Consider the following 65,143-nt stretch of genomic DNA (forward strand, 5'->3'; position numbering starts at 1 on the left):
ATCTGTTATACACTTACTATGTGTCAAACACTGTTCTAAGCTCTGGGGTAGGCACAAGTTGATTAGGTCAGACACAGTCTCTGTCCCACATGGGGCTCACAATCTAAGAAGGAGGGAGAGCAGGTATTTAATCCCCATTTTACAGCTGAAGAAACTGGGGCATAGAGAAGTTAAGCGACTTCCCCAAGGTTTCAGAGCAAACAATAAGCAGAGACAGCATGGCTCAGTGGAAAGAGCACGGGCTTGGGAGTCAGAGGTCCTGGGTTCAAATTCTGGCTCCGCCAATCGTCAGCTGTGTGGCTTTGGGCAAGTCACTTAACTTCTCTGGGCCTCATCTGTAAAATGGGGATTAAGACTGTGAGCCCCATGTGGGACAACCTGATCACCTTGTATCCTCCCCAGGGCTTAGAACAGTGCTTTGCACATAGTCAGCACTTAACAAATGCCATTATTATTATTATTATTCAAACCCAGGTCCTCTGACTTCCAGGACCACTGCTTCACCCCGCCGCTTCTCTGTTTATGCTTCTTCCCCTTCCTCCTTCAGTGGGCCAAACTGTGCCATTAGGAAGATTTGCCCCCAGAACAGGTGTTTTTCAACTTGTCCCTGCTGATCTTCCTTCTGGGCCACGGGAGTTCCCTTACAGACCCACTACCCAGAATCGTCTCCACCTGGGGCAACAGGTCAGGCTGAATCAGGCCGTGGGGAGGATGAGGTGTCTCTGTCCCAGGGACCCGGGCAGGGAGGGAGCCACTCTGCAGAAAAGGGAGGAACAGGCCTGGAGGAGCGAGTTTTCCAAAGGTCCTTGGGCAGTTTGGGTGGTAGGCACAGGGCCAGGGCCGGGGGAAGGGACTAAACCACGAGAACGGAGTGGGTGGGGAGAGATTGCAGCATGCTTAGGGTTCCAGGGCCCAGGAGGCCCGGTGGAGAAGGGGAAACTATAGGGACTGAAATTGAAAAGAGCCAGGGGGAGGGTGGGAGGAGTCAACTTGGGAAGAGGAGAGGGGCAGACCAGGCATAAGGGCGGGACACAAGTTATTATTAGTAGTAATAATAATAATAATGTTATTTGTTAAGCACTTACTATGTGTCAAGCACCGTTCTAAGCTCTGGGGTAGATAAAAAGTGATCAGGCTGGGCCCAATTCATGTCCCACATGGGGCTCACAATCTTCATCCCCTTTTTAAGGAGGAGGGAACTGAGGCACAAAGAAATGAAGTGACTTGCCCAAGGTCACACAGGAGACAAGTGGCGGAGCGGGATTAGACTCCAGGTCCTTCTGGCTCCCACACCTGTGTTCTCCCCACTAGGCCATGTTGCTTCCCTAGTTGGGATAATATGTACAAACGCCCGGTGGGCTGCTTCACAAGATCAAAGATACTACCCTGCTGTACACCCCCCCAGCCAGGTTGGGCTGGTGGTCCAGGCAACCTAATATTTTGCCTCCCTCAATAGAAATAAAAGCCACCCTGGGAAACGTTTCCATGGGAACCAGCAACTTTCTGGACCCGAGGAGGAAAGAACAAGAGGAAATGGACTATGATCACAGCAAGAGGGATTGAAGTGGGATATCGGGAAGAACTTTCAAACAGGCTGTTGAATAGATTTCCTTTGGGGGAGTCTTTCCCTGGAGGAATTACTCACACTGACTGGGGCCCAGACTCAGAGGTGGGGAGCAGCGGGTTCCGGAGCCCCCGGACCTCAGTTGTCTAACCATCCTCAGCACCCTGGGGGTCCTTGGAAATTCTGCCAGAGGAGGCAGAATTAGAACCTGGTTCTTCAAGGGCCTTCATCCTCTTTCCTTCCCAGACCCACCCTGACAGCCAGCCAGCTTCCCAGCAGGGAGTCTGGCTTTGTCCCTGAACTTCCTGTGAACTCTACTTCAACTGAAACCAGGAGGTCAATGACCAGGCTGCTGAGGAGAATCTGCTTCAGGGAACCCCGGTTTGGGGCCGGGGAGTAGGGGGAATAGGGGGAGGGAGGGGGGGGAAACTGGGGGAGGGGCGATCTCTTCTTGTGGATTTCCACTCAATAATAATAATAATAATGATGGCATTTATTAAGCGCTTACTATGTGCAAAGCACTGTTCCAAGCGCTGGGGAGGTTACAAGGTGACTAGGTTGCCCCATGTGGGGCTCACAGTTTTAATCCCCATTTTACAGATGAGGTAACTGAGGCTCAGAGAAGTGAAGTGACTTGTCCAAAGTCTCACAGCTGACAAGTGGCTTCCTTCTTCCCTTCCCTTCCCCACAGCACCTGTATATATGTATATATGTTTGTACGTATTTATTACTCTATTTATTTATTTTACTTGTACATATCTATTCTATTTATTTTATTTTGTTAGCATGTTTGGTTTTGTTCTCTGTCTCCCCCTTTTAGACTGTGAGCCCACTGTTGGGTAGGGACTGTCTCTATATGTTGCCAACTTGGACTTCCCAAGCGCTTAGTACAGTGCTCTGCACACAGTAAGCGCTCAATAAATATGATTGATTGATTGAAGTGGCGGAGCTGGGATTTGAACCCATGACCTCTGACTCCAAAGCCCGTGGCTCTTTCCACCGAGCCACGCCGCTTCTTGTTCAAGGCATCAAGAAAACGGTGCAATATGGGCCTCTGACCCCACTCCTCACCCCAAGGCTGGCCCTGAGTCTGCTCACGCTGGGATATTACCCGAAGGTCTCCCAGCTCCTCCTCAATCAATCGTATTTATTGAGCACTGATCATGTGCAGAGCATTGTACTAAACGCTTGGGAGAATACAATATAACAGATTCGGTAGACACATTCCCTGCCCCAAACGAGCTTACAGTCTCTGAAGAAAAGTCTAGAGAATCATCCCCGGATCCAGAGGGGGAACACCAGTCCCTGTTTCAGTTTTGCTTTTGGACTCCCCGGTTGAAGGTTCAGAGGAGCCAGTTTCGGTTTTATGGCCAGGGCCAGGTTCATAACGGGAATTAGCAGATTTCTGCTGTCTTGTGGACACAGCCCTGGCTGCCTAAACCCTACAGCGTGGCTTAGAGGATAGAGCCCAGGCTTGGGAGTCAGAAGGACCTGGGTCTAATCCTGACTCCGCCACATGTCTGCTGTGTGACCTTGGGTTAGTCACTTAACTTTTCCAAGCCTCGGTTACCCCATCTGTAAAATGGAGAATAAGAGGGTGAGCCCCATGTGGGACAGGGACTGTGTCCAATGTGATTAAATTGTATCTATCCCAGGCTTAGAATAGAATAGTGCTTGGCATGTATTAAGAGCTTAGAACAGTGCTTTGCACATAGTAAGTGCTTAGAACAGTGCTTTGCACATAGTAAGTGCTTAGAACAGTGCTTTGCACATAGTAAGTGCTTAACCAATGCCATTATTATTACTATTATTATTAACAAGTATTATTATTATTAGCATTATCATTAATCATTACAGCCCAGGAGGAAAAAACCCAGTAAGCACTCTGGCTGGTTTCTTGCCTCCTGAACTATAATAATAAGAGTGGCCAATCAACCAATAAATCAATCACATTTTCTAAGCACCTAATATGGGAAGAGCATTCACCAAGCACTTGGAATAATAATAACTGTGGTATTTGTTAAGGGCTTACTATGTGCCAAGCACTTTACTAGGCACAAGAGTAGACGCAAGATAATTATGTCTCATATAGGGCTTATGGTCTAAGTAGACCATAAGACTGTGAGCCTGTTATTGGGTAGGTACTGTCTCTAAATGTTGCTGACTTGTACTTCCCAAGCTCTTAGTACAGTGCTCCACACACAGTATGTGCTCAATAAATACGATTGAATGAAAGTAGGAGGAAGAACAGGCATTGAATCCCCATTTTGCAAATAAGGAAACTGAGGCACAGAGAAGTTACACGACTTGCCCAAGGTCACACAGCAGGCAAATGAGGGAGTCAGTATTAGAACCCAGGGCTTCTGATTTCCAAGCCCATGCTCCTTCCCCTAGACCATGCTGAAAGCCAAGTTCTCTGCTCTCAGAGGGGTACTAGAGTACAGACTCTAAGCTCGTTATGGGCAGGAAACGTGTCCTTTAATTTTCTTGTATCATTCACTCCTGAGTGCTTAGTACAGTGCTCTTGCACATAGTAAATGCTCAATAAGTACCATTAATTGGTTGATACCATCAAGAGATAAGAGCTACAGGGTTGTGTATATTTGTACTTGAATAAGTTTAAATGGTGTTGAAGTATCTGAAGTTCTCCCCCACTAGATTGTAAGCTCCTAAAGATCAGGCACCGCGTCTACTAATTCTGACTTGACCCCTGTCCACATGCTTTGTTTTGTTGTCTGTCTCCCCCTTCTACACTGTGAGCCCATTGCTAGGTAGGGACCGTCTCTACATGTTGCCAACTTGTACTTCCCAAGCACTCAGTACCGTGCTCTGCACACAGTAAGCGCTCAATAAATATGACTGAATGACTGACTGAATGAATGAATGAATTAAATTCTACTGTACTATCCTAGGTGCTTCATACAGATCTCTGCACAGCCTAAGAGCTCAGTAAGTAATATTTAAAAAATGGCAGTTATAACATTAAGTGAGGAGAAGAGAAATTAATCAGAAATTTCAGAAGGCCTTTGAACACAACTGCTCTTGGTCTCTTTCGAGGGCTCCTCCTCTGCCTCCCAGCCCCTAACTGTGGGAGGCCAAGGTCCAGTTCTGGGTCCCTTTCTATGCTCCATCTATGTACTCCCTTGGAGAACTCATTTTCTCCCATGGCTTCAACTACCACCTCTATGTGGATGAATCTCCAACCTTGATCTCTCTCCCTCTCTGTAGTTTCGTATTTCCTCCTGACTTCAAGACATCTCTATTTGGATGTCCTGCCGTCACCTCAAACTTAACATGTCCAAAACAGAATTCCTTATCTCCAGACCCAAACCCTGTCCTCCATGTGACCTTCACATCACTTTAGAAGACACCACCATCCTTCCTGTCGCACAAGCCCGTAACCTTGGTATTGTCTTTGACTCCTCTCTCTCATTCATCCCACATATTCGATCTATCACTAAATCCTCTAGGTTCAACCTGTCCTTTTCTAAAATCTGTCGTTTCCTCTCCATCCAAACTGCTATCATGTTAATCCAAGAACTTATCCTATCCCACCTTGATTACTATAACAGCCTCCTTACTAACCTCCCTGCATCCTTCTCTCCCCACTCCAGTCCATACTTCACTCTGCTGCCCAGATCATTGTTCTACAAAAGCATTCAGGTCATGTCTCCCCAATCCTCAAGAACCTCCAGTGGTTACCCATCCACCTACGTATCAAACAGAAACTCCTTACTGTCAGTTTTAAAGCACTCAATCACCTTGTCCCCTCCTACCTCACCTTGGTACAGCCTACTGTCTTAGTGGGCAGTACTACAACCCAGCCCACACACTTTTTGTTCTTCTAATCATCAATCGTATTTATCAATCGTATTTATTGAGTGCTTACTATGTGCAGAGCACTGTACTAAGCGCTTGGCAGTACAAATTGGCAACATATAGGGACAGTCCCTACCCAACAGTGGGCTCACTCTACCTCGGCCTTGTCTATCTCGCCACCAACCTCTAGCCCCAAATCCTGTCTCTGGCTTGGAACACTCTCCCTTTTTAGATCCAATAGACAATTACGCTCCCCACCTTCAAAACCTTTCTGAAGGCACATCCCCTCAAGAGGCCTTTCCTGACTAAATCCTCATTTCCTCTTTTCTCAGTCCCTTCTGTGTCATCCTTTTATTTATTTTACTTGTACACATTTACTATTCTATTTATTTTGCTAATGATGTGCATCTAGTTTTACTTCTATTTATTCTGATGACACCTGTCCACATGTTTTGTTTTGTTGTCTGTCTCCCCCCTCTAGACTGTGAGCCCATTGTTTGGTAGGGACCGTCTCTATATGTTGCCCACTTGTACTTCCCAAGCTCTTAGTACAGTGCTCTGCACACAGTAAGCGCTCAATAAATACGATTGAATAAATGAATCCTGACTATCTCCCTTTATTCACCTCCCACTCCTCCCCAATCCCAAAGCACTTATGTGGACAGGGATTGTCTCTATTTGTTGCCGAACTGTACCTTCCAAGTTCTGAGTACAATGCTCTGCACACAGTAAGCGCTCAATAAATACGATTGAATGAAGAATAATAAAATAATAATAATGATGGCATTATTAATAAGGATTAAGCGCTTACTATGGGCCCAAGCGCTGGGAAGGTTACAAAAGGTGATCAGGTTGTCCCACAGGGGGCTCACAGTTTTAATCCCCATTTTACAGATGAGGTCATTGAGAAGTTAAGTGACTTGCCCAAAGCCACACAGCTGACAATCGGTGGAGCTGGGATTTGAACCCATGACCTCTGACTCCAAAGCCCAGGCTCTTTCCACTGAGCCACGCTGCGTCCCTGAATGAATGAATAAATGTGCTCTCATGTCCTCAAAGACTACCTGCCCCCGCATTGCCTCGTGAGTCCCTTTCAGACACCCCCCCTCCCCAGGACACTAAACCCAAAGGCCGGTGGGACACCATGGGTGGCAGCAAGCGGGTAGGGGTGGCAGCAATGGGGGCAAGGTGGAAAAAGACCCAGTGGAGTCAGTGCGGCTCCCGGCAGAGGAAGTGGTGGGAGATCACGGCTGGGTTGGGGCTGTTGGGCACTGGGGGCTAGTGGGAGAAATGTAGGGGAACAGCCGAGACCCAGTGGCTGAAAGAATGGCAGGGAGGGCAAGCGAGTGAAAGGGGGATACATGGAAAGGAGAGAGGATGGAGGAAGGGCAATACCAGCACAGAGAAAGAGCAGAGAGAGAAGCAGCACGACGTAGTGGGTAGAACACAGGCCTGAGAGTCAGTACGTTGTGGGTGCTAATTCTGGCTCCTCTACTTGTCTGCTGTGTGGCCTTGACAAGTCACTTCTCATCTCTTTGCCTCAATTACCTCAACTGTAAAATGGGCATAAATAAAATAATAATAGTAATAATGGCATTTGCTAAGTGCTTACTACGTGCAAAGCACTGTTCTAAGCGCTGGGGAGGTTACAAGGCGATCAGATTGTCCCACGGGGGGCTCGCAGTCTTAATCCCCATTTTACAGATGAGGTAACTGAGGCACAGAGAAGTTAAGTGACTTGCCCAAAGTCACACAGATGACAATGGACAGAGCCGGTATTTGAACCCATGACACCTGACTCCAAAGCCTGTACTCTTTCCTGTGAGCCCCAGGTGGGACAGGGACTGTGTCCAACCTGATTTGCTTGTACTCACCCCAGCACTTATGTTCAGTGCCTGGCACACAATAAGCACTTAGAAAATACCGCAGTTATTATTATTAAATAAATAACAAGGGTGACCTTACCTGAGCATCACATGGGATAGGTAATTAAAGCCAGCCAACAGGTGGTGGCTGGAACTAAGAGCCGCCAGGCTGTAATGTAACAGCTCCTCCTTCCCCGGAGCCTGTTGGATATTTCCCCAAGGGCTAGGTGGCAATTTTGGAAGGGACCCAAAGTTGGGACATGAGTGGGGTACTTGAGATGGAAAGGTGTAGAAGGAGGGTAGAAAGGAGGGTGAAGAAATTAAGAGAGGAGAAGAGAGAAGAAGAGGGGGGTGGAGGCAGGATATGGAGAGAAAGAGAAAAGGAAAGACAGAGCGAGAGGCAGGGGAAAAGGCAGAGAGAAAGAGGAGGTAACAGACAGATCCACCTTCCAGCTGCTGCCCAGACCTCACCCGAACGAAGTATCATCCAAGTTTTTTTGTTGTTTTTTTGTTTTGTCTTTTTGGTGGGGTTTTTATGGTATTTGTTAAGCCATTACTATGTGCCAGACACTTTACTAAGCTCTTGGGTAGAAACAAGCTAATCAGGTTGGTTACAATCCCTGTTCCATGGGTCTCACAGTCTTAAATCTCCATTTTATAGGTGAGATGACTGAGGCACCGAAAAGTAAAGTGACTTGCCCAGAAATTCACAGCAGAAAAGCAGCAGAGTCAGGGGTAGATTCCAGGTCCTCTGATTCCCAGGCCAGGGCTCTTTCCAACCGGGCCACTCTAGTTGCAGCAGAAGCTTTGACTAAGGAAGCCCCCACAGAACTGGCCCTTCCTGAGCCTTTTCCCAGTGGTTCCAGCACAGTTTTTCCGCTGGAGGCTCCAGGAAGCGGCTGGAGAAGGACCAGTTCAACCACAAAGTCACGGTGGCTATAGAGGCTTTTTCTGCCTGCACCAAAAAACACGAGGAGGGAGAGGAGTAGAAAGAAGAGGAGGGCAAGGAGGAGGACGAAGAAGGGGGGGGTGAGAAGGAGAGAAAGGAGGATAAGGAGGAGGGCAAGGAGGAGAGAAAGGAGGATGAGGAGGAGGGCAAGGAGGAGAGAAAGGAGGAGGATGAGGAGGAGGGCAAGGAGGAGAGAAAGGAGGAGGATGAGGAGGAGGGCAAGGAGGAGAAAAAGGAGGAGGAGAAGGAGGGCAAGGAGGAGAAAAAAGGTGGAGGAGGAGGAGGGCAAGGAGGCGAAAAAAGGAGGAGGATGAGGAGGAGGGCAAGGAGGACGAGGGGAGGAGGGAGAGGTTGGTGCCACCATCTCATGGTCATTGGGATACCTTTGGCCACCCCAGACAAAACAGGATCCATCAGAGACCTTTTGGGCTGGTTGGCAGAACCTAAAGTGGGAAATTTTGTCCCATCCCCCAAGTGAGGGAAGGGCAAGGGAGAGAAACCTTAACTACCCTGTGGCTCAGCAGCTCCCAGAAGCAGAAGGCCAGTGGGACCTAGAGAAGAGATGCAGACTTCTCCAGAGTTTTCCAGGAGGACTGAGATGCAGTTCAGGCCCAACTACGTAGCGAGACCTGACACCTCCTTCTTGAGAAGCAAGGTAATCTAGAGAAAAGATCAGGGGCCTCGAAGTCAGGGCTCTATTCCTGGCTCCGCCATCTGTCTGCTGTGTGACCTTGGACAAGTCACTTCACTTGTAGGTGCCTCAGTTACCTCATCTGGAAAATGGAGATTAAGACTGTGAGCCCTATGTGGGACAGGGACTGTGTCCAACCTGATTTGCTTGTGTCAACCTCAGCGTTTAGTACAGTGCCGGGCACACAGTATGTGTTCAACATATATCATAAAAAAAAAAAGAAAAAGGAGGTGGGGGCTGGGGCAGAAAAGACAGAAGACAGTTGTACTCCGGATCATGGTCCCTAATAGGAGAGGCTGGGGGGAGGTTCAATATAGAGAGAGCAGACTCGAGTAGAGAAGCAGCATGGCTTAGTAGAAGAGCACGGCCTTGGGAGTCAGAGGTCTTGGGTTCTAATTTCAGCTCTGCCAGTTGTCAGCTGTGTGACTTTGGATAAGTCACTTAACTTCTCTGTGCCTCAGTTATCTCATCTGTAAAATGGGGGTGAAGACTGTGAGCCCCACCTGGGACAACCTGATAACCTTGTATCTCTCCCAGGAAACAGTGCGTGTCACATAGAAAGCGCTTAACAAATACCCATTATTATTATTATTATTTAGGGGAAGAGGAGAGGACTTTTGCGATTGAGCTTCCAGTCTTGCCCTCCTGAGACCCCCGCTCCCCACATAGAACCATGAATGCTGAGGAAGAAAAACTGAAACACTGGGAGATTCTGGGATCCTGACCCCACTCAATGGTGGGGCTTAAATTAATAGCCAGGGTCTAGGTGTCCATTCTCAAAGATGGCCATCTCATGGCTTCTCTCAAAGATTATCGTAACACTGCCCTTCTCAAAGCTGGTCATTTCATGGATTCTCTCCATGCTGGTCACCTCATAGCTTCTCTCAAAGCTAGTCACCTCATGGCTTTTTAATGGTCTGCTAAACGCTTACTGTGTGCCACAAGCACTGTACTAACACTGGGGTAAATACAAGCCAATCAGGTTGAACACAGTCCATGTCCCACATAGGGCTCATAGTCTAAATCCCCATTTTACAGATGTTGTAACTGAGGCACAGAGAAGTGAAGTGACATGCCCAAAGCAGACAATGGTGGACCCAGGATTAGAACCCAGGCCCTTCTGACTCCCAGCCCTGTGCTCTATTCACTATTCACTATTTATTTATTTATTTTGCTTGTTCATATCTATTCTATTTATTTTGTTTTTTTAATATGATTTGTTCTCTGTCTCCCCCTTCTAGACTGTGAGCCCGTTGTTGGGTAGGGACCGTCTCTATGTGTTGCCAACTTGTACTTCCCAAGCGCTTAGTACAGTGCTCTGCACACAGTAAGTTCTCAATAACTACGATTGATTGATTGATTGATAGGCCACGCTGCTTCTCTCAAAGATGACCTCCTCTTGTCTTCTCTCAAAGATAGCTACCTCAAGGCTCCTCTCAAAGACAGACCACACAACTGCCCTCCTCAAAGATGGTGGCAAAAAGGAGGGAATCCATTAGCTAGGGTAAGTCGAGATCTGGGAACTAACCTACCTAAGGCACTAGATCGAGGGGTGGCACGGCGACAACAGCGGTAGGAAAGTGCTCATCGGTGAAAAATGTCACGTTTAACATGATCACTCATGTTAGGCTGTGTGTATGTGTAGCATGGCATAATGGCATCATGCTGAACTTTCGCGGGTGGTTCCTTTGGCCACACCTCAGAGCTGGGGAAGTCTAAAACTGGCCTTGTTCTCCGGGAAGGGGAAATAACCACCTGGGTCGTAGTCCTTTAGGGCAGGGAATTCCCAACCCGCGCCAGGCCATCCTGAGTCAGGGAACGCCGATAAATTTGGACTTTGGCCTCATAAAATGGCAATGTTCTCAAGTGCGGGGAGAGCTAGCAATGCAGCTGCTGCTGGCTAGTGCCTAGCAGGCTGACCAGACCTCACTGGGCAGGTGAGCCAGAGGGGCCACAGAGAAGACCCTGTAGAAGATTGATTTTCCTAGCAATGGGGCTGGACCAGAATGCGTAAATAATAATAATAGTATTTGTTAAGCACTTACTATGTGCCAGACACTGTAATAATAATAATAACAATAACTGTAGAATTTGTTAAGCGCTTACTATGTGCCAAGCACTATACTAAGTGCTGGGGTAGATACAAGTAAATCAGGTTGGACTCAGTCCCCGTCCCACACAGGGCTCCCAGTCTCAATTCCCATTTTACAGACGAGGGAACTGAGGCTTAGAGAAGTGAAGTGATTTGCCCAAGGTCACACAGCAGACACGTGGCAGAGCAGGGATTAGAATCCAGGTCCTTCTGACTTCCAGTTCCCTCTATTGAAAATGTCTGTCCCCACGCTAGACCCCTCTTACCTGTCGGGAAGCAGCGTGGCTCAGTGGAAAAAGCATGGGCTTTGGAGTCAGAGGTCGTGGGTTCGAATCCCGGCTCCGCCACATGTCTGCTGTGTGACCTTGGGCAAGTCACTTCACTTCTTGGAGCCTCAGTTACCTCATCTGGAAAATGGGGATGATGACTGTGAGCCCCACGCGGGACAACCTGATCACCTTGTATCCCCCCCCCAGCGCTTAGAACAGTGCTTCACACATAGTAAGCGCTTAACAAATGCTATTATTATTATTATTATTATTATTATTATTCCAAACCTGGGCTCTATCCACTAGGTCAGGCTGTTTTGAAGGTCAGTTGACTGCCCATCATTCTTGTATTGTTTCCAAACCCCCATTTTCCAGTTCTGCCACAGGTGTCCAATCTCCCCCCTAGACTGAAAGCTCTTTGAGGGCAACTCTGAATCATGTTGTATTGTATTACACCTGCACCCAACGAGCAATTAATAACAATAATAATAATGATGGTATTTGTATAGCACTTAGCCCTCCAGCACATATGGACATATCTGTAATTAATTTATATTACTGTGTGTCTCCTGCTCTAGACTGTGAACTCTTTGTGTGCAGGGAACGTGTCTGCCAACTCGGTTGTATTGTACCTCATCTGGAAAATGGGGATTAAGACTGTGAGCCCCACGTGGAACAACCGGATCACCTTGAATCCCCCCCCCCCAGCGCTTAGAACAGTGCTTTGCACATAGTAAGCACTTAACAAATACCATCATTATTATTATTATTACTCTCCCAAGTGCTTAGTACAGTGCTCTGCACACCATAAGCACTCAGTAAATACCACTGATGGATTTATTACTCTCCCAAGTGCTTAGTATTGTGCTCTGCAGTAAGCATTCAATGAATACCATTAATTGATTGATTGATTGACTGATTGGGTCTAGCACTGGAATCGCAATGACAGGGTGATCTATCTGTCCAGTTCTGCCCACAGTGTACTGTGTATCTTGGGGAAAGTGACTTGAGGTCTCTGAACCCCATTCCATCCCAACCCATCCCCCATCCCTCCCCCCTAATTCATTTGCTTGTATACACCCCAGTGCTTAGGACAGTGCTTGGCAGACAGTAAACACTTAACAAGTACTATTATTATTATTATCATCATTATTATTATTATTATTATTGATGGCACCCAAGGCTGTCAATCAATCAGTGGTATTTATTGCACTGATTGACTGCATGCAGAGCACTCTGATAAATGCTTGGGAGATGGAAGTAGAGCAAGCCACGCTTCTGCCCTCAAGGAGTTCATATTAAGAGCTGTTCTCCCCCTCTGGACTGTAAGCTTGTTGTGAGCAGGGAATGTGTTGGTTATATTGTGTTGCACTCTTAAAAGTGCTTAGTACAGTGCTCTGCACACAGTAAGCGCTCAATAAATACTATTGATGATGTTGGTGATGATGATGAGTTCACAATCTATGTGGTGAGACAGACATTAAAATAGGTTACGGGTAGAGTGCAGGTAGTGCGTTCTGCAGACAGTGAGTGCTCAGTAAGTACTATTGATTGCTCTTCATAGGTGCTCTGGGGACAGAGGTGGGCCATGGATTCAAATGCATAGATGTTGCAGAAGGGAGGGAAGATAGGGTGGGGAGATGAGAGATTAGAAAGGCTTTCTGGAGATATCTTTTAATAAGACTTTGAAGATGGGGGAGTGCTGGCCGATCAGGAATACCAAACACCCCTTTGCTGACCTCCAGGAGGCCTTCCTAGACCGAGCCCCTTCCTTCCTCTCCCCCTCGTCCCCCTCTCCATCCCCCCCATCTTACCTCCTTCCCTTCCCCACAGCACCTGTATATATGTATATATGTTTGTACATATTTATTACTCTATTTATTTATTTAATTATTTATTTTACTTGTACATATCTATTCTATTTATTTTATTTTGTTAGTATGTTTGGTTTTGTTCTCTGTCTCCCCCCTTTTAGACTGTGAGCCCACTGTTGGGTAGGGACTGTCTCTATATGTTGCCAATTTGTGCTTCCCAAGCGCTTAGTACAGTGCTCTGCACATTGTAAGCGCTCAATAAATACGATTGATGATGATGATGATGACCTCTTTCCCCCTATTTAGATGTGTGAAAACTGCTGAAAATGGGGCAGCTGTCCATCCTAGTTTATACACACCCGTTCTTGGGTTTAGCGACAGGGCATGGGGCAAGTCTGAAGACGGTTTATGGCTAGACTTGCATATCGGGGTCAAAGTTAGCCTTAGGCCAAAATATGCTGCCCACCTAGATAGCAGTCTTTCCAGCATACACCCCGTTGGATTCAGTCAATCAATCCAGTGTATCTGAAGAACGCTTAAGGTCAGAGCAGTGTACTCTGAACTTGGGAACCGAGTTGGTAGGTACATTCCCTGCCCACAAGGAAGCTTACAGTCTGGAGGAGAAGCTGACAATCTAGAGGGTTATTTTCTGAATTTGAGGGTTTTGGTTGTCCTTATGCTTAACAGAAAGTCTCCCAAATTGTAATGTAGTGTACTGAACATCCCTACATTTTGAAACATCATTATCTTTCATCTCTCCCGTCTTTTCTATTTTCCCTTCCTGCTCTGTCACCCATGCACTTGAGTCTGTAAGCACCACTCTCATCCCTGAGCACATAGGTACAATCTTTGTACTTGGTTGCTTTCCCTACCTGTCCTTTATTTCACTGTGCTAGAGTGTAAACAGAGAAGTAGCGTGGCTCAGTGGAAAGAGCAAGGGCTTGGGAATCAGAGGTCAAGGGTTCTAATCCCATTTCCGCCGCTTGTCTGCTGTGTGCTTTGGGCTAACTTTTCTGTGCCTCAGTTCCCTCATCTGTAAAATGGGGATTAAGACTGTGAGCCCCACGTGGGACAACCTGATCACCCTGTATCCACCCCAGCGTTTAGAACAGTGCTTCACATATAGTAAGTGCTTAACAAATGTCATTATTATTATTATTCATTCAATCGTATTTATTGAGCGCTACTCTGTGCAGAGCAACTGTACTAAGTGCTTGGGAAGTACAAGTTGGATGACCTGGCTGGAGAAGCAGCATGGTGTAGTGGGAATTAGAAGGTCGTGGTTTCTAATCCCGGCTCCACCACATGTCTGCTGTGTGACCTTGGGCAAGTGACTTCACTTTTGGGTGCCTCAGTTACCTCATCTGTAAAATGGGGATGGAGACTGTGACCCCCCACTTGGAACAGGGACTGTGTCCAACTCGATTTGCTTGTATCCACCCCAGCATTTAGTACAGTGCCCGGCACATAGTAAGTGCTTAACAAATGCCATCATTAGTATTACCTACTTTATTGAGAAAATTGAAACTATCAAGCATGGTCACCCTAAAATCGCTCTTCTCCAGTGCCTCCCAGCTCCTCCAGCTCCCAAATTTCCCCACAATTTCTCAAGAGATCTCCTGCCTTCTCTCAAAATCCACCCCTTCCAACTGCACCTCTGACCCCATCCCTTCTCACCTTATCAAAACACTTGCCCCCTCGTTCTTCCCTACCTGACCACCATCTTCAACTGTTCCCTCTCCAGTGGCTTCTTCCCCACTTCTTTCAAATATGCTCATGTCACCCCTTCTTAAAAAAGTCCTCCCTTGACTTCATGGCTCCCTCCAGTGATCACCCCATCTCCCTCCTACCGTTCTTCTCCGAACTCCTTGAGTGAGATGTCTACACCCGCTGTCTCAAGGTCCTCTCCTCCAATTTTCCTCCTTAACCACCTCCAATCTGGCTTTCACCCCCTTCACTCCACAGAAATCACCCTACCAAAGGTCACAGATGATCTCTTTCTTGTCAAAATCAATGGCCTCTACTCTATCCTAATCCTTCTTGGTCTCTCAGCTGCCTTCGATACCGTCAACCACCCCCTTCTCCTGGAAACATTATCCAACCTCGGGTTCACTAACACTGTCCTCTCCTGGTTCTCCTCCTATCTCTCTGGGCTTTCATTCTCAGTCTCTTTTGTGGGCTCTTCCTCTATTTCCAGTCCCCTAACTGTGGGGGTCTCTCAAGGTTTAGTTCTGAGTCCCCTTCTATTCTCCATCTACACCCACTCCCTTGGAGAACTCACTCAATCCCATGGCTTCTATCATCTATCATCTATGTGGATGATTTCCAAATCTACATCTCCAGCCCTGATCTCTCCCTCTCTACAGTCTCACATTTCCTCCTGTTTTCAAGATATCTCTAATTAAATGTCCTGCCGACACCTAAAAATAGAACTCCTTTTCTCAAGACCCAAACCCTGTCTTCCCCCTGACCTTCCCATCACTGTAGACAGCACCACCATCCTTTCTGTCTCATAAGCCCTAACTTTGGCATTATCCTTGACTCCTTGCTCCCATTCAACCCACATATTCAATCTACTACTAAATCCTATTGTCTCAACCTTCACAACATCACTAAAATCCACCCTGTCCCCTCCACCCAAACTGCTACCACAATAATCCACGCACTTATTCTAACCCTCCTTGATTACTGTATCAGCTTTCTTGCTGACCTCCCTGCTTCCTTCTCTCTTCACTCAGCTGCCCAGATCATTTCTCTACAAAATTGTTCAGGCCCTGCTTCCCCAATCCTCAAGAACCTCCAGTGGTTGCTCATTTGCCTACGAATCAAACAGAAACTCCTTACCATCGGTTTTAAAGCACTCAATCACCGTGCCCCCTCCTACCTCACCTTGCTACTCTCCTACTACAACCCAACCTCCCGCAACTTTGCTCCTCTAATGTCAACCTACTCACTTTACCTCAATCTCGTCTATCTCGCCATCATCTTCTGGCCCACATCCTGCCTCTGACCTGGAATGCCCAACCTCCTTCCTATCCTACGGACAATTACTCTCCCATCTTCAAAGTCTTACTGAAGGCCCATCTCCTACAAGAGGCCTTCCCTGACTAAGCCATCCTTTCCTCCTTTCCCACTCCCTTCTGCGTCACCCTGACTTTGATCCCTTTACTCATCGCCCACCCCCGCCAGACCCACAGCACTTGTGTATACATCCATAATGTATTTATTTATATAAATGTCTGTTCCCCCTTCTAGTCTGTAAATTCATCATGGGCAGGGAATGTTTCTTTTATATTGTTGTGTTGTATTATCCTAAGTGCCTAGTACAGTACTCGGCACACAAACACAAATACAATTGATTGATTGATTTCTGTAAGATGGACAGGACTTGGAAAGGTCCCACTCCTCCTCATAAAGACAGAGTCAAGGATTAAGAGTCCCAAGAAAAGTTTTCCCATCTCCTGATGGAAAGGATGCCAGAAACTTACCAACCAGACCCAAACTGATGAGTTTATTTCAGATTCAACATGAGCAATCTGATTTTTCAGAAAGTGAAAACATTTCACTGAGCAAATCTGCTTAATGGCTTGGATCATGAAGCTCTGCACACGAGCTCCCCATAAACAGAACCATACACGCGTTTCCTATCCTGATTTTAGGAACAAAGAACATTTATCTACTGACCACTAGTTATGGAAATCGACTCCCCGCTATGTTTGACTGTAAGCTCCTTGAGGGCAGAGGTTGAGGCAACCAACTCTATTATATTGTATTCTCCTAAGCGCTTATAATAGTGAATGATGGAAGCACTACAACTCACCTCAGCTTTCTCGGGCTCAACACCCCCCAATTTCTTTGAGTTTTCTCAGCAGGGAACATCTCTACAACTCTTGTCATACTCCACTCTCCCAAGCACTTAGTTCAGTTCTCTACCCACAGTAAGCATTCAATAAATATGATTGATTGACTGACTCCATTGTTCAACTCTTTCATTCTTCTTTGGAATCTGTCCCTATTCTGTTTAAAGTGGGGTGACCAAAGCTACTGCAAAATACGAGTTTATCAAGGGCAAAGTAGATCAGCATTACTGGCCAACGGCCAATGCTTCCCCTAAACCACGTATTCCAGGATCATCTTGACTTTCAAGCCCTGCACTGGTGATTCTCATTCACTCTGATACCCACAACTTTTCCTGTTCCCTCTGTGAACCACACTAAGGCTTTCTCCATCCTCTATTTTTTTTTTGGGGGGGGGGGGGGGGGGCTTGGGTTTTGTTCCAATGAGTGTTACCTTCTTATCGTATAATAATTAATGTAGGTATTTGTTCAGTGCTTACGATGTGCCAAGCGCTGAGGTAGAGACATGAAAATCAAGTCAGATGCAGCCCATGTTGCATTTTGGGCTCACAGTCTAAGTACAAGGGAGAGCAGGTATTGTAACCCCATTTTACAGGTGAGGAAACTGAGGCACAGAAAAGTGAAATGACTTGCTCAAGGTCTCAAGGTCACACAGAAGACAAGTGGCAGAGCTGGGATTAGGCCCCAAATCCTCTAATTCCCAGACCTGTGCTCTTTCCATTAGGCCAAGCTGTTTCTCGGTATTCAAAGAAAGCACCGCTGACAGTGATATTCATTCACCCATGAGCATGTGTGTGACTGAAAAAGCCACCACCAAAGCCAAGATCCACCATCCTTTCCAACTTGTGCACACCTGAAGATTGATCCTCAGTGCTGACATGTATATGACTAACAGTACTACAGCGTACTGGTCCTCTAAATCTCATCATTTCTTGTAGACTCATTTCTTTGCCCTAAAGATGATAGGACATTTATTCCCTGCTCTTCAAGGAGCTGGTCACTCCACTCAATACGCAACATCGATAGATTTAATGTTCTTGATTCCTCCATCCAGGTGATTGATAGAGAAACAGTGTGGCCCCATGGAAAGAGTGCAGGGCTGGGAGTTAGAGGACCTGGGTTCCAATCCCGGCTCCACCACTTGTCCACTGTGTGACTCTGGACATGTCACTAAACTTCTCTGTGCCTCAGTTTCCTCATCTGTTAAATGGGGCTGACATTCCTATTTTCCTTCCTACTTTGACTGTGGGTCCTGTGTGGAACAGGGATGGTGTCTGACCTGAATAACTTGTATCTACCCTAAGGACTAGAACCTGATTACTATCATGGATAAAGACTGTGATTAGACCATTATATTGTATATAAAGACGGTTATATTGTGCTCTCCCAAGCACTTAGTACTGTGCTCGGCCCATATTAAGCCCTAGGGACTAGTATTGTATTTCCAAGTGCTTAGTACAGTGCTCCGCACAAAGTAAGTGCTCAATAAATACGATTGAATGAATGAATGCAGTGCTTGCACATAGTAAGCACTTAACCACTACCCAATTACTATTATTGATAAAGACTGTGACAAGACTGTTACTTCGTATAAAAAACTGTTATATTGTACCCTCCTAAGTACTTAGTACAGTGCTCTGCACAAAGTATGTGCTTAATAAATTATGGTTGATTGATTAGGCCTGATAATAATGGCATTTATTAAGTGCTTACTATGTGCAAAGCACCGTTCTAAGCGCTGGGGAGGTTACAAGGTGATCAGGTTGTCCCACAGGGGGCTCACAGTCTTAATCCCCATTTTACAGATAAGGTAACTGAAGCCCAGAGAAGTTAAGTGACTTGCCCGAAGTCACACAGTTGACAATTGGCAGAGCCAGGATTAGAACCCATGACCTCTAACTCCAAAGCCCATGCTCTTTCCACTGAGCCACGCTGCTTCTCTGATCCCAGAGGGGGGACCTCTTGGTACATTTCCCACAGGCTGACAGTCCTGGAACAACCCTCCACCCTACTGTGATAGTGCGACATAATGGCCCAAACCTTCCTGGCCAATACTGACGGGGTCATGGGAAGGGAAATGGAAAGCCTTCCTGAGGTCTAAATGGATTCCACCTACTGCTTTGCTTCATTCCACCATCCATACCCTCGGCATGGTTATGCTTTGGAGTAATCTCTTCTAATAATAATAATAATGGTATTTGTTAAGTGCTTACTATGTGCCTGGTGCTGTACTAAGCACTGGGGTGGATCCAGCACTTAGAACAATGCTTGGCATGTAGTAAGCGCTTAACAAAAACCATTGTTATTATTAATATTATTATTATTACAAGCAACCCACATTGGACACAGTCCCCGTCCCGCATTGGACACACAGTCTTAATCCCCATTTTACAGATGAGGTAAAAAGCGCAGAGAAGTGACTTGCCCAAGGCCACCCAGCAGACAAGTGGTGGAGCCGGGATTAGAACCCATGATCTTCTGATTCCTAGGCCCCGTGCTTTATCCACTATGCCATGCTGCTTCTATGTACACAGCATTATTCTGGGTGAGAGTCCAGTGTTGGGGAAGGGATATGTGTGTGTGTGGTGGGTAGGGAGGGAGGGAGCATCTCAGAATGAAAATGTTTGAGCCCCTGAACTAGAAGGGCCAGAGGTTGGGAACCCAGGGCAGGGGAAAGATGAACAAGATTCAGGAAGGGGCAAGAGGGAAACAGAGGCAGAGAGAGGGGGTGGGGCGGAAGGTAGAAGAAGAGGGATGAGGATGAGGGAAAAGGGAGAGAGAGCCAAAGGAAGAGTCAGTGATGGGTGGCAATCCCACAGTAGGCTTCTAGTTGCTCCTGGTAGGGAGTGGCAGCCCAACATCTAAAAATCCAGGGTTGTCTAGGATTAATTTTGATGGAATCGGGAGTTTTGGGAGATGATGGGAGCACTGGGAGATTCCTGGCTCTCTACCAGTGCTCATTTTAATGTCCGTCTTCCCCTCTAGATTGTGAGCTCCTTAATCAATCAATCAATGGGATTTATTGAGCACTTACTATATGCAGAGCACTGTATTAAGTGCTTGGGAGAGTACGACAGCATTAGCAGATACATTCCCTGCCCACAGTGAGCAAGAAATGTGTCTACCAGCTCTATTGTATTGTCCTTTCCCAAGAGCTTAACACAGTGCCCTGCATAGTCAATGCTCAATAAATACCATTGATTGATTGATTGATTGATTGATTGAAGTGGAGAGAGAGCCTGCCCAGCCCTAGCGGGTAACCTTCCATGGTCAAATGATAACGAAGAGACGTGTTCCTGGAACTGTGTGTGTTACCGCTTCTTCCTCAGTCCAAAAGCCATATCAGAAAGGCAACCGCTTACCCTAGTCACCTTGAAAGTAAAGATGGCTCTTTTTCAGAAAAACCCCCTACTTGGGCTTAGTTTGGGTGCCTGAGCCCTCAAATCAGCTGGATCTCTATATAGGATTGTTCAGACGGTCTGGTGGAAAGAGCATAGCACCCGAAGTCAGGAGGCCTGGGTTTTAATTCCTGCTTCGCCGCATGGCCGTTGGGTGGCCTTGAGTCAGTCGTTGAACTGCTCAGTTCGCTCCTCTGTAAAATGGGGGTTCAATATCTGTTCTCCCTCCCCCTTAGACTGTGAGCCCCATGTGCATTAGGGACTGTGTCTCATTTGATCATATCATACCTACTCCACCTCTTAGGACAGTGCTCGGCCTAGAGTAAGCACTTAACAAATACCACATTTTGATGATGAGGAAGAGGGGAATCAGATTTCCTCATAGAAGAAGCAGACCTGGTTTTGTGCTCCAGATGGGCGAACTGATGATTCTCACAGCGGCTCCTCCTTGTCCCGCAGGCTTGGAGGAGGGCGAGGGCAGAGGCCGGATTAAAGTCTCAATTTTAACATCGGCAGAAAATACGCGCGAGAGGAAATGGTACCTACTTACCTTCACTCAATCCCCACCTCGTCCCAGGGCCACCCAACCCTCAACCATCCCAAACACAATCCCTACAGGACAGAATAACGGGAGATAGTGAAAGGCGAGGTGTCCATCTCCAGCGGGAGATCAGGTGATGCCTTCTCCATCTCCAGCTCCCCCCACCCCACTCCCCTCCAATCCTCCAGGCTGCTTTCAGAGTCTTGAAGAAAAATAAGAACTAATCCAAAGCAGCGACTGGGGTGGAGTGGTGAGGAAGGGGGGACCCCGGAGTTCAGGAAGCAGGGGTGGCCTTGGCCCAGGCTGGGGTTCTTATGGGGCGGGGTAAGCCCTGGGCATTGTCCGGAGAGCGTTTTCCAGAGTTGGAAGTTCCTTAGGGTGATATTTCCAGCAGCTCCTCCTGGAAGTCCAGACCCTCCTGCTCCTGGTGGGCGAGCTGTTCCAGCTTGCTCGATTTGTCATGGACTATCTCCCCAGGGGTTTTCAGAAATCTGGAATTCAAAGCGACATTCATTCATTCATTCATTCGATCGTATTTATTGAGCGCTTATTGTGTGCACAGCACTGGACTAAGCGCTTGGGAAGTACAAGTCGGCAACACACAGAGACGGTCCCAACCCAACAGCAGGCTCACAGTCTAGAAGGGGGAGACAGACAACAAAACAAAACATATTAACAAAATAAAATAAATAGAATAAATATGTACAAATAAAATAGAGTAATAAATACGTACAAACATATATACATATATACAGGTGCTGTCGGGAGGGGAAGGAGGTAAGGTGGGGGGATGGGGAGGGGGTGGAGAGGGAGAGGAAGGAGCTATATACACATGATTAATAGAGTAATAAATATGTTCAAATATATGTCGCTCTGCACACGGTAAGTGTTCAATAAATAGCACTGATTGATTGCCTAATGCAGTCCAGCTGGATGCCTGCTCACCTGCAGGCCGCAAATCTCTGAAGAAGGGGATCGAACTTTCCACAGGGATTCTGTGACATCCTCTGGGATCCTCCCTCATCCCCGCCCATTCCTGGAAGTGCTTAGTCCAGCGCTCTGCACACAGTAAGCGCTCAACAAATACGACTGAATGAATGAAGTCTCCTCCTCCCAAAGCCAGCAGCAGTACACGAGGGGTGTGGGAGGGGTGGCAGGATTAGAACCCACGACCCTCGGGCTCCCAGGCCCGGCATCCGCCCATCAGGACGGACCAGAACCAAGACAAAGTGTGGAGCCAGGCCCTCCCTCGGGCTAGGAGCCCCAACCACCACCACCACCCACTTCCCCCTTTTGACTCCCTAGGGGTGTGAAGCGGGGAGGAAAGGAGGAAAGGAGGGTGACCTTCTCTTACCTAAACAACAGCTTTTGGCCTGGTTCCTTTTTGATTATATTCAGTTTATAGTAGTGCCGCAAAGCCCGTGACATCTTCTCATATGTCATGTTGACTCGGTTCTGTGAGGACAGACAGTCCCGCCCTAATTTCAGCAGGGCCTTCATTTATTCGGACAAGATCCTAGGTCCTTTTTTTTTTTTATCGGTATTTTTTTTAAATGGCATTTATTAAGCGCTTACTATGTGCAAAGCACTGTTCTAAGCGCTGATTTGTTTTTTGGTATTTGTTAAGCACTTCCACTGTGCCAGACACTGCATTAAGCGCTGGGGTAGATGCAAGCAAATTGGGTTGGACATGGTCAGTGTCCCACATGGAGCTCACAGTCTTCATCCCCATTTTATAGATGATATAACTGAGGAGCAGAGAAGTTAAGTGACTTGTCCAAGGTCACACAGCAGACAAGTGTTGGAGCCAGGATTAGAACCATCACTGCCGTGCCGCTGCCCTCCTTCAGCGCTCTACCTAAAATGGACCTGCTTTATGAAACCAGCCCAGACTAACCCTGCTGTGTAGCCTAGTGGAAAGAACACTAGTCTGAGAGTCAGAGGACCTGGGTTCTAATCCCAGATCTGCCACTTGTCTGCTGTGTGACCTGGGGGAAGTCACTTCAACTTCTCTGTGCTTCAGTTTCTTCACCTGTAAAATGGGAGTTAAGTCTTACCTCCTCCTCCTTAGACAGTGAGTTCCATGTGGGGCAGGGACTGTGTCCGACCTGATTATCTCACACCTACCCCAGTGCTTAGAACAGTGCTTGGCACATAGTAAGCACTTAACAGATACAATAATAATAATTATACAGGGTCCTGCTTGGCACTAACTTTGGATCCCAAGTGCCTGGGAAGCAGGAAGCATCCAGAGCTTCTTCTTGGCCTTCCCAACCCAAGGCTGTTGAAACGGAAACCCAACAGTAGCCCAAGGCCTGAAACGGACTCTCACCTATGCAGGCACCCCCGGCCTCCCACCTTGTTGAGACCTAAATTTACCTTGTGGTTTCCCCAGAGTCTGGCAAGCCCATTCGGGTCAACGACTCGAAAGACCTTGGCCTCCTGATCTTCCCACTTGATATAACGTTCGTATCGGCGGTCGGAAAGGAGCTGATACACATAATCCCAGAGCAACCGGCAGTCTGCGGGTGAGCACAGGAAGACACAGTGTAACGTTTGCATTAAGGTGTGCTACCAGAACCCCATCAGTGGCCTTCTGGGAGAGCGGCGGGGTAGCAATGGGCTGATCGCTACTTTTAGTATTCTGAGTCTCTCTCAAAATGCAAGAAGGGACAGTTACTGTTTTCCTCTTCCCACCATTTGGTGAAACTCCCCCAACTAGACTGTAAGCTCGTGACAGGCAGGGAACGTGTCTACTGACTCTGCTGCATTGTACTCTTCCAAGCGCTTAGAACAGTGCACTGCATACAGTAAGTGTTCAATAAATATGATTGATTGATCTGGCACCAAAAGACACTTAGAAGAAAGTGGGATTCCTGCTTGCCCACCCTCCAAATTATCTGTTTCATGATGCTTATCGTGATGTTTAGGAGAAGCAGCTTGGCCTGAAGGATAGAGCACGAGATAGGGAGTCAGAAGGACCTGGGCTCTAATCCCGGCTTCATCAGGGGTCTTCTGTGTGAACTTGGGCAAGTCAATTCATTTCTCTGTGCTTCGGATCCCTCATCTGAAAACAGGGATTAATACTGAGAGCCCCGTGTGGGACAGAGACGGTGTCCAACTCGATTTGCTTAAACCTACCCCGGAGCTTAGTACAGTGCTTGGCACATAGTAAGTGCTTAACAAATACCACAATCGCCATTATTATTATTATTATTATTATTAGTTGGATCAGAAGAATCTCAAAGGAATCCCAAGGCAGGTGGGCCACATCTCTTCTCTAGCATGTCCAGAAAGTCCTCGACTTATGACTCTTGGAGTTATGTCCAGGATCGTCTCTGAATTCACCCCAAATTTCAGGCTGGTCCCTTTGGATCTGACTTGATGCTAGGTTCATAAGGTAGAGCTCCACTCCCTTTCTCAGAGAGAGTCACATCATAGGACGAACATAAACTAGACAGACAGTCCTGGACTTACCAACAGAATTGGTTCCTGAAAAATGTGCCTTAAGGAGAAATCTTGTAAATAGGAAACAGTTTTCTCATCGGAGCAAACTCATAAATGGAAGCTCAATTCCTGAATCAGCACCAAATACCCAATTTTTACCAAAAGCCCCTAGAATTGGGTTCTCAATCAATTATAGATGAATAGTACAGTTCTATTAATGCATTTAATGTTGTAAATTGTAATCAGGTTAATATTAAAAATCACCTAGAAAGCTAAATGACAGCACAAAGAAATATAATTCAGCCCAGAACCATAGAATGCGCCTGGCCTCTCCCGACGAATGATCTAAAATGCATAGTGAAAATTTAAGCTTTTAGTCTGAATGTTTTAAAATGAAAGTGGGCTTCTGGGTGGGTCTGATTGGGTGAGATTTCCAGGGAGTTCTGAGGTGCTTCGGGGACTTTTAGAAGGATTTTTGATTGGAGATTCTCAGGAGTCTTCGCAACTTTGCACTTGGGCTTGTATCCCCTAAGCACTTTGACTCCAACCCCAGTCCCAAAGCCTTATACTCTGCTGCTTCCTCTATTGTAATTTATTTCAATGTCTGTCTCCCCGACTAGACTATAAACTCTCATTTTCCCCCACTCTATTTACCACTCATCTGCCTCTTCTGGATTTCCATGTCACTGAAGCACTTGGGGTATTCACCCTCTCCACCCCTAACTCTTCCACACATATCTTTAAACTCTGTACTTTCCCCTACTTTCCATTTATTTTAGTGTCTGTCTTTCCTGCTGTTTGGTAAGCTCTGTGAAAGCAAGCATCGTGTCCACTAGCTCTACTGTATACTCCCAAGGGCTTAGTACAGTGTTCAGCACAGAGTAAGCCTTCAGTAAATACTATCGATTAATTGATGTGAATATCGGTCTATTGGTTTCATTCATTGACATTCATTCTTTGCCAGTTGTTTCCTTTCGCTGTTACTACTTTTATTTTGGAACAGAGGAAGTTCTTTTTTTCCTACTGTATAAATATGATGAATTTCTGCTCATCTCCCACACTAGACTGTAAACTCCTCAAAGCCAAAGACATTGACTTTTAACGTATGTTCCCAGATACCCAATTTAGTGCTCTGCAAGTAGTAGCTGCTCAATCAATACAGATGATCCACTAGGCCATAAGCAGCAGTGTGGCCTAGTGGAAAGAGCATGGGTCCGGGGGTCAGAGGACCTGGGTTCTAATCCCGGCTCCATCACTAGCCTGCTGCATGACCTTGGGCAAATCAATTAACTTCTCTGTGCCTCAGTTCCCTCCTCTGCAAAATGGGAATTCGATACCTGTTCTCCCTCGTTCCTACTTAGACTGTGAGCTCCAAGGGGAACTGGGTGATCTTGTACCTACCCCAGTGCTTAGTACAGTGTTTGGCACATAGTAAGCGTTTTACGAATCCCACTTTGACAATGATGATGATGATGGCTACGATCTAATGCTCCCTATCTGCAGAAGTTTGACTCTTTGGGCCTAGTTTCTGCCTATTTTCATTCATTCAATCGTATTTATTGAGCGCTTACTATGTGCAGAGCACTGTACTGAGAAGCAGCGTGACTCAGTGGAAAGAGCCCGGGCTTTGGAGTCAGAGGTCATGGGTTCAAATCCCAGCTCCGCCAACTGTCAGCTGTGTGACTTTGGGCAAGTCACTTCAGTTCTCTGGGCCTCAGTTCCCTCATCTGTCAAATGGGGATTAAAACCGTGAGCCCCCCGTGGGACAATCTGATCACCTTGTAACCTCCCCAGTGCTTAGAATAGTGCTTCGCACATAGTAAGCGCTTAACAAATACCATACTAAGCACTTGTAAAGTACAGTTTGGCAACATATAGAGGCAATCCCTACCCAACAACGGGCTGATCCTGGCGAACCCAGAAAATAAAGGCAGGGAATAAAAACTCCAGATTTATATAGATTAGCTCAGAGCTCTATCCTCTCCACACACACACACACAACATCCTTTCTCTCCTTTTGAAACACACAGTTGGCCTTGTACAGTCCCTCATCCAATCCCTTTCCCTCCTTCCCTCCCAAAGGCCCCAGGGACCCTCATACCCACCTGCTATTTTCCCATCAATGGGGGCTTGTGGGACTGTGGTAAAAGAGCAGATAACCTCAGCGCTGTAGCTGACTTCAGATCTGTGCGAGAGATTGAGTGGCTCCTCCCTGCGGGAGATACCACTCGGCGGGAGGGAGGGGTCGGCCTTGCTTGGGGAGTTGACGGACACCACGTCCAGTGGGTGTACTGGCAGGACTCCTTTGAGGGAAGGGTGGGATTGGTAAATCCGCTCTGGAAGGAAACGTACCTCCTGTTCATTCTTCTGAACCAACAGCCTCCATCCCACGCCCACCTCATCATTTCCCAAGAACCTCTTCCTCTGGGTGTCAGGGTCAGACCTCCGCCAAAATCTGTTTATCCGGAGGACAGAGCGAGCGGCATAGCAGCCAATCCCCAAGATGGTCTCATCTTTTAGACTGTGAGCCCACTGTTGGGTAGGGACTGTCTCTATGTGTTGCCAATTTGTACTTCCCAAGCGCTTACTACAGTGCTCTGCACATAGTAAGCGCTCAATAAATATGATTGATGATGATGATGATCTCCAGAGACAATCAGAGAATCCCGCTAATCTTCAGAAGTCACAACCAGAAGTTTTTTTGTTTGTCCGTGTTGGGGTTTTTTAATGTATTTGTTAAGCGCTCACTATGTGCCACTGGGGTAGATACAAGCTAATCAGGATGGATAAAGTCCCTGTCCCACCTGGGGCTCACAGTTTTAATCCCCATTTTACAGATGAGGGAACTGAGGCACAGAGAAGTGAAATGAGTTGCCCAGGCAGACAGTAGCGGAGCCGAAATTAAAACCCAGGTGCTTCTGACTCCCAGGACCGTGCTCCATCCACTAGGCCTCACTGCCTCTCTAGTTATATTCAGGGGCCTTCCATCATGGGAAAAGGCCCAGGCAGGCAAAGATAGTCCAACCCAACTAGGGTGCCCAGCCCCTATGAGATGGCAGGAATCAGGACCTCCTTAGGGAGGAGGGTCGGACTACCCAGAAGGGCTTTCAAGCACTGATCCGGCAGTCTTTAGGGAATGCTTGCTTCATAGTTTGAGCTTTTTTAGAGTAAGGATAGGCCAGCACCTCTCCCCTAACCAAATCGTAAGCTTCTTAAAGACAGGGACCGTGTCTACTAACTCTTATCGTACTCTCCTAAGCACCTAATACGGTGCTCCACATGTAGAGCATATAGAGCTCTGCATATAGAGAGAAGCAGCGTGGCTTAGTGGAAAGAGCACAGCCTTGGGAGTCAGAGGTGGTGATTTCTAATCCCAGCTCTGCCACTTGTCAGCTATGCAACTTTGGGCTAGTCACTTAACTTCTCGGGGCCTCAGTTACCTCATCTGTAAAATGGGGATTAAGATTGCGAGTCCCATGTGGGACAACCTGATTACCTTGTATCTACTCCAGCACTTAGAACAGTGCTTGGCATTTGGTAAGTGCTTAACAAATACCAACATTATTATTATTATTATTATTATTATAGAAAGTACTCAGTAAAGACCAATGATTAATTGATTATCCCTAAACCTAAGGCTCTGATTTTGCCACACAACCACCCCCCAGCCCCAGGATGTCACCCATCCCAGAAATCCCACCCCAAAATGCTCCACCCAGTGTCCAGGAATCACCAGATCACAGGGGTTCAAAATAGAGCAAGCCTGCTAAAAGAGAAAGAAGTGTTGCCTAATGTATGGAGCAGAGGCCTGGGACTCAGAAGCACCTGGGTTCTAATCCCTGTCTGCTGTATGACCTTGGACAAGTCATTTCACTGCTCTGTGCCTCAGTGACCTCATCTGTAAAATGGGAATTAAGATGCGAACCCCACGTGGGACATGGACTGAATCGAACCTGATTAGCTTGCAACTACCCCACCACTTAGTATAGCGCCTGGAACAAAGTTAGTAATTAACTACTACCATTAAAAAGAAAAAAAGAGGGTGTGTCTGGAGAAGGGAAATAAGTTTCTTGGATGGATTCCAAGGACTCACAAGAAAATCCCCTCCCCATAGGTCTACCTTCCAAAGGGCCATGGTGCTGTCCAGCTAAGGTCTGCCTCAGTGGTGTGCCGAAGAATGGGCCACAGACCAGGGCTTGCCTCTGAGTCTTGATGTACTGAAGTAGTTCGTACAAAACATCACCTGGGTGAACAAAGAAGGGAGGCTGGTAGCAAAAAGGGACTAGACTCTAAGCTCACCATAGGCGGGGTTCGTGTCTACCCACTCTGTTGAACTGTGTTTTCCCAAGTGCTTAGAACAGTGCTCTGCACTCAGTAATCACTCAATAAATACCACTGATTGATTGATAGTGTTGCAGGAATCATTCTCTGCCTAACATCATGGGTAAGCCTTCAGGAAACTGGGCCACTAGTTGGCACTTTGGGGGATTGGTACCATCCTTTATGATATCACTAGGGAGCAGGGTTAAGGCCAGTGCTAAGTAACTGGAAAGGGGCAAAGGCAATCAATCAATATATTTACTGAGCACTCACTGTGTGCAGAGCACTGTATTAAGCACTTGGGAGAGCACAAAAGTTGGTAGACACGTTCCCTGCCCACAAGGAGCTTAGAGTCTTGAGGAGGCTCGAAAGCATAAAAAGGTCATCAAGCAACATCACTGATTCCGTGAAACAAGATGTGCCCATCTGGTGGAACCAATTGGAGGAGGGGCCCCCTCCGCCCCCCTCCCCAGTGCTTTAATTGGTGGAACACAGTCGAAGAAGGTCACTCTGAAAGATATGATTTCCTGTGATTAGTATTTTATCGAACATCCACATCCTTAAGCCTTTATCCAGATCCGCGTGAGCTCATTATTTTGTGGAGGAGAAATGAGGATTGAAACAATCTCATCTTCAGTATCATCCAAATGATAATTGGCCGGGACCCTTGAGAGAGCACGGTCTTACCCTTGGCCGTACAGGGTTTCCAGGCGGAGGGTTGAATAGGCATCCTGACCTCAGGGAATTTTCATTCCTAAATCATATGTCAACAGTTCTAGGCCTCCTCTTCCCTTTCCGTAGCCTCTGGTTCCTAACAGCGGCACCATCCGTCTCTAAGGAGTTTCCCCCTGCCTTTTGGGAAACTCTTCTCCTGCCTTGAGATCACGGGCTCTTTAATAGGGTGGAGAGCAGTGAAATTTAGCAGCTTCAATTTTCAGGTGGGATGGGAAGTGGGTCCATCTGAAACTGGAAGGGGAACAGACTCTCTCCAAGGAGGGGGAGAGCAGCAGGGTAGGGGGAGGTTGTGCAGGGTTTGAGGAAGGCAGCAGCCCTGCGGCTCTCGGCTCTCGGAAATCAGGAGATGAAGATCCTGGTTTGCCCTGAGGGGACACTGATTTGAGGAACTCTCCAAAGACCCTAGGAGGGAGGAGTGATGAAGCGGGGACGATGACGTCGGTGGCAAATCGAATTTTCAAAGCTCTTTTCTTCTTTTAACTCATTTTCCAGGCTTGCTCAAAGAAAGAAAGAAATGGAAAATCTGCCATCCTGCCTGAGGGAAGAGAGGAGCTAACTGAGTTCTCTTCGGCTATGTGTCAGCTGAGAGTGATGGGCCACTATTCAGAGGGGGCAGTATGAAATTTTCCAAGGGGAGCGATAAAAGCCAAACCACCACAGAAAGTCTCATCCAGGGGAGCTCACATAGACTTCTTGCTTAGGTCCCAGGGTTCAGACTCAGAACCTTCCACTCCTCGCCCTAAACCCAGCACCCCCGCCCCCCCCCCCCCCATACACACAAACACACACATACACACAAGCACACACACCCATCATGGCCACTTCCTATTTGGGTCCAACATTTCTAAGATGCCCACCCTCGCTCACAACCTGAACTCGGGGCTCTGTATCGGAAGTCGTCCTTGGTCAGGATGCAGAGGGCTTTTCCGTTCATTTCAAATTTGTTTTCCACGATCCGCCGGAGGGAGTATTCCTTTTCGGCCCATCTCAGCCAATGAATCACATCCTCCTTGCTCCACAGGGAAGGCTGGATTCCTGAAACCAAGAGCATGTTGAATTGAGAGCCTGCTTGGGAAGGACGGGATAACCAGGTGACACGTTCCCTACCCACGCCTCTACCGAAAGGTGTTGTCCTACGACGAAGGCCCATGTGGAAATATGATATTTTAGGAGACAAGCCAGTTGGAAAATCACTCTTCCAGTTGCGGGTTGGGCCTCTGATACAATCTAAATGCTAATGATAATAATAATAATAATTGACTTGTTCCCTTCATTCACTCATTCAATCATATTTATTGAGTGCTTACTACTACTACTAATCATAATAATTATGGTATTCATTAAGCACTTACTATGTGCCAAGCACTGTTCTAAGAGCTGGGGTAGATACAAGGTAATCAGGTTGCCCCATAAGGGGCTCACAGTCACAGTCCTATTTTACATTTGAGGTAACTGAGGCACAGGGAAGTGAAGTGGCTTACCCAAGGTCACACAGCAGATGAATGGTGGACCCGGGATTAGAACCCACGTCCTCTGACTCCCAAGCCCACGCTTTTTCCACTAAGTCACATGTGTTAAGCACTGTACTAAGCACTTGCACTGTACTAAGCATTTACATTCATCCTCCCTCCCATCTCTACAGCATGTACATATAAATCTGTAATTTATTGATTTATTTATTTATGTATATTAATGTCTGTCTCTCCCTCTAGACTGTGAGTTCACTGTGGGCAGGGAATGTGTCTGTTTGTTGTTGTACTGTACTCTCCCAAGCACTTAGAACAGTGCTTTGCACGCTGTAAGCACTCAGTAAATACGATTGAATGAAAGAACAATTATAATAATAGTACTTATTAAGCATAGACAATATACCAAGCACTGTTGTGAACACTGCAGTTAGATACAAGATAATCAGGTCAGACACAATTCCTGTCTTACTTGGAGCTCGCAGTCTTAAGGGGGAGGCCAGGTGTTTAATTCTCATTCTACTGATGAGGAAACTGAGGGACAGAGAAGTTAAGCGTCTTGACCGAGGTCCCACAGGAGACAGGAGGCAGAGTCGGGACTAGAACCTAGGCTCCCAAGACCGTGTTATTTCCACTAGGTCATGTTGCTTCTCACCAGAGGGAAGTGGTAGTTCAACTGGAATCTGGCCTGAAGTCCAGCTCAATTTTTCACTTTCAAGTCCCCGGTTCACAGCCACTCAGGACACTCACACAAAATCCATCGATTGATCAATCATATTTCTTGAGCACTTACTGTGGGCAGACACCGTACTAAGTTCTCCGGAGAGTTCGATATAACAGAGTTGATAGACACATTCCCTGCCCATGAGGAGGGAGCTACAGACTAGAGGGGGAGAGAGACATTAATATAAATTAATAAACTATGGGTATGTACATAAGTGCTGTGGGGGTGGGGTGAGTAAAGGGGACAAATCCAAGTGAAGGGACAATGCAGAAGGGAGTGGGAGAAGAGGAGATGAGGGGTTAGTCCGGGAAGGCTTCTTGGAAGAGATGTGCCTTCCGTAAGGCTTCGAAGGCGGGGAGAGCGATCAATCGTCTGTCAAATAAGAAGCTGGTTGGGGGGGGTGGCCGGGGGTGGAGGGCTTAGGGGGAGTTCCAGGCCAGAGGCAGGAACAAAAAAGGTGAAGCAGCAGGTGATGTGGTCTGGGGGGTTTGTTTTCATGTTTTCTCACTTCTCTGTTTTTTCCCAACCTCCCTCAAAACGCTGAAAATTTGTCTAGCACTTTCCCAGCCCAAGAACTGCCTTGGAAAGAGTGAGGAGCTATGCACCCCATCAATCAGGCAATACAGTTCGACTACCAAGACTAAATCACCATAAAGAGATTTGCCGCAATCAGACACCTTCAATAGGAATGGGGACCTTGACTTCCGAGCCACAGAAGGCTGAGCTTTGAGGTCTAGTCTGTACTACTCAATCAATCAATCACATTTATTGAGTGCTTACTCTGTGCAGAGTGCTGACTTAAGCGCTTGGGAGAATACAGTATAACAGCGCACTGCACACAGTAAGCGCTCAATAAATACGATTGAATGAACAATATAACAGACACATTCTCTGCCCACAGCAAGCTTCCAGCCTAGAAAGGAGACAAACATTAATAGAAATAAATTACAGGTACATACGTAAGTGCTGTGGGACTGGATGAGGGAGCGAATACAGGGAGGAAGTCAGGGTGACACAGAAGAGAGAGGATCTTGGGAGAGGACAATAGTCTGAGTTCGTCCCCTATGTGCGCAGGTTCCCTGTCTGACTTCCAACCAACAGCTCCTAATGTCAATGAGCGCTATTTATTTACCAATCAATCATATTTATTGAGTGCTTACTGTGTGCAAAGCACCGTACTAAATGCTTGAGAGTGTGCAATATAACAGAGTTGGTAAAGAAGGTCCCTGCCCACAGTAAGCTTACAGTTTAGAGGGGGAGACAGATATTAAGATAAATAAATTACAGATCTGTGCATTAGTGTTGTGGGGCTGAAGGAGGGGTGAGTAAAGGGAGCAAATCAGGGTGATGCAGAAGGGAGTGAGAGAAGAAGAAATGAAGACTTAGTCAGGGGAGGTCTCTTGGAGGAGATGTGCCTTCAGTAAAGCTTTGAAGCGGGGGCGAGTGGTCGTCTGCCAGATATGAAGAGGGGGGGCATTATGTTGTGTGTCTCCCCTACAAGATTGTAAGATTCTTGTGGTCAGGAAACGTGTCTACCAACTCTGCTGTATTGTATTCTCCGGTGCTCCTCTCCCTCTGCGTCACCCTGACTTCCTCCTTTCATTCATCCCTCCTCCCAGCCCCACAGCACTTACGTTCATATCCATAATTTATTTATGTATATTATTGTCTGTTTCCCCTTCTAGACTAAGTTGATTCATTCATTCATTCATTCAATTGAATTTATTGAGCGCTTACTGTGTGCAGAGCACTGTACTATGCGCTTGGAAAGTATAATTCGGCAACAAATAGAGACAATCCCTACCCAACAACCGGCTCACAGTCTAGAAGCGGGGAGACAGACGGCAAAACAAAACAAGTAGACAGGCATCAATAGCATCAGTATAAATAAATGGGAATGTGTCTGATACATTGTTGTACTGTGCTCTCCCAAGCAGTGCTCTGCACACAGTAAGCACTCAGTAAATACCATTGATGATGAAAGCACTTTTCCTTCTAGTCCTCTCTGATTCACTGGCCTTGCTCCCACTCTGAGGCCGAAGTCTAAATGATAAAACGCCACTGACTAGAGCAGACCAGCTGGTTGGGGATTTCTATTTGGGCCTCCCTCACTCCTTCTTCAGTTACTGACCCTGGGGAGGGCACCAGACCCGAGCAGAAGACACATGTCTGGACCTGGGTTTTAATCCCAAATCCACCACTTGTCTGCTGTGTGACCTGGGGCACATCACTCAACTACTCAGGTTCCTCATGTGTAAAATGGAGATTAAATCCTATTCCCTCCTAGTTAGACTGTGAGCCCCATATGGGCCAGGGACTGTGTCCAACCTGATTATCTTGTATCTATCCCAGTGTTTACTACAGTGCCTAGCACACAGTAAGCACTCAATGTATACTGATGCTGATGAGGAGGAGGAGGATGATAATGACATCCCTGATCTATAAATCAGAGGTGGCTATGTGGCTACTCTTAAAGGGATTGTTTTTTGGATCTTCTGAAATGAGTGACCCAATTGTATACTCTAACTTCTGCCTCCTCTGTCTTTCCCAGATTGACTCTAAGTCCTACCAGATGCTTCATGACTTCAGAGGTTCATTGATGTGGGGTGGCAGCTTACCGACTCTACACACATATTTCAGTTATAAGCCATGAAGTTTTCCGTTTCCAACTGAGGCTCATGTGTAAAGAGAGGCAGACATGTAGCACCTTTTCAAAAAAAAATTTAATGGTATTTGTTAAGTGCTATGTGCCAGGCACTGTACTAAACGCAGGGGTAGATACTTGCTAATCAGGTTGGATACAGTCCATGTCCCACATGGGGCACACAATCTTTAAATCCCTTTTTACAGATTAGGTAACTGAGGCACAGAGTAGTTAAGTGACTTGCCCAAGTCACAGAGCAGACAAGTGGTGGAGCCGAGTTTAGAACCTAGGTCCTCTGATTCCCGGGCCTTGGCTCCTTCCACTAGGTCACGTTGCTTCTCAGGATCAATGGGTTAACCCTCACTGGAGTGAAAGTGAATGAGACTACTAATTCCTCCCCAGAGATTTCAGATCATAGGACAAAAACATCCTTCCTGGTTGACCTTCACTACACCCTCCTTCTCAGAAAACCTGTCGGGAACTGCTATACTCTACAGGCATCTCTGTCTCCGTGAGTTTTCTCTGCAGCTCCACTGAGAAACAACTCCACGTAAATAGAAAAGGAAGACTGGACGCTCACGGGAAATAACTTTCAAACCCCATTTAGTTGTGAGTCACAAAACGCCGGGCATCTGCTTTGTTGCATTTCCTGCTTCAGAATGAATCATGGTAAAATTGAAATAAACTCAAACCCTCATTACCAGATGGAAGGCAGAAGATAATGAACGTTTTGCAGAAGATGGGGGGATTGGGAGATGATTCAGGTATTGGGAGAAAAATCTTTTATCTATAGTGAAAAATAATGTCAGAGTGAGGGTTTCCAGGAGGATAGGCATTCTAACAACCGCTAGCCACCACATTAAAGGAAAATGAATCATTATCTCCATATCTCCTGAGATGGTTAAATATTTACCAAGAAATCCTGGGATAAACTATATCATTTCAAAAGATTTTCTGAAAGACAAGTCCCAGTGTCTCTATTTTAGGGAGCGTTGCCACTTCAGAATCCTTCTTAGACAGCGTTCCTGTCTAGGAGACCAAAGTCTCAGAAAATTTGGGGACTACGCGGGAGAAAATGTCAAGGCTGTTGAGTTTAATGCACCCTGTCAAAGGCCCTGGACCTTGTCTACCTTCAAGAGGGAAAGTCTCCTGCTTCATCTAACCACAGTTTCAAATTCAGAACAAAACGGAAGGTTGGGCAAGTATCTAATAAATCTGAGCAATCTAAAGAGAGAAAATCGACTCCTTGGAGTGTAAACTCCTTGTGGACAGGAAATGCATCTTATGCCTGTTACCTTTTTTTAAGTCTTGGTTCAGAGTATTGCTCTCGGTAGGTGCTCAGTAAATACCTTTACTACTTCAAACCCCCTCCTGGAAAAACATTCTTTGAAGTTCATCAAATCCAGTATTCAGTGAAGAAAATGCCATTGCTCTGAAGGGAGCAGCCCGGTACCTGATTTCTTGGATCTCAACCTTGGGGATTTTTCCATGGGATTCAGGCTAAACTTTCCATTTCCTAAAAAGGAAACGCTTCCTGGATTTCAGAGAGATTAAACACTGGAACATACCAAGCCTGGAAGTCTCCCTCCGCCAAGGAGACTTCAAAATAAGCGAGGCAAAGATCTATCCTAGAAGATTTACTCATTCTGCAACCTGGAGGCAGAGGGCTGGACCAGATGAACCCTGGTACTCTCCCAACTCCAGGATTCCAGGTTTTTAATTTCACCACCTGGTCTTAATCGGTGGAAGGACAAGTCATCTAGGGAAAAGTGATTTTCAAAAAAAATCACTAAAGTTGCCAAGGCCAGACACGACGACAGAAGGAGTTTCTAAACCTCTCCAATCAGTCAATAGATCGGTCAATCACATTTACCGAGCCCTTGCTGTATGCAGAGCACTGTGCTAAGTGCTTGGGAGAGCATAATATAACAATAAACTGACACATCCCCTACCTGCAACAAGCTTGCAGTCTAGAGGGGGAGACTGTACCACTTCACCACTCGAGTTCCCGCCGCCTCCTCCTCCTCCATCAGCTCTTCCAACCCTCAGTGCCAGACTGTACAGGGGGCACAAGCAAGGAAGACAATAGGGTATTTCTATCCCTCTTCAGACTCATCTCCATCCAGAGCACAGGAAAGCAGCAGCACAAAAGCATCCCTAGGACCCACCCTCAGATAGTGACTGCAGTCTTGAAGATAGCCACCACAAGTTGCCAACCCCTTGAACATTTTACCAGCCCATTCCCTTCTGGGAGATCCCAGAGATTATTAAAATCAATGAAATCAGCCACTCTCTCCCTCCAAGTAGCCACTCTCCTCTCCCACTGCACCCCAGCTCACTCTCTTTGTTCCCCTCAAACCAACCTACTCTTTGTGCCTTTTCTCATCTCTCCTCCTGTCAAGCTCTCGTTTGTGTCCCCCCTACTGCCCGGAATTCCCTCCCGCCTCATAACCCAGAGCTCTCCGGCTCATCCAAGCCATTTGAAATCACCAGAGACTTTTGTTTTATGGCATTTGTTAAGCACTTACTCTGTGCCAGGCACTGTACTAAGCGCTGGGCTAGATACAAGCTAATCAAGTTGGACACGGTCCCTGTCCCACATGGGACTCACAGTCTTAATCCCCATTTTACAGGTGAAGTAACGGAGGCCCAGAGAAGTGAAGTGACTTGCCCAAGTTCACACAACAGACAAGTGGCAGAGCTGGGATTAGAAACCAGATCCTTCTGACTCCCAGCCCATGCTCTATCCACTAGGCCAGGCTGCTTCCCCACTTAATTTCTAATCTCCCCAGTTGTTAGCTCTATACCTCCCACTTTTGCACTAACTTGGGTACTGAACAACCTCCCGAAGCCCTTGATATTTACCTTTCATAACCCATTTCTTAAGCACTAATTCATGTGCCTCTCCCCTTTTCCCTTCTTCCCCCTGGATGTAATTTTAGCGTCTGTTTCCCCTGCTCTATTGTGAACTCCTTGAGGGTAGGGATTCTATTTTCTAAATAAATCTACTCTTCTCTCTCAAGCATTTAGTATGGTGCTGTTCACACAGTATGTGCTCAGTGAATCCCCCTGATTGATTGATGCATAATAATAATAATAATGATGATGGCATTTGTTAAGCGCTTACTACGTGCAAAGCACTGTTCTAAGCGTTGGGGAGGATACAGAGTGACCAGGTTGTCCCACGTGGGGCTCACAGTCTTAATCCCTATTTTACAGATGAGGTAACTGAGGCACAGAGAAGTTAAATGACTTGCCCAATGTCACACAGCTGACAATTGGTGGAGCTGGGATTTGAACCCATGACCTCTGACTCTCAAGCTCGAGCTCTTTCCCCTGAGCCACGCTGCTTCTGCATTCTTTATTTCTCAACTGGTACCCGTGGTTTTTATTGAGCACTTACTATGTGCAGAGCACTGTACTAAGCGCTTGGGAGAGTCCAATACAATCGAATTAGTGGGCCCATTCCCAGCTTCCAGTCTAGAGAGTCCAGTCTTTAGAAACCAAGCAGGTAAGCTTTCCCAGCCTCCACCTTTGTGGCCAGAAATCACATCATCAATGAGAAGCGGGGGCTTCCCTGGTTCTCGGTGGCTTGGGAAAGAGCAGTGGATCAGGATTTAAGAAACCTGTGACAGGCAACCTATGAAACCTGCTTCAAACTCTCAGCATCTCCGTTGGTCAAGTAGAACTAGGGAGATACGATCCCCTGTCTACTGCCTCATTCTCCTTGTGGGCAGGGAAAGTGTCGACTTGCTCTTTTGTACTGTTCTCTCCCAAGCACTTAGTACAGTGCTCTGCACACAGTAAGCGCTCAATAAATACCACTGACTGACTGATATTCTGTATGGCCTAGTGGAAAGAGTATGGGCCTGGGTTCTAATCCCTGCTTTGACACTTACCTGCTGTGTGAGCTTGGGCAAATCACTTATCTTCTCTGAGGGAACTCCCTCACTTCCCTCTTCCGTAAAAAGGGGATTCAATACCTGTTCTCCCGCCTACTTAGACTGTGAGTCCCCTGTGAGACCTGATTATTTTGTGTCTACTACAGCGCTTGGTATTTAGTAAGCACTTAACAAATACCACAATTATTACTATTCTGAGGATCAGTGACGAAACCCGTGGCGATAACTTCTCTCCAGAAAAGGCCCATCTACTGTAGATTTCTTTTCCCCCACTTTGCCAGCTCTAAACCACTCGATCTCCGGGGCTTAGCTCTAAAGTTAAATGTTTCACAGACAGCCCACCTCTTCCAGCAAATTCAGATTTATCTTCCAACTCCAGCACTGAAGGGACTAAATGAGTCCGCCAGACAACTTCCAAGAGAAAGAAAATGTTCTTGCTGAGAACCAACGTTCCCGAGTTTGGCGTGGATACCCTTTAAACCCTTTATGTTGCCAACTTGTACTTCCCAAGCGCTTAGTATAGTGCTCTGCACACAGTAAGCGCTCAATAAATACGATTGATTGATTGATTGATTGATTTAAAATGACAGAACCCATCTCCCACTTGACTCACTGAGCTGGCCTGGTAACCTGCAGATTTCCTCCTCAGTGATGAGTGGAAATGAGGTCTCGCTTCTGCCCTGGGATTGGGTAGTTGCCGTTAGCGTGGCCACCCCTGGACTTAAAGAAGAGCTGGAGGACACTGTTCCCTGGAGAGAAAACAAGACAGTGGTTCAGTGAAAGGCACAATGGGAGGTGGTAGATTCCCTTTAATTATTTCTTGAGTCTTCTTCAGTGAGGGGGGGGTTGTTTGTTCTTTTAAGGGAACGAGCTACGGTATCTTGTCCGTTTGAATTCCTAAGATATCAATCGATCGATCGATGGTATTTGTTACTGTTTGCAGAGCACAATACAACGGAGTTGGTAGACACATTCCCTGCCCACAACAAGCTTACAGTCTAGAGGGGGAGACAGACACTAATATGTCATTTTTAGATATGAACAAAAGGGCTGCAGGGCTGAGGGTGGGGTGTAATCAATCGATCAATGGCATTTATTGAGCGCTTACTATGTCCAGAGCACTGTACTAAGAGCTTGGGGGAGCACAATACACCAGAATTAGCAGACACATTCCCTGACCACAACAGACGCGCGAAACATCAGTCCTGGAATAGGATTCCTTGTCACAACTTGCCTCCGATGTCTGCAATCTTTGAATCTGAGAACACTGATGAAGTTTAAACTGTGCTTCTCCTAGAAGGCAACGGAAGCCCCAAGCCCCCCGGAAGGCCAAAAAGAGGATCCCCAGCTGCCAGTCAACAGCGTGGCCATCTGATAAACTCCAGAACCCTGTATCCCCCTCAAATTGAATTCTATACTTCCGGGACTTTAAAATCCATTTAACCGTCAAGATGACTTAGTAGCTCCAACAGAGATGAGGCGATGCGGGATTCGGCTAAATTTTTCTAAGTGGAAGGTTCTCAAGGGCCCATTGCGAATAGCAGGCTAGTCGTTTGTGAGAAGGGAAAAGTGAAACCAGTTAGTTATTTCCATGCTCCAGAGAAGAGAGCCGGGACTTACATCCTCTCCCGAAGTCAGTGGGAGCGCTGCACTGTTTTAATAGGATTTGAAAGGGGCAACCCTAAAAGCAAATTTCCTCTCTAGGAGAGAAGGCTGGCAAAGAACGAGACAAGCCTTCCGCCTCCTTTCCGTGACTTAGCCTAGGCGACGATGAGCTATTTCTCTGGAAGCCGTGTCCTTGTCGAGGGGCTTTTCCTTGGTCCTGGGAAAGACCGTTTGCCCCTCCGGGAACAGGACGGTGGGAGGGGTGGGGGGGGTGGGGGGATGCTTCAGATCAGACCCAGACAGTTCTCAGAACCTATGCAACACATTTCACATCCTCTTCTCTCTCCTCCTCCCAGGCCCTGAAACACTGAGGGAAGGGGAATTCCAAGGCTGTCAATTATGGGGAAATGAAGGCAGGAGAAAGCCCCGGAAGAGCTGGGGTAGGAGTCCCTGTGTTGGAATCGGGGATCGGGGGAAAGGGTTGGGAGCAGTAATAAAAGCCCTGATGAGTGTCCTAAGAAGAGGAGTATACAGCTTTTGGTCCCCATTTTGCAGATGAGGTAACTGAAGCACGGAACGGCTGGGTGACTTGCCCAGGGTCACACAGCTGACGGTTGGCGGAGCCGGGATTTGAACCCCTGACCTCTGACTCCAAAGCCCATGCTCTTTCCACTGAGCCACTCTGCTTTACTGCTACTACTAGTTCTACTAGCTAGTGCTTCCTCTCCTCTCCCCCTCCTCCCCCTCCCCATCCCCCCCGCCCTACCTCCTTCCCCTCCCCACAGCACCTGTATATATGTTTGTACAGATTTATTACTCTATTTTACTTGTACATATTTACTATTCTATTTATTTTATTTTGTTAATATATGCTGTTTTGTTGTCGGTCTCCCCCTTCTAGACTGTGAGCCCACTATTGGGTAGGGACCGTCTCTATATGTTGCCAACTTGTACTTCCCAAGCGCCTGGTACAGTGCTCTGCACACAGTAAGCGCTCAATAAATACGACTGAATGAATGAATTAATGTGTTCTAAGATGAGGAGTATATGTGTCCATGGGTGGGAGACACTTGGGGGTGGAAAGGAAGTCAGGAGAAGGGGCCGTGGTGGGCCTGGGTGGGAAACCAGCTGGGGGTTTGTGGGGGACAGGGTGGGGAGGCACATCGAGGGTTGGGACGAGGGTTACAGGGAATGGGGTGGGAATGGGATGGAGCCTGGGGGGGGGGGGGGGGGGGGCGTGGGAATGGCTCCCAGGGTTGGCCTAAGTTAGGCTGGAAGCCGGGACTGGCGGGAAGGGAATGTTATAGCCGGGTCTTGAGAGCGGAGACGTGGCGGGGATTGGGAGTGTGGGAGGTGGGTGGGGGGCCCGGGTAGGTCCTGGGGGTGGGTCCTGGGGGTGGGAGAGGTTGAAGAGGTGGGTGGGGGGCCCGGGTGGGACCTGGGGGTGGGTCCTGGGGGTAGGAGGGGTGGGTGGGGGGCCCGAGTAGGTCCTAGGGGTGGGAGAGGTGGGTGGGGGGCCCGGGTGGGTCCTGGGGGTGGGTCCTGGGGTAGGGAGAGGTGGGTGGGGGGCCCGGGTGGGTCCTGTGGGTGGGTCCTGGGGGCGGGAGAGGTGGGTGGGGGGCCCGGGTGGGTCCTGGGGTAGGGAGAGGTGGGTGGGGGGCCCGGGTGGGTCCTGGGGGTGGGAGAGGTGGTTGGGGGGCCCGGGTGGGTCCTGGGGGTGGGAGAGGTGGGTGGGTCCTGGGGGTGGGAGAGATGGGTGGGGGGCCCGGGTGGGTCCTGGGGGTGGGGGAGGTGGGTGGGGACCCGGGTGGGTCCTGGGGGTGGGGGAGGTGGGTGGGGGCCCGGGTGGGTCCTGGGGGTGGGGGAGGTGGGTGGGGGCCCGGGTGGGTCCTGGGGGTGGGGAAGGTGGTGGGAGGTACGGGGTGCGGGGTTCTTTCTTACCTGCATGGCAGGTTTGGGTGCGAGGGCGGCGCCGTCCGTGCCGGGGGCCCCTTGGCCGGCAGGCCCGGAGGGCGGCCCGGAGGCAGGGTCCCCGGGTGGGGAGGAGTGGGGAGTGGGGAGTGGGGAGTGCGGGTCCGGGCCGAAGAGGTGGCAGCCGAGCCTTCCGGGAAACGAAAACGAAAGAGCGGGATCTGAGCGGCGGCCGCCGCGCTAACCACCCGCCCGGACCACCCTCCCTCCGCCCCGGGGTCCGGGGGGGGGGGGGGGGGGTATTTATGGGGAGGGGACCCCACGGCCGGGAAGAAGCAGCGTGGCTCAGGGGAAAGAGCCCGGGCTTTGGAGGCGGAGGTCATGGGTTCTAATCCCGGCTCCGCCAACTGTCAGCTGGGGGACTCTGGGCAAGTCACTGAACTTCTCTGGGCCCCAGTTCCCTCATCTGGAAAATGGGGATGAAGACTGGGAGCCCCCCCGTGGGACAACCCGATCACCTTGTAACCTCCCCAGCGCTTAGAACAGTGCTTTGCACATAATAAGCGCTTAATAAATGCCATTATTAGCATTATTAAAAGAGGACCAATGGGCAGTGGGGCTCACTGGAAAGAGCCCGGCCTTGGAATCAGAGGTCGTGGGTTCTAATCCCGCCTCTGCCACTTGTCCGCTCTGTGACCCTAGGCAAGTCACTTCGCTTCAAAGTCACACAGCTGACAATTGGTGGAGCTGGGATTTGAACCCATGATCTCTGACTCCAAAGCCCGAGCTATTTCCACTGTGCCACGCTGCTTCTCTTCTCTTCTCTTCTCTTCTCTTCTCTTCTCTTCTCTTCTCTTCTCTTCTCTTCTCTTTTCTCTTCTCTTCTCTTCTCTATTATTTTACTTGTACATATTTACTATTCTATTTATTTTATTTTGTTAATATGTGTTGTTTTGTTGTCTGCCTCCCCCTTGTAGACCATGAGCCCGCTATTGGGTAGGGACCGTCTCTATATGTTACTAACTTGTACTTCCCAAGCGCTTAGCACAGTGCTCTGCACATAGTAAGCACTTAACAAATAACATCTTTATTATTATTATTATTCCCTGGGCCTCAGTTCCCTCATCTGGAAAATGGGGACTAAAAATGTGAGCCCCCCGTGGGACAACCTGAGCACCTAGTTTCCCCTCAACCAGTGCTTAGAATGGTGCTTGGCACATAGTAAGCGCTTAATAATAACAATGATAATGATAGCATTTGTTAAGCACTTTCTACATGCAAAGCACTTTTCTAAGCACTGTGGAGGATACAAGGTGATCAGGTTGTCCCACAGGGGGCTCATAGTCTTTATCCCCATTGTACAGATGAGGGAACTGAGGCACAGAGAAGTGAAGTGGCTTGCCCAAAGTAACACAGCTGACAATTGGCGGGGCCGGGATTTGAACCCATGACCTCTGACTCCCAAGCCCGTGCCCTTTCCACTGAGCCACACTACTTAACTTCTCTGGGCCTCTGTTCCCTCATCTGTAAAATGGGGATTAAGACTGTGAGCCCCACGTGGGACAACCTGATCACCTTGTATCTATCCCAGTGCTTAGAACAGTGCTGGGCACATAGTAAGCGCTTAACATATACCACCATCATCATCATCATCAGGTCCAGAGCCCCGGCGACACTAACCACCCATCTGCCCACCCATCATCCTCCTCATCCTCATCATCATAATGATGGCATTTGTTAAGTGCTTACAATGTGCCGAGGACTGTTCTAAGCACTGGGGTGGATACAAGGGAATCAGGTTGTTCCACATGGGGATCACAATCTTAATCTCCATTTTACAGGTGAGGAAACTGAGGCACAGAGAAGTGAAGTGGCTTGCCCAAGGTCACACAGCTGACAGGTGGCGGTGCAGGGATTAGAACCCACGACCTCTGACTCTCATGCCCGGGCTCTTTCCACTAGGACACAAGGCTAGCAGCACACCCATCAATCCATCCAGCCGTCCATCCGTCTGTCCGTTCATTCATTCATTTAACCATCTTTATTGAGCGCTTACTGGGTGCAAAGCACTGTACTAAGCGCTTGGAAAGTACAATTTGGCAACAGATAGAGACAATCCCTACCCAACAACAGGCTCACAGTCTAGAAGAGGGAAGACAGACAACAAAACAGAACAAGTAGGATTAAGCACTTGCTGTGTGCAGAGCACTGGACTAAGCGCTTGGGAAAGTACATTGCAACAATAAAGACTGACAATCCCTCACAGTCTAGAGGGGGGAAACAGACATCAACACAAATAAAGTATTATTAGTATTATTCCTATATTTGCTAAGTGGTTACTATGTGCCAAGCACTGGACTAAGCAATTGGGAAAGTGCAATACAACAATAAAGAGTGACAATCCCTGCCCACAACGAGCTCACAGTCTAGAGGGGGGGAGACAGACATCAATATAAAATAATAATAATAATGGTATTTGTTAAGCATGACTTGCCAAGCACTGTACTAAGCGCTTGGGAAAGTACAATGCAAAATAAAGAGTGACAATCCCTGCCCACATCCAGCTCACAGTCTGGGGGGGCAGTGGGGGAGAGACTGACATCAATACAAATAAATAACAATAATAATAATAATTAGGGCATTTGTTAAGCACTTAGTATGTGCCAAGCTTGGGAAAGTACAACAATAAAGAGTGACAATCCCTGCCCACAACGAGCTCACAGTCTAGAGGTGGGGGAGACAGACATCAATACAAAATAATAATAATAATGGCATTTGTTAAGTATGACTTGCCAAGCACTGTACTAAGCGCTTGGGAAAGTACAATGCAAAATAAAGAGTGACAATCCCTGCCCACATCCAGCTCACAGTCTGGGGCAGGGCGGGGGGAGACTGACTTCAATACAAATAAATAACAATAATAATAATAATTAGGGCATTTGTTAAGCACTTAGTATGTGCCAAGCTTGGGAAAGTACAATACAACAATAAAGAGTGACAATCCCTGCCCACAACGAGCTCGCAGCCTGGGGGCGGGGGTTGGAGGGAGACAGACATCAATTCAAATAAATAATAATAATAATAATAACGGTGTTTATTAAATGCTTCCTATGTGCCAAGAACTATACTAAGCTCTTGGGAAAGTACAATACAACAATAAATAATAATAATAATGGCATTTGTTACGTGCTTACTCTGTGCCAAGCACTGTTCTAAGCACCGGGGAAGATATAAGGTAATCAGGTTGTCCTACGTGGGGCTCACGGTCTTAATCCCCATTTTACAGATAAGGTGACTGAGGCACAGAGAAGTGGAGTGGCTTGCCCAAGGTCACACAGCAGACATGTGAGGGAGCTGAGATTAGAACCTACGCCCTCTGATTCCCAAGCCCATGCTGTTTCCTCTAAACGACGCTGCTTCTCACAGCCACACTGAGTAACATGCCTTGCTGACGACGAGCTCACAGTCTGGGGCCGTGGGGAGAGACAGGCATCAATACAAATAAATCATCATCATCATCATCATCATCATGGTATTTATACCATGACAGCAAGCAATTGTTCCAGGGCATTCATTCAATCATATTTATTGAGCACTTACTGTGCGCTAAGCACTGTACTAAGTGCTTGGGAGTATACGATAAAACACAAGACACATTCCCTGCCCGCAGCGAGCTAACAGTCTAGAGGGAAAGACGGACATATATCAATAAATTACAGATCTATACAGATATATTCATTCATCCGATCATATTTACTGAGTGGTTACTCTGTGCGAAGCACTGTACTAAGCGCATGGGAGTGTATGATAAAACAACAAACTGATTCCTGCCCACAACGAGCTCACAGTCTAGAGGGGGAGATGGACATTAAGAGAAGCAGCATGACTTAGTGGGAAGAGGCCGGGCTTGGGAGTCACAGGTCATGGGTTCTAATTCCGGTTCCACCACTTATCAGCTGTGTGATTTTGGGCAAGTCACTTAACTTCTCTGCACCTGAGTTACCTCATCTGTAAAATGGGGATTAAGACTGTGAGCCCCATGTGAGACAACCTGATTACCTTGTATCTACCCCAGTGCTTAGAACAGGGCTTGGCACATAGTAAGCACTTAACAAATACCATCATCATTATTATTATTAAATAAATAAATTACAGATATATATATATAGATAGATATATACAGATGTATTCATTCATTCAATTGAATTTATTGAATGCTTAGTATGCAAAGTAGTAATAATAATAATAATGGCATTTATTAAGCGCTGACTATGTGCAAAGCACTGTTCTAAGCACTGGGGAGGTTACAAGGTGATCAGGTTGTCCCACTGGGGGCTCACAGTCTTCATCCCCATTTTACAGATGAGGTAACTGAGGCACAGAGAAGTGAAGTGACTTGCCCAAAGTCACACAGCTGACAAGTGGCAGGGTCGGGATTTGAACCCATGACCCCGACTCCAAAGCTCATGCTCTTTCCACTGAGCCACACTGCTCACTCTGTATTAAGTGCTTGGGAGAGTACAATATAATAACCAACAGACATATTCCTGTCCATAACAATCTCACAGTCTAGAGGGGGAGACAGACAATAATAAAAATAAATAAATAAATTACAGATATATAGTAATAATAATAATAATAATAATGGTATTTGTTAAGCGCTTACTACGTGCCAAGCACTGTTCTAAGCCCTGGGGTAGATACAAGATAATCACGTTGTCCCACGTGGGACTCACAGACTTAATCCCCATTTCACAGATGAGGGAACTGAAGGGCAGAGAAGTGAAGTGACTTCCCCAAAGTCACACAGCTGATAAGTGGCGGAGCTGGGATTAGAACCCACGATCTCTGACTCCCAAGCTCGGGCTCTTTCCGCTAAGCCACACTGCTTCCCTATTACATATATGCTGTGGGGAGGAGAGGGAGGATAATAATAATAATAGCATTTATTAAGCGCTTACTATGTGCAAAGCACCGTTCTAAGCACTGATGAATTCTAAGGATGAGTTCTAAGGATGAACGAATAAGTGCTTAGGACAGTGCTCTGCACACAGTAAGTGGTCAATAAATACGATCGAATGAATGAAGGAGCAAGTAAGAGCGGCGCAGAAGGGAGTGGGGGAAGATGAGTGGAGGGCTTAGTCAGGGAAGACTTCTTGGAGGAGATGTCCCTTTAATATACATACGGGCAGCAGACAGGTGTGGCCCTTGCCTCTCCAGACCCCTTACCCTCTGCTGGGGGGAATCCTGCCCGCCCCCCAGGGCCTGCCCGCTCTGCCCTAGTGGAAAATGGTCCGGAGCGGCTGGTCTGCGGAGGCCCCCAAGTTGGCCCAGCCCAGGCGTGGCTGGCCTCTGCCCCTCTTGGGCTTGCAGGGGAGCAGGGGGGCTTGCAGGGGACGTCTGCTGCCCCAGGAGCTTGGGCTCCAGCTTGGGTGGGAGCATGGGGCTTTAGCTCAAGGACTAGGAAAACCCCTCACAATCCCGTCATCTGCCAAGTGGCTACCGGCTGAGAGCAGAAAGCAGTGGGGTTCAGAGTAGGAGCAGGGGGAAGAAGAAGCTGTTCCTTCTTGCCTCCTGGGGCTCCTCGTTGGTCAGTCTTACCCCCTTTTTTAATCTTATTTGTTAAACACTTTTTTTAATGGCATTTATTAAGCACTTGCTATGTGCAAAGCACTGCTCTAAGCGCTAGAGAGGTTACAAGGTGATCAGGTTGTCCCACGTGGGGCTCACAGTCTTCATCCCCATTTTACAGATGAGGTGACTGAGGCACAGAGAAGTTAGGTGACTTGCCCACAGTCACGCAGCTGACAATTGGTGGAGCCGGGATTTGAACCCATGACCCGCCCGAAGTCACACAGCTGACAATTGGCGGAGCCGGGATTTGAACCCATGACCTGCCCGAAGTCACACAGCTGCCAATTGGTGGAGCCGAGATTTGAACCCGTGACCTGCCCGAAGTCACACAGCTGACAATTGGCGGAGCCGGGATTTGAACCCATGACCTGCCCGAAGTCACACAGCTGGCAATTGGCGGAGCCGGGATTTGAACCCATGACCTCTGTCTGACTCCAAAGCCCATGCTCTTTCCACTGAGCCACGCTGCACTTACTATGTGCCAGGCACTGTACTAAGCTTTGGGGTAGATAGTCTCTATCCCACAAGGGGCTCACAGTCTTAATCCCCATTTTACATTTGAGGTGACTGAGGCCCAGAGAAGTGTAGTGATTTGCCCAAGGTCACCCTTTCTCCTTAGCCCTGCTTCTGTCTATACAAGGCCCTACTGAGAGCTCACCTCCTCCAGGAGGCCTTCCCAGACTGAGCCCCTTCCTTCCTCTCCCCTTCGTCCCCCTCTCCATCCCCCCCATCTTACCTCCTTCCCTTCCCCACAGCACCTGTATATATGTATATATGTTTGTGCATATTTTTTTACTCTATTTAATTTATTTGTACATATCTATTCTATTTATTTTATTTTGTTAGTATGTTTGGTTTTGTTCTCTGTCTCCCCCTTTTAGGCTGTGAGCCCACTGTTGGGTAGGGACTGTCTCTATATGTTGCCAATTTGTACTTCCCAAGTGCTTAGTACAGTGCTCTGCACATAGTAAGCGCTCAATAAATACGATTGATGATGATGATGATGATGACAAGTGGCAGACAACCTGAGCCTCCCCTTGCTTTGCACCCAGACCCTTCACCTTCCCCTTCTTCCCACCTCATATCTGTCTCTCTCCCCTCTCTTCCCCTGTCGAGGGCCGAGCCCCGAGCGTTTCCCTGAGCCTTCCTTTCAGCATCCTCCGAGGCAAGCTTACCTCCAAGCGGGTCCGTGTGGACGGTTGAATTTGTGAGCCACACGTTGCGAGTGTGATGGTCAGTTTTGAACTTCCACACTGCCGGTGACCCACTGGGTTCCTGATCTGGATGAGCAAGACCCCTGCAGCGACTCCGGTTGAATTCCTTCCACGTATCCTGAGACTAATTTTTCCAGCTCCAGGAAACTGTAGTGAGAAGCAGCGAGGGAGAAGCAGCAAGGCCTAGTGGATAGACCACAGGCTTGGGAGTCAGAAGGACCTAGGTTCTAATCCTGACCGCTCATCATTAATCAATCAATCGATCAATCGTATTTATTGAGCGCTTACTGTGTGCAGAGCACTGTACTAAGCGCTTGGGAAGTACAAGTTGGCATCATTTTGACCATGAATCAGAATTCTCCGTCCCCTCCGTGCCTGTACTTCCACTGGATTCTCAGTTTAATATCTGATATGTCCTCGATGTGAGGACGCTATATTAAGCGGCTTTTTGGACTAGGGAGGTGGGTTGTGAGCTCGCTCCATCCCTTCCACGCATTGGCCTGGTATTTCGGTGCTTTCAGGATGGGTGTCTTATTTTCAGCGCTTAGAACAGTGCTCGGCGCATAGTAAGCGCTGAACAAATGCCATCATTATTATTATAACATGTGACCTGAGGTTGGCATGGAGCTTTTGCTCCATCTTAGCACCTTTGCTCTCAAAGTGGATTTCACGGGGCACTTTCCTAAATATCGTTTAAGAACATGGTTCTGTTTGAGCACTTCTTCCTCTCACTGGCAAATTAATTTTTGTCTGTCTCTCCTGCTAGATTGTAAATTCACTGTGGGCAGGGACCACATCTTTCTCCTCCTCCATGGCACCCTCCCAAGCTCCCAGCACAGCATCCCGCACGTAGTGAATGCCCAACAAATTCTTCTCAGTCCCCTCATCTGTAAAGTGGGGATTAAGATCACGAGCCCCATGGGGCACATAGACTGTGTCCAACCTGATTAGCTTGTATCCACCCCAGTGCTGAGTACGGGGGCATAGTAAGTGCTTAACAAAAACCACTTTTAAAAAACCCAAAACACCCTATCCCAGTACTTAGTAGAATTCCTGGCATCCAGGAAGCACTTAAGTAACAAAATTTTTGTAAAAACATAAAATAATAATCAGCCAGCTCCAAAGGGGTAATCCTCTCCTGGTGAATGTGAATGGGTTAGCCCTTTTGGAAGGAGGCATGTGTGGAAGGGTGAGTAAGGATGGTGGTGTGAGCCACCTGCCTTTTCCCTTTCCCCCTTACACACCCAAATAGTCTCTTTCAGCATGGTGTAATGGATAAAGCATGGGGACGCGAGTCAGAGGGTCATGGGTTCTAATCCCAGTTCTGCCACTTGTCTGTCACTTAATTTCTCTATGCCTCAGTAACCCCATCTGTAAAATAAGGATTAAGATTATGAGCCCCTTGTGGGACAGGGACCGTGTCCAACCTAATTAGTTTGTATCTTTCTCAATGCTTAGTACAGTGCCTGGCACATAGTAAGTGCTTAATAATAATAATAATAATAATAATAATAATGATGGCATTTATTAAGCGCTTACTATGTGCCAAGCACTGTTCTAAGCACTGGGGAGGTTACAAGGTGATCAAGTTGTCCCACGGGGGGCTCACAGTCTTCATCCCCATTTGACGGATGAGGGAACTGAGGCACAGAGAAGTTAAGTGACTGGCCCAAAGTCACACAGCTGACAATTGGCAGAGCCGGGATTTGAACCCATGACCTCTGACTCCAAAGCCGGGGCTCTTTCCACTGAGCCATGCTGCTTTTCATTTGGTATTTGCTTAACATTTGGTATTTGCTTAACAAATACCATCATCATTATTATTATTATGGGTTCTATCCCTGGTTCTGGCATTTGTCTGCTGTGTGACTTTGGGCAAGTCATTTCACTTCTCTGGGTCTCAGTTACTTCAATCTGCAAAATGGGGATTGAGACTGTGAGCCCCATGTGGGACAGGGACTGTGTCCAACCCGATTTGCTTGTATTTGTGTCAGCACTTAGTACAGTGTTTGACAAATAATAAACGTTAATAAATACCACAATTATTGTTATTATTATTCATGAACTCCACCAATCGCAAAGAAGGACAGTGCAACAGGTCTAAACCAGAGGCCTCAAGCCAAGGGCTCAGGGCCAGAAGGGGCTGGGACTCCCTTGAAATTTGATGACTTGCCAGGGAAGCGAGCAAGAAATTTCCCTTTAAGGAAGACTCGGAAAATCTCTCCGGGATATGCCACAAGGCAAGAGAGGTTGCAAAGCAGCTCTGCATTTAGCCAGGGATGGAATCTGAAAGAGCAAAGGCAGGGGAAGGGGTGAAGAAATGACGAAGAGGAAAGGGGGATTGGGGCTCTGCTGTAGCCTTCTCTTCCTCACCAATGAGGATCAGGAGAATTACAGGGAATGGAGGTGGAGGTTGATTCAATGGCCTGGTTACAAGGCTTTTAATCAAGCTGACTGTGGAAGAACACTGGGTTGCGAGGGTGGAAAGGGGACTGGGGGAAAGAGAGAGAGAGAAAGAAAGAAGGAAAGAAAGAAATAGAGGGAGAGAAAGAGGAAAAAAGAAAGAAAGAGAAAGAAAGAGAGAAAAAGAGAGAGAGTTTGAGGGGCAAGGTATTTGCAATCAACAAGCTAGAGAAAGGGTCTGGAATTTGACACTGCTGAATTCAGCAGAGGTCAAAGAGAAAAGCCAGCGTAAGCAGCTCATCTGAAAAAGAAAGAGAAATGAGGTCAAATCTAAGCCACTCTCTTAAAAGGAAACTCATTCTGAAAGTCCCTTTGCTTAGGTTTGAGTATCGGTTTGGCATCAAGAGCATAATAGTGAAATAAGTCTGGAGAAAGGGAAGCTGAGAGGTGTGGTTGATTTTTTTTTAAATCATCAGGTCTTGTTCACCTCCACTGGAACAACTCAAAAGAAATAGGCTTAAAGTACAATAGTCAATAAGAAAATGTATTAAGTGCATAATACTAAATGCTGACAATATTTTGACATTAATTTAAACATGGTCACAGGGCTACAAGGAGTTTGCAAATTTTTACATCAATGTCTGTCTCCTCCCCTCTAGAACTGTAAACTCATTGTGGGCAGGGAATGTATCTGTTCATTGTTGTATTGTTCTCTCCCAAGCACTCTGTACAGCGCTCTGCACACAGTAAGCGCTCAATAATTACGATTGAATGAATAAATGAATAAAAAGAGGACAGACACACAGAGAAAGATCTACAACTAAAATGAACCCAAAACGGAGAGAAAAAAGAACAATGGAACTGTTCTCCTTGAATCATTATGATGCCTGTTCACTTGTTTTGATGTCTGTCTCCCCCTCTCTAGACTGTTAGCCCATTGTGGGCAGGAATTGTCCCCCTTTATTGCTGTATTGAACTTTCCAAGTGCTTAGTACAGTGCTCTGCACATAGTAAATGTTTGATAAATGATTGAATGAATGAATGAGACTCTGGCTTCACTGACACTACCCTCTCCTGACTCTCCTCCTAGCTCTCTGACTATTCCTTCTAAGAATCTTCCTCTGCCTCCTACCTCGTAACTGTGATGGGAGTTAGGCTGCTCCTCAAGGCTCAGTTCTGGGTCCCCTTCTACTCTCCACACACACTCCCTCGGAGAACTCATTCACTCCCCTAACTTCAATTACCAACTCTTATCTTTGTCCAGAAACGCTCTGGGCATATCACTCCCCTCCTCAAAAATCTCCAGTGGCTACCAATCAATCTGCGCATCAGGCAGAAACTCCTCACCCTGGGCTTCAAGGCTGTCCATCCCCTCGCCCCCTCCTACCTCACCTCCCTTCTCTCCTTCTCCAGCCCAGCCCGCACCCTCCGCTCCTCCACCGCTGATCTCCTCACTGTACCTCGCTCTCGCCTGTCCCGCCATCGACCCCCGGCCCATGTCATCCCCCGGGCCTGGAATGCCCTCCCTCTGCCCATCCGCCAAGCTAGCTCTCTTCCTCCCTTCAAGGCCCTACTGAGAGCTCACCTCCTCCAGGAGGCCTTCCCAGACTGAGCCCCTTCCTTCCTCTCCCCCTCGTCCCCCTCTCCATCCCCCATCTTACCTCCTTCCCTTGCCCACAGCACCTGTATATATGTATATATGTTTGTACATATTTTTTACTCTATTTATTTATTTATTTTATTTGTACATATCTATTCTATTTATTTTATTTTGTTAGTGTGCTTGGTTTTGTTCTCTGTCTCCCCCTTTTAGACTGTGAGCCCACTGTTGGGTAGGGACTGTCTCTATATGTTTCCAATTTGTACTTCCCAAGCGCTTAGTACAGTGCTCTGCACATAGTAAGCGCTCAATAAATACGATTGATGATGATGATAATGATGATGAATCTACCTCTCCAGCCCCAAACTCTCTCCTTCTCTGCAGTCTCACACTTCCTCCTGTCTTCAGGCCAGCTCTGCTTGGATATGCCGCTGACACCTCCTTATCTTCCCACCCAAACCCTATCCTCCCCTTTTGGTTTCCCATCACTGTAGACACAAGCCCATAACCCTGGCTTTTTTCTTGACTCCTCAATCTGGCACCAAATCCCATTGGTTCTACCTTCACACCATCTTTAAAATTCGTGCTCTCCTCTCCATCTCAAACTGCTACCACGTTGATCCAAGCCCTTATCCTATCCCGCCTTTTTTATGGTATTTGTTAAGCGCTTACTATGTGCCAGGCACTGTACTTAGTGGTGGGGTAGATACAAGTTAATCAGGTTGGCACGGTCCACGTCCCACATGGAGCTCACGATCTTAATCCCCCATTTTACAGATGAGGTAACTGAGGCACAGAGAAGTTCAGTGACTTGCCCAAGATCACCCAGCAGACAAGTGGCAGCGCCAGGATTAGAATTCAAGTCCTTCTGATTCCCAGATCCATGCTTCCACCACTAGGCAATGCTGCTGCATGGCTCAGTGGAAAGAGCACGGGCTTTGGAGTCAGAGGTCAGGGGTTCAAATCCCGGCTCCTCCAATTGTCAGCTGTGTGACTTTGGGCAAGTCGCTTAATTTCTCTGGGCCTCAGTTACCTCATCTGTAAAATGGGGATGAAGACTGTGAGCCCCCCGTGGGACAACCGGATCACCTTGTATTTACCCCAGCGCTTAGAACAGTGCTTTGCACATCGTAAGGGCTTAACAAATGCCATCATTCTTATTATTATTATTATTACTTGACTATTGCATCAGCCTCCTCGCTGCCTCCTGTCTCTTCCCATTCCAGGCCTTACTACACTTTCCTGCCTTTATCGTTTTTCTAAACGATCATTCAGCCCATGTCTCCACACTCATCGAGAAGTTTCTGTGGTCGCCTATCCACCTCCACATCAAACAGAAACTCTTTACCAACCACTTTAAGGCACTCAATCAGTTCCTTCCCTCCTACTCTACCTTCCTGATTTCCTACTTCAATCCAGCCCGCACTCTTTGCTCCTCTTAAGCCCAACCTACTCACTGTACCTTGCTCTCATCTGTCTCGCTGCCAACCTCTTGCCCAAGTCCTGCCTCTGGCCTGGAACTCCCTCCCGCTTCATTTCTGAAAGTCTACCGGCCTCCTCAAAGCCCTACTAAAATCATATCTCCTCCAAGAGGCCTTCCCTGATTAACCTTGCCTTCCTTTCCCTTCTCTGTCACCTCTGCACTTGGATCTGTATACTTTAAGAACTTAATATTTACCCCCTGTCAGCCCCACCTAACTTATGTGTACACCCAGAGTATATTCACATGTCTGTCTCCCCAAGTAGGGCATAACCTCCTTGTGGCAGGGAAATATTTACCAATTCTGCTGTATTTTCCTCTCCTGCTTAGTTCAGTGCTCTGCACACGGTAAGTGCTCAGTAAATACCATTAATTGACTGATAACCATTTAATAAATTACCAGGCCGTGAGTCCTCGGGCAACACAATACTCCAGAAAAAAGGAACTCCCAAAGTCCAAACTATCGGTAGGTAAGTTGGTAGAGAAGTAGGGTTGCCTGCTAAAGCCCAGGCCTAAGAGTCAGAAGGACCTGGGTTCTAATCCCGGCTCCACCACTTGTCTGCTGTGCAGTCTGAAGTGACGTGGGCAAGTCACTTCACTTCTCTGGGTCTCAGTTACTTCAGTGGTAAAATAGGGCTTAAGAGTGTGAGCTCTATGTGGGACGGAAATAACGCCCAACCGGATTTGCTTGTATCACTCTAGCCCTTAGTACAATTCTTGATATCTAGAAAGTGCCTGATACAATAATAATGATAATACTATTAATAATAATAATAAGTTTGTTCCTGCCCTCTGCTTCTCTAGGTGCAGAGCTCCTCCCCAGAACAGGCTGCTGAGAAAGAGGGGCCCTATTCAGATCCCAGACCCCACCTCACTCCCCACATGATGAGGAAGCTGTTTCCCATAAGCTTCCGCCGGTATAATGGAACATTTTTCTTCCCTGGAGTCTTGAAAGGAATCTCTCCCAAGGTGGTAGAGGTTCTGCCTTGCTTGGAGGCAGCTGAATGGATGCCCTTTGCCCCTAAGATTCACGACCTTGTGTTTTCTCTAGAATCGCCCTTTCTCGAGAAATCATTCAATCGATCTGTGGTATTTACTGAGCACTTACTGTGTTGCCGACTTGTACTTCCCAAGCGCTTAGTACAGTGCTCTGCACACAGTAAGCGCTCAATAAATACGATTGATTGATTGGTGGGCAGAGCACTCTATGAAACACTGGGGAGAGCCCAATACAGAAGACTCGGTAATCAAGTTCCCTGCCCACAACGAGCTCACAGTCCAGAATGGGAGACAGACATTAATATAAATAATAAATGACAGATATCAATCAATCAGTGGTATATACTGAGCCCTTATTATGGGCAGCGCACTGTACTAAGCACTTGGGAGAATACAATACAACAGAATTAGCGTAGTCCCTGCCCATAACGAGCTTACAGTCTAGAGGGGAGACAGACATTAATACGAATTAATAATTTATAATATATAATTTAAAGATATGTACATAAGTGTGCTGCGGGTTTGTGGGTGGGGTGATATCAAATGTCCAAAGGTACATAGTACATAGGTGTAGAAGGGAGAGCGAGCCAGGGAAAAGAAGATTTAACTGGGGAGGGCCTCTTTGCAGGAGATGTGACCTCAATAATGCTTTGAAGATGGAGAGAGGGGTGGTCTGGAGTATATGGAGGGGGAGGATGTGGGAAAAGGGTCAGCAGTGATATAGATGAGACCAGGGCACAGTGAGGAAGCTGACACTAGAGGAGTGGAGTGTATGGGCTGGGTTATAGTAGGAGCTAATAATAATAATAATGGCATTTATTAAGCACTTACTATGTGCAAAGCACTGTTCTAAGCACTGGGGAGGTTACAAGGTGATCAGGTTGTCCCACATGGGGCTCACAGTCTCGAGATCAGTGACATGAGGTAAGATGGGGAGAGCTGATTGTCTGATTTAAAGCCGGTGGTGAGGAGTTTCTGTTTGATGCAGAGGTGGATCATCATCAATCGTATTTATTGAGCGCTTACTGTGTGCAGAGCACTGGACTAAGCGCTTGGGAAGTCCAAGTTGGCAACATAGAGAGACAGTCCCTACCCAACAGGGGGTTCACAGTCTAAAAGGGGGAGACAGAGAACAAAACCAAACATACTAACAAAATAGAATAAATAGAATAGATATGTACAGGTAAAATAAATAAATAGAGTAATAAATATGTACAAACATATATACATATATACAGGTGCTGTGGGGAAAGGAAGGAGGTGATATTGAGGGATCAATCAATCAATCAATCGTATTTATTGAGTGCTTATTGTGTGCAGAGCACTGTACTAAGCGCTTGGGAAGTACAAGTTGGCAACATATAGAGACAGTCCCTACCCAACAGTGGGCTCACAGTCTAGAAGGGGGGGATGGGCAGGCATTGGAGGTTCATGAGGAGTGGGGAGACATGGAATTAACTTTTTTGTTGAAAAACTTTCCACGCAGCAGAGTGAAGTATGGACTGGGGTGGGGAGAGACAGGAAGCCAGGAGGTCATCAAGGAGGTGCGGTAGACAAGGCGGGATAGGATGAGTGCTTGGCCCAACACAGTACTAGCTTGGATGGAGAGGAAAGGGTGGATTTTTACAATGTCGTGAAAGTAAAACTGACAGGATTTGGTGACAGATTGAAGATGTGGGTAGAACTGAGAAGCAGCGTGGCTCAGTGGAAAGAGCCCGGGCTTTGGAGTCAGAGGTCACCGGTTCAAATCCCGGCTCCGCCGCTTGTCAGCTGTGTGACTTTGGGCAAGTCACTTCACTTCTCTGGGCCTCAGTTACCTCATCTGTAAAATGGGGATTAAGACTGTGAGCCCCACGTGAGACAACCTTGATTACCTTGTATCCCCCCCAGCACTTAGAACAGTGCTTGGCACATAGTAAGTGCTTAACAAATACCATCATTATTATTATTATTATTCTCAATGATCTGTGAGTAAGAAAATGAACATTGGCACCATCACCATAATAGTATTTGCTAAGCATTTACTATGTGCCAAGCACTGGGGTAATAATAATAATAATGTTAGAACAGTGCTTTGCACATAGTAAGCACTTAATAAATGCCATCATCATTATTATTATTATTATTTTACAGCTGAGGGAACTGAGGCCCAGAGAAATGAAGGGTAGGTTACCAGCAGACAAGTGGCAGAGCAGGGATTAGGGAAGCAGTGGAAAGAGCCGGGGCTTGGGAGTCAGAGGTCATGGGTCCTAATCCCGGCTTCACCGCTTGTCAGCTGTGTGACTTTGAACAAGTCACTTAACTTCCCTGTGCCTCAGTTACCTCATCTGTAAAATGGGGATTAAGACTGTGAGCCCCACATGGGGCAACCTGATCTCCTTGTATCTGCCCCAGGGCTTAGAATAGCGCTTTGTACATAGTAAGCGCTTAACAAATACCATCATTATTATTATTATTATTAGAACCCAGGTCTTCTGATTTTCATTCATTCATTCAATTGTATTTATTGAGTGCTTACTGTGTGCAGAGCACTGTATTAAGCGCTTGGGAAGTACAAGTTGGCAACATATAGAGACGGTCCCTATCCAACAGTGGGCTCACAGTCTAGAAGGGGGAGACAATGAACAAAACAAAACATATTAACAAAATAAAATAAATAGAATATGTACAAGTAAAATAAATAAATAAATAGAATATTAAATACGTAAAAACATATACACATATATACAGGTGCTGTGGGGAAGGGAAGGAGGTAAGGCGGGGGGATGGAGAGGGGAAGGAGGGGGAGAGGAAGGAGGGGGCTCAGTCTGGGAAGGCCTCCTGGAGGAGGTGAGCTCTCAGTAGGGCCTTGAAGGGAGGAAGAGAGCTAGCTAGCTTGGCGGATGGGCAGAGGGAGGGCATTCCAGGCCACGGGGATGACGAGGGCCGGGGGTTGACAGCGGGACAGGCGAGAATGAGGCACGGTGAGGAGATTAGTGGCAGAGGAGCAGAGGGTGCAGGCTGGGCTGGAGAAGGAGAGAAGGGAGGTGAGGTAGGAGGGGGCAAGGTGATGGACAGCCTTGAAGCCCAGAGTGAGGAGTTTCTGCCCAAGCCCGTGCTCTTCCCACTAGGCCATGCTGCCTCTGTATCCTCTCCCCATAACAGTGCTGGAACTCTGCCTTTTCCCTACCTCAGCCATACTATAGAACCCAGGAGTTCCAGTTTCCAAGCTTCCAGTTGATATTGCCAGAAATGTGACGGTCGGGGCCACAGGCTGATTGACCCTCTGCACTGACCACTTAAAACCAATCGCTTTCCCCTCACTCTCTCTCTCTCAGAGCTCATTCATTCATTCAATCGTATTTATTGAGCGCTTACTGTGTGCAGAGCACTGTACTAAGCACTTGGGAAGTACAAGTTGGCAACATATAGAGACAGCCCCTACCCAACAGTGGGCTCACAGTCTAGAAGGGGGAGACAGAGAACAAAACATGCGGACAGGTGTCATCAGAATAAATAGAAGTAAAGCTAGATGCACATCATTAACAAAATAAATATAATGGTAATATAAAATATATGGTAATATAAATATAATGGCAGCTCACTCAATCAATCATATTTATTGAGTGCTTACTATGTGTAGAGCACTGTTCTAAGGGCTTGGGAGAGTACAATATAGCAATACACAGACACATTCCCTGCTCACAATGAGTTTACAGTCTAGAGGGGGAGACAACTAGGATTTAGTAAAAACAAGGCAGAATTGCACGTTGCAGAAGCTGGTATAGAACTCCAGCGCTCTATTCTAGCGTAAGTTCCTTGAGGACAGGTAATGCATACTTTGCTTCTGCTGTACTTTCCCAAGTTATTAGCACCATACCCTCAGAAAGTGTCCAATAAATATCCTTGCTTGATAGGTAGTGTTGGGAAACTGGGGGACAGAAGATTTCCTTGGTGAAGGTGAAAGTGTCTGCCCTCCGAAGAGGTAGAGGGGAAGAAAGACAGGAAAATTTGTGAAGAGAATATATAGAGTGTGAGCGGGTAAGGAAGGATAGGGGAGAGAAAATAGCCCAGGAAAATGAGGGAGCAAAGAGAAGAAAAGAGGAAGGAGAAAAAGAAGCCTTAGAAAAAGAGAAGTGAAAAATAAAAGGAGTCGAGTCCAAGGAAGCAGCCAAACAAAAAGGAGGAAAGTCCTGGAAAAGGAATATGTGGAAAAATTGCGGAAAAATGGGAAGGAATGAGATGACACAGGCCTACAAGGAGCTCTGCTGCCACATTGTGGCGGAGCCCCGGGGAAAACAGGGAGGCGCCAGAAATTCCCGTTTGGCATAATCCTATTCCAACTCAATAACAATAATAAATAGTAATACTACTACTAATAATAATAGTGGTATTTATTAAGTGCTTACAGAACTCACGACCTGTGACTCCCAAGCCCGGGCTCTTTCATTCATTCAATTGTATTTATTGAGCACTTACTGTGTGCAGAGCACTGTACTAAGTGCTTGGGAAGTACAAGTTGACAACATATAGAGACAGTCCCTACCCAACAGTGGGCTCACAGTCTAGAAGGGGGAGACAGACAACAAAACAAAACATGTGGACAGGTGTCAAGTCGTCAGAACAAATAGAATTAAAGCTAGATGCACATCATTAACCAAATAAATAGAAGAGTAAATATGTACAAGTAAAATAAATAGAGTAATAAATCTGTACAAATATATATACAGGTGCTGCGGGGAGGGGAAGGAGGTAGGGCAGGGGGGGATGGGGAGGGGGAGAGGAAGGAGGGGGCTGAGTGTGGGAAGGCCTCCTGGAGGAGGTGAGCTCTCAGTAGGGCTTTGAAGGGAGGAAGAGAGCTAGCTTGGTGGATGTGCGGAGGGAGGGCATTCCAGGCCAGGGGGAGGACGGGGGGGGGGGGGTCGATGGTGGGACAGGCTTCCACTAAGCCATGCTGCTTCTCATATGGCATTTATTAAGCACTTACTATGTGCCGAGCACTGTTCTAAACACTGTGGTAGATACAAGGTAAACAGGTTCTCCCACGTGGGGTTCACAGTCTTGATCCCCATTTTACAGATCAGGGAACTGAGGCCCAGAGAAGCAAAGTGACTCACCCAAAGTCACCCAGCTGACAAGTGGCAGAGCCGGGATTAGAACTCCTGACCTTTGACTCCCAAGCTCATGCTCTTTCCACTGAACCACGCTGTTTCTCTAGCAGAGGTCATGGGTTCTAATCCCGGCAGAGTCAGAGGTCATGGGTTCTAATCCCGGCTATGCCACTTGTCTGCTGTGTGACATTGAGCAAGTCACTTGACTTCTCTGTACCTCAGTTGCTTCATCTGTAAAATGGGGATTAAGACCGTGAGCCCCACGTGGGACAACCTTGATTACCTTGTATCCCCCCCAGCACTCAGAACAGTGCTTGGCACATAGTAAGCGCTTAACAAATACCATCATTATTATTATTATTATTCTCAATGATCTGTGAGTAAGAAAATAAACATCGGCACCATCACCATAATGGTATTTGCTAAGCATTTACTATGTGCCAAGCACTGGGGTAATAATAATAATAGTGATAGCATTTATTAAGCGCTTACTATGTGCACCATCACCATAATGGCATTTGTTAAGCATTTACTATGTGCCAAGCACTGGGGTAATAATAATAATAATGATAGCATTTATTAAGCACTTACTATGTGCAAAGCACTGTTCTAAGCGCTGGGGAGGTTACAAGGTGATTACGTTGTCCCACGGGGGGCTCACAGTCTTAGTCTGCATTTTACAGATGAGGTAACTGAGGCCCAGAGAGGTTAAGTGACTTGCCCAACGTCACACAGCTGACAAGTGGCAGAGCCAGGATTTGAACCCATGGCCTCTGACTCCAAAGCCCGTGCTCTTTCCACTGAGCCATGCTGCTTCTCTTAGCAGAAGATACAACACTATCACATCTGACAGTATAAAAGGGAGAGGGACTAGCATGAATTTGAGGTTGGGGGATTAGGGGAGGGGGGTTTGCTACAAAGTGTCTTGCCCTTGTCACTCCGTCCCTGCCCTCCCTTCTTGAGTGACTTTCAGAGTGTATCCCAAAACCTATCATCATCATCAATCGTATTTATTGAGCGCTTACTATGTGCAGAGCACTGTACTAAGCGCTTGGAAAGTACAAATTGGCAGCATATAGAGACATTCCCCACCCAACAGTGGGCTCACAGTCTAAAAGGGGGAGACAATCACTTGGTCAGCTTTGGAAACTGGTGGTATTTTTCACTGCTTTTGTTGGGTCTTTTTAAATGCTGCTTCTAAGAAAGCTATGCTTGAAAATATTGAATTCATTGTCACTTGTATTTTGTTCTAAAATCTAAAACAGATGGATGCATTACTCAATTGCTCCGCTTCAGTGTGCCCGATTAAAAAGGGAAATAATAATAATACAGGCTCTCCATCAACGTCTGAAGAATGTGATATGGGTGTTTCATAATAATAACGCGCTCCATCCTCTACCTTTCCCCCAACAAGCGTACACGCCTGCTGTGTGACCTTAGGCAAATCATTAAATTTCTCTGTTCTTCAGTTTCTTCTTCTGTTAAAAGGAGTTAAAATATCTGCTCTCCCTTTCAGTCAGGCTTTGCCGTGAGTGTGGGACAGGGACTCTGACTAATCTGCTCGTATTGGATCTCAGCACTGGGGAGAAGCAGCAAGGCATAGTGGATAGAGCCCAGGCTTGGGACTTAGAAGGTCATGAGGTTCTCTGAGTTTTTTTAATGGCATTTATTAAGCGCTTACTATGTGCAAAGCACTGTTCTAAGCACTGGGGAGGTTACAAGGTGATCAGGTTGGCCCACGGGGGGCTCACAGTCTTAATCCCCATTTTACAGATGAGGGAACTGAGGCCCAGAGAAGTGAAGTGAAGTGAAGTGACTTGCCCAAAGTCACACAGCTGACAAGTGTGTGACACTGCCTTGAGAAGCAGCATGGCTCAGTGGAAAGAGCCCGGGTTTTGGAGTCGGAGGTCATGGGTTCAAATCCCGGCTCCTCCACTTGTCAGCTGTGTGACTTTGGGCAAGTCACTTAACTTCTCTGGGCCTCAGTTCCCTCATCTGTAAAATGGGGATGAAGACTGTGAGCCCCCTGTGGGACAACCTGATCACCTTGTAACCTCCCCAGCGCTTAGAACAGTGCTTTGCACATAGTAAGCGCTTAATAAATGCCATCATTATTAAGTGGTGGAGCCGGGATTTGAACCCATGACCTCTGACTCCAAAGCCCGTGCTCTTTCCACTGAGCCACACTGCTTCTAATCCTTGCTCTGCCACTTGTCTGCTGTGTGACCTTGAGCAAGTCATTTCACTTCTGTTACCTCATCTGGAAAATGGGGATTGAGACTGTGAGACCCACATGGGACAGGGACTGGGCCCAACCCGAATTACTCATATTCACCCCAGTGCTTAGAACAGTGCCTGGCACATAATAAGTGATTAACAAACACCACAATTTTTATTATTTCTAATACAGTGCTTGGCACATAGTAAGGGCTTAACAAATACCACAACTACCATTATTATTTTGCCCTATTTGTAGGTTTTAAGTTCAGGGCTCCTGGTTTTTAAAAACCCAAGAGGGCTAGGATAGAAGCTGCACAAAACCTGACGTCTCTCCCCACTCCGGTCCATACTTCATACTGCTGCTCAGATCATTTTTCTTAAAAAAGTTCAGTTCAAATGTCCCACTCCTCAGAAACCTCCAGTGGTGGCCCATCCACCTCTTCATCAAACCGAAACGCCTTACCACCAGCTTTAAAGCACTCTACCCAGCTCAGCCACTTGGCTGCTGGGTGACTTAATTTCTCTGTGCCTCAGTTCCCTCGTCTGCAAAATGGGGTTTCAATACCTGTTCTATCTCCTACTTAGACTGTGACTTGTACTTCCCAAGCACTTAGTACAGTGCTCTGCACATAGTAAGCGCTCAATAAATACGATTGATGATGATGATGATGATGTCAACCCCAGGAGAGACCTGATTGTCTTTTATCTACCCCAGTGCTTAGAACAGCGCTTGACACATAGCAAGCATTTAACAAATGCCACAATCAGTAGTATCATTATTATTCATTCATTCATTCATTCAATCGTATTTATTGAGCGCTTACTGTGCGCAGAGCACCGTACTAAGCGCTTGGGAAGTACAAGTTGGCAACATATAGAGACAGTCCCTACCCAACAACGGGCTCACAGTCTAGAAAGGGGAGACAGGCAACAAAACAAAACATATTAACAAAATAAAATAAATAGAATAGTAAATATGCACGAGGTCGTTATTACTCAAGCAGACCTCCCGCTCCTACCTTACCTGACGGATTTTCTACTACCACCCAGCCCTCACAATTCACTTCTCTAATCATCATCATCAATCGTATTTATTGAGCGCTTACTGTGTGCGGAGCACCGTACTAAGCGCTTGGGAAGTACAAGTTGGCAACATGTAGAGACAGTCCCTACCCAACAACGGGCTCACAGTCTAGAAAGGGGAGACAGGCAACAAAACAAAACATATTAACAAAATAAAATAAATAGAATAGTAAATAGGCACGAGGTCGTTATTACTCAAGCAGACCTCCCGCTCCTACCTTACCTGACTGATTTTCTACTACCACTCAGCCCTCACAATTCACTTCTCTAATCATCATCATCAATCGTATTTATTGAGCGCTTACGTGTGCAGAGCACCGTACTAAGCGCTTGGGAAGTACAAGTTGGCGATATATAGAGACAGTCCCTACCCAGCAACGGGCTCACAGTCTAGAAAGGGGAGACAGGCAACAAAACAAAACATAGTAACAAAATAAAATAAATAGAATAGTAAATATGCACGAGGTTGTTATTACGCAAGCAGACCTCCCGCTCCTACCTTACCTGACTGATTTTCTACTACCACCCAGCCCTCACAATTCACTTCTCTAATCATCATCATCAATCGTATTTATTGAGCGCTTACTGTGTGCGGAGCACCGTACTAAGTGCTTGGAAAGTACAAGTTGGCAACATATAGAGACAGTCCCTACCCAACAACGGGCTCACAGTCTAGAAAGGGGAGACAGGCAACAAAACAAAACATAGTAACAAAATAAAATAAATAGAATAGTAAATATGCCCGAGGTCGTTATTACTCAAGCAGACCTCCCGCTCCTACCTTACCTGACTGATTTTCTACTACCACCTAGCCCTCACAATTCACTTCTCTAATGCCGACCTACTCAACGTACCTCAATCTCACCTTATCTCACCCCCAAACCCTTGTCCATGGCCCCCTCTGGCCTGGATTTCCTCCCCCTTCATCAATCAATCTATCAGATTTAGCGCACGCTTACTGTGTGCGGAGCACTGTACTATCCGACAGACTACCACGCTTCCCATCATCAAAGTCCTACTAGACTGTGAGCCCACTGTTAGACTGTGAGCCCACTGTTGGGTAGGGACTGTCTCTATATGTTGCCAACTTGTACTTCCCAAGCGCTTAGTACAGTGCTCTGCACACAGTAAGGGCTCAATAAATACGATAAAAAAAATCACAACTCCTCCAAGAGGCCTTCCTTTATTAAGCCCTCACTTCCCCAACTTTCTCTCCCTTCTGTGTCACCTATGCACTTGGGTCTTTACCCCTGAAGTACTTTGCTTTTCATCCTACCCCCACGCCAGTTATGTACCCATCCATCTGTAATTTAGTTTAATGTCTCTAGTCTGTAAACTCTTTGGGGTCAGGGATCATGTCTACCTACTCTCCTGTGTTGTACTCTCCCAAGCACTTAGAACACTAAGGACTCAAGAACTACAATTGATTGATTTCCCCATCCTATTCACCGTCCCCTCTTCCTCACCTACATACCTACATTCCTCAAGCACTCTGATATTCCCCTTTTAGACCGTGAGCCCGCTGTTGGGTAGGGACTGTCTCTATATGTTGCCAACTTGTACTTCCCAAGCGCTTAGTACAGTGCTCTGCACACAGTAAGCGCTCAATAAATACGATTGATGATGATGATGATGATATTCATTTCTGGCCCCAGCCCCACAGCACTTATGTACAAATCCTGTATATTCTGCCTTTACCCCTCTCTATAGTATGTTTTAATGTCTGTCTCCTCCTCTAGACTGTGAGCTCTTTGTGCGTAGCGACTGTGACTATTAAGGTCACACCTCCTCCAAGAGGCATTTCCTG

General features: G+C 47.0%; 1 protein-coding gene and 1 pseudogene across 2 annotated transcripts; one reads left to right on the plus strand and one right to left on the minus strand.

Moving 5' to 3' along the window:
* Window positions 1-20,092: 20,092 nt before the first annotated feature.
* Window positions 20,093-48,499, minus strand: ETV7 (ETS variant transcription factor 7). Of its 2 annotated transcripts, none has more exons than XM_038749270.1 (9): window positions 48,423-48,499; window positions 41,644-41,803; window positions 38,711-38,846; window positions 30,232-30,396; window positions 28,427-28,549; window positions 26,412-26,609; window positions 23,239-23,381; window positions 22,214-22,314; window positions 20,093-21,350 (listed from the first exon to the last, which is right to left on the minus strand). In XM_038749270.1, the coding sequence occupies exons 2-9, from the start codon at window positions 41,647-41,649 to the stop codon at window positions 21,233-21,235; spliced, it is 990 nt and encodes a 329-aa protein (XP_038605198.1). In that variant the 5' UTR covers window positions 41,650-41,803; window positions 48,423-48,499; the 3' UTR covers window positions 20,093-21,232. The 2 variants fall into 2 exon arrangements, with proteins under 2 accessions (XP_038605198.1, XP_038605197.1); XM_038749269.1 differs by having other exon boundaries at window positions 26,412-26,642.
* A 338-nt stretch (window positions 48,500-48,837) lies between these two features.
* On the plus strand, window positions 48,838-48,998 carry LOC119931102 (annotated as a pseudogene).
* The last annotated feature ends 16,145 nt before the right edge of the window (window positions 48,999-65,143 follow it).

The sequence above is a fragment of the Tachyglossus aculeatus genome, chromosome 7 (assembly GCF_015852505.1).
Source record: "Tachyglossus aculeatus isolate mTacAcu1 chromosome 7, mTacAcu1.pri, whole genome shotgun sequence".
Lineage (NCBI taxonomy): Eukaryota > Metazoa > Chordata > Mammalia > Monotremata > Tachyglossidae > Tachyglossus > Tachyglossus aculeatus.

Excerpts from the sequence above, each read along its gene's own strand:
- ETV7 (XM_038749269.1), bottom strand. Across the intron at positions 30,397-38,710 it reads CAGGTTACCAGGCCAGCTCA|GAATCCAGCCTTCCCTGTGG; the intron begins GTGAGTCAAGTG and ends TCTTGGTTTCAG. Across the intron at positions 22,315-23,238 it reads GACTCTGGGGAAACCACAAG|AACCGAGTCAACATGACATA; the intron begins GTAAATTTAGGT and ends CTGTCCTCACAG.